Raw genomic sequence first — 56,471 nt, 5'->3', positions numbered from 1 at the left:
TAATAACAAGTGGATGAGAGGAATGACGAGAAATGGATTCCACAAGTAGAAAGCTTTTTCAGTTTGGCCTGTTTTCTCTAGCCACCCATAATAAATGAGATTCACATACTGGAAGATTAAATTGTTAATGCTAAAATCCAGCATCAGTGCACAGCTTCATAAAACTTTTAAACAACCTCTTCCCTTAATCCTGCCACAGCATATGCATGCAAGCCACAACACACACTTACACGCCAGCCAAAACTACTGTCATACACTGTCTACATCCCAACTATAGATTCCTAGCAGTGTTATTTTAGTAATTATACTATTATGTATCAATATTTTGAATTAGCTTTTATTTGTATATTTTTTAATTTTATTCATTTTTGGTTTTTATATAATTCTATACAACTTTATATTTATTTCAGTTTTACTTTTAGTAAGTTTAATAATTCAACTATTTTAATATCAAAATGCGCAAGCTGCACTGCACTGACTTCCTCATGAGTGGCAACACTCCTCATGCTCACAGAGCCTGTCATATTCATCAAATAATAATTTCAGTCTGACATGAGTGTATAAATATATGTTTGCTTTGCTGTAATCTAATATGGATCCTCTTTGTGTGGACCATCTCTGTGAAGCTGATGTGCAGCCTCTGTAGGATATGCAACATTGAAATTAAAAAAAGAACCACATAATTAGATTGTTATGATGCATGCAGTACATGAAAGATAAACCTTAATGAATAATCCTTCTCTTTCTATGTTATACAAGCAGTTCCATAAATAGCAAAAACGGTATCTTGATAAGAGCTTAATAAAATCACACTGAGGCACAGTACAGAAGGAAATTTGTTTTTTCATCATAGATGTATTTCTTGTTGGCTAATCCAACATGAACAAGGCAAATGTTGTGTAGTCCTTTATATTTTTATTAAGTTAAATCCCTCAGTGAGCTTGTGCAGTCTGAGCCACTGCACCACTCTGAACTGAATAAAAAGGATTCAAGCATGCTAGTCCGATACATTATGATGTTAAAAAGCCATGGAATCACTCGATGAAAGCAGTTTCTGCAGTTTTCTTACCTGAAAAAATAGGTAATTGTGACTTCTGACTTTTTTTCTTGCAATTGTGAGTTTATATTTCACAATTCTGAACTGCGACTTTATATTTTCTTATAAACCCACAATAAGATTGGATTGGTTTACTTAGATTCCTGTCACAAGGAGAGATTTGATGCAAAAAGTTCATGAAAGTACAAATGCAATGGTTTTGTCATCATTCATTCTGGCATAAATGCAGTAACCTATTCTTTCAGCTGTGCCTGAAAGATACAAAACTGCTCCTGATATGTTGCAGACGGATCTCTCAGAGCAGAAATAGTGTCTGGTCACTGGTAGTCATGTGACCTTGTTATCCATCTCCATGATGATGCTCTGCACAGGCAAACTAGATGACCACCTCTGTATGTCTAAATATAACTCCTTGCATTTCCCAGGACAGTGAGAGAATGTAATCTAATACCAGCTGCTCAGAACTCAGCGCAATCGGGTGGATATGTATCCATCACGTGGCAAAAATCAAGACCATAGGAGAACAGCATGATCAGTACTGAACGGATCACCAACATGATGACAGAATAGTATGAAATATCTCATCCAAACTCTCTCAAATCACCTTTGAAGCGATATCTGGAGCATATACGTCAAACTTTGCAAAACAAAATTCTCTCTAATTTGAGCTCAGCACTAATTTAATTGAATACATCAGTGGACAGAAAGGCCTTTTTATGCTGAAAAGCTGGAGTGTAATGCTGATCTATGTTGAGTACATGAAAAATGAACAAATGTTGAATGTACTTGTTTACTTCATAGGAGCAAACATAAGTCTGCATCTTACAGCATTTACCATCAGTGCTACAATATGAAACCATTTCAGTGGTTGATTTCTTTCATTATGCAGGTCAGTTGTTTTATTTATTCTTCTTCTGTCACGTTTTCTATGTTGATAGTCATACTTATGCTTGTTAATTGTCAGACATTAAGTCTCTTTTTCTCTCTCTCTATCTTTTGTTCAGTCTTCTGCCATTGTGGTGGACCAAACGGATCATCTGATCAAGCAGCTTTGAGAATGGGATTCAGGGAAAAATCCCGTCTGTGATCATACCACATTCCTGCTGTCACAGAGGAGAAAGGGTGAGGCTTGCGCCAAAAGTGCAAAAGTTTGTATTGCAGCTGCAATATAGTGCCACTGTGGCAGATCTTTGATGACACTTAAAAACAATGTCAGTGTTCTCCTAGAACATCTCTATGGTGACGCTCATATGTTTTCAAACATAGAGCTTTGATTTAGGACTAAAGGCTAAAACTTTGGACATAGCAGTTCCATTAGTTCGGTGGTATTTCTTTTGAAAAAATATTGAACTCCATTTCAAAGTATTAATTATTCAAAATGTCATTAATTAACATAAAATGTAGAATTACTTATATGTTGTAATACGTTTATACAGTATGTACATATAAATACAGTACAAACTTTTTTAATCGTCAAAGAATGTAGCAGTGTTTCCATGTCACAATTGTTTTCAACATTCATAATAATAATAAATGTTTCTTGATCAGCAAATCAGCATATTAGAATGATTTCTGAAGGATCATGTGACACTGAAGACTGGAGTAATGGCTGCAGAAAATTCAGCTTTGACATCACAGTGTATTATAATAAAAATAGATTTTATATGAAATACCACTGCCCTAAAAATATTGTGTGTGTGTATATATATATATAGACACACACAAATACATTTGTATGTCCCAATAAAGAAATAAGCAGTAAGAGACATGTAGCTATATTTGTGAAATAAAAGTGTATTGCTATAGTTGCATTGTATTGTAAAGCAAAGTAAGTGTTTAAAACTTCCTTTAAAAACCTTGCAGTTTATCTCTCTCTCTCTCTCTCTCTCTCTCTCTCTCTCTCTCTCTCTCTCTCACACACACACACACACACACAAACACACACACAATGCCTGCACAGGGTCTGTTTTAGTGACTTTGAAAATCCATTGCAACAGCTTGTGTTGCCTGGCAACAAAATGTTTTTTTTTTTCTCATTGAATCTGGGTCTAAAGAATTAGTTCAAATGTGAGAACTGTGAAAGACACTTTCTCCTAAACATGTCTAAGTAGCTCTTCAAGTGCTGTGGGTCAAAGGTAGTTCACCACCAGAGGTCATTCTCATTATGACAGCAAAATTGGTTGCTGTAATATAGGCAACCAAATTTGCACAATAGTGCTAAATGACACATACGTTGGACACAGTCACAAGCCTTGCTCAAATACCTGTGTATGTTATTGGCAACTCTACCAACAAAAGTAGCCATGGCACAGGTCTCTTGAGTGCGTAATGTACCATCAGCCATTGCTCCTGACCGCACTGGAGCTAATGCACTGCTAGTGGAAGCCTTCCTCAGGCACAACATATTCTCTACTTTATAGCCCAAGTCTCTCTCTGCCCACATCTTGGGATCATTATATACCCATGCCATGAGTCGCAGATTACTGATACTTGCAAATGTGCATTACTGGTAATAATTAATCAAGCTGTGTGGCAGCATTAAAATATCTAATATCAACACAATTTTCAATGCAAAAATAGTTGATTCCTCATCCATTAGCAATAACATCATCACAGCAGTGTCTAACCAATTACATAATCTTTATATACTACCATTCAAAAGTTCGGGGTCAGTTCCGATATTCAATTTGCTGTTGCATTTTAGGACTAGGTGGTACTATCCTGTATTACTATTGCACTTGCCTTAGATAAGTGGGGAACAGTGTAGATCATTTTGAGTGGTGGTACCAGGGGTGGAGGGGAGGGAAGGAGGTCTCAGCTTCATTGGGGTCATCAGATGGGCATCCCCCTTCCTTGGTGTTTCGATTATATCAGCCCACAACCCCTCCATAGGGCTCATCAGCAACAACTGGTGTCCCAGGTCCAGACGGCTTCCCTCCTCTTAATCCATAGACATCGACTCCCTTGTTCAGCGGCACTGGAAAGGGCCTTGACAGCTTGACATTGGGATTGGCCTCGGATTCTTAGTTCCTTAAACAGTTTGATGCCAGCTCTCCCTACGAAGCCCCTGCAGCCAACTTCAACTGGACAAACCTTTGTTTTCCAGCCAAGTTGCTTTGCATCAACTGCCAGCTTAGAATACTTGCATCAGGCTTACCTTACAGCCAACAGCCAAGATGTGTTTCAGGTTTGCTGAGGATGGACAAAGGGTAGGATCTTCTCTGAACAGTTGGTTAAGGTTCACTGGTGAAGGCAGGACATCATAAGTGGCTTGTAGAAGGAAGTTGATTTGAAATGTTTCCATGCCCCACAGTTCCTTCCAAGAGAGTTTTCGCCTCTCAACTCCTTCCCATCTCATCCACTGCCCTTGCTTTACTTGGGAGATCGCTTTTGTACATCTCGTTGCTTGCTCTTGCTGGCACACCTCCGCTGAGATGGGGTTGTCTTGTGCCAAAATGGTCTACTCTCTCCAAGGCCAAAATCTCCTCTCCCTTGCTGTACATGGCCAACGATGTCTCGATGCCTCAGAGCTGACTTAGCCTGTTGTACTGCTGCAGCTGGAGTCCATGTCCTTCCAGTTTTAAGGGCCAGAGCTATTTGGGCTATGCAAGGGTCTCGGGATTCCATCAGTGTCATTTCCAGCCGTACTTTTGAGCACTTATACTCCTCTACCAGGCTGGACACCGGAAGCTCTAGGATGCCTTTTCCATACAGCCCTATGCTGCTCATGCATCTAGGGAGACCTAACCACTTCTTAACAAAAGAGCTAATCAGCCTTTCCATTTTTTCCACTTTTGAGATTGGGATCTCATAGATGGTCAAAGGACATAAGAGCCGTGGCAGGAGACCAAACTGAAAGCGCCAGAGCTTTTATCTGCCAGGAAGCACAGACTTGTCAATTCTCTCAAGGCTTGTTCTGTGTCCTTAAGGGTCACATCATACCAGCGTCCCAGACTTTGAATTGGTTTCTCCATCACAGTTGGTATGGGTTCTTCCACAATGAAAAAGCGGTGGTTTGACAGTCTTCCCTTGATTACTGATATGTTCATAGATTTACTTGGCTTTATATTCATATATTGTGAAATGTTACAATTTAAAAGAACTGCTTTCTATTTTAACATTTTTTAATTAAATTTAATTTATTCCTGTGATGGAAAAGCTTAATTTTCAGCAGCCATTACTTTCCATTGTCTTCAGTGCCACGTGATCATTCAGAAATCATCAATATGTTGATTTGGTGCTCAAGAAACATTTCTTATTATTATCAATGTTGAAAACTGTTGTGCTGATTAATAATTTGTGAAAACCATGATACATCCCATGATACATGGAAACCATGATACACCATGAAAAAACTATGAAATGAAATCGTGGTTACATGCGTAACCTGAGACGTTCCCCTTCAAGGGAACTCCACACTGCATGCCCTAGGGGACACTTCGGTGAACAAAATACCCACTACGCCACACCTCGGTACATGCCTGACCACCTGGTGAGAGAGCACCTAAATAATGGCTAAGCAACTTGGGGGTAATGGGGGAACCCAGCCAATATAATATAAGGAGGGACATCCCATTCAGCCAAGTTATGAACACAACTGTCCCCAAGCAGTTATGTATCTAAAAACAATGGGCCGTCTGCTTGAAACCCTAATGCAGGGGAGACAGCCCCAAATATGGAGAGATTCAGGGGACTGCCTGCTTTAAAATACCTTGAAATCAGGGGAGACCGCCCACACATATATAGGAGGACTGCCTACATCTTTGACCACCTCAGAAGGCAAACCCTTACCTTGATCCAAATCCCTAAGCAGGTCTGCCTAGTAGGCTTGCAACACTGCCATAATGTGCAAAGCCTCCCAATTGTGATCCACTGCCACATACGCCCTGCCATTCAGACACGAGGTGGTCTGAATGGCAAGACAGGAGCCTTCAATGAGGATGACTCGCCCTGGGAGAGATAGCCCACGAGTGTCTCTTCCACAGGGCATTAGCATAATCTGCGTGTTGGAAAGGATGCAGCCAAGCTGAATATGGATTCACCCACGAAATCTCAAGCTCGGCATGGAGATCGGGGAGAAAGTGAAATCTCTTGGGGAATGGATGATTATGGCTGGACAAATAACGCTAATAACGTCCAGTCTGCCGCAAGCAGGTTTTTGTTTTTCTAGCTCCTAGACCAGATTGAGCCTCTTTGCAAAGCGAGCTGTAATGTCCAATATTTCCCCATACGTGGGGCTGGCAGGTTGAGATTACTCAGTACTCACACTCTCCTCGTCGTCACCAACCACATCCACTTCCTCACTCTCATGACTGGATGATGCCAGCAAAATGCTATCTGCGGGATCTGCTATTGCTCGTGCTTGCTATCGAAGATCTAGAGAGATCCAGTCCCTTTTTGAGCTTCTCCGCAAGCTCAACCTGCAAATCTCACGACGCGAGTTTCCACCGTGCCTCGGCAGCAGCAAGAAGCAGATGCCTCTCCCACATCCTGCGAGAACAGGTACAGACGAAAACAGAGCTTCCTCATCACAAATTTATCACAATGAGTGCATTTAGTGCCTTTGAGCACTGAATGAGCGTGCTCCTCGCCGAGACACATAACACAAAGGTCATGTGTGTCCTCAGGTGTCAGAAATCTTGGACATGGAGGCACACATGTCCTAAAACGGTCGCTCAACTTCTTACTCTCAATAGTGCTTCAAACACGCTGAACAAACAAACGGCTCCTGAAGACAAAAAAGCTGATGATTTGCATTATAGGTGCCCTCTTATACTCCTGGGCACCCCGCTGATGACGTTACGGGCTGTGTGGTCCAATTAATTTGGAAATGTATTCACACATGCTTCAGAAACCGGTCATGATGATGGCATTCCCCAAAGTGTCCCCTAGGGCAGGGGTTTTCAACCTGTGGGGCGCGCCAGCACCTGTCAAGGGGGGCGCGAGCATCAGTTAATTCAGAGACGTTCCCTTGAGAATTTATGAATATGAGTTAACAAATCTTTAGCCATCCACTAGGGGGCAATCTGACTCCCACTGCTAGTCAACAGTTAGAAAAATTGTTCGCTGCTTTAATAGCTTTAATGGATATCAAACTTGGGTGGGCGCATGTCCTAAAAGTTTGAAAACCCCTGCCCTAGGGTATGCAGTGTGAACAGTATTAATTTCTTTAAAAAAAAGAAAAAGTCTCACGGAACCTAAACTTTTGTACATTTATGGTCTTTCAATCTGCAGTATGAGCCTTCACTTTACTCTTTCCTCTAACTGTGAGGCAAGAGCAGTGTTCGTATACACCAGTGGTTCCCAAACGTGTCCACAAGTCGTCAAATAAAGTGCGCGCATCCATAATAAAACGTGCCTCACACGGCTCCGGGGGGTGAATAAAAGCCTCCTGTAGCGAACCCATTCCGGCGGTTGACATAGGATATCAGCGTTGCGTGATTAGTGACTAATGCGGAGAGAGAACAAAACAAAACACCGGTCACGTATTAGAAGTACAAACCGAGGATTTGTAAAGAAAAATGTCGGAGGATTTCGATATAAACCAAGAGGAGACTGGTTTTCCTTTGCTAAAGTAAGGAAACTTTGCTTCCTTTGCTCCTATAAACAAACTCGCGAGACTAGCATATCTCAGAGGCGCGCACGCTGCACATACGTCCTGCGTTATCCGCCGGAACGGCTTCTGCGAATGACAGATACCGGAAATGAGAGAAAAGTGTTTATTACGTTTGAAATATGGATATTTATCTTACAAAAAGGCATGGATTCACTACAGGAGGCCTTTATTCACCCCCCGGAGCCGTGTGAAGCACGTTTTATTATGGATGTGCGCGCTTTATTTGACGACTTGTGGACTGTTCAACTGCAACACCCGCTGACTACAATGATAGATCTTGGAATAGCCAGGACAATTTGTAATATAACTCCGACTGGATTTGTCTGAAAGAAGAAAGTCATATACACCTGGAATGCTTTGAGGGTGAGTGAAACAGGCTAATTTTAATTTTTGGGTGAACTAACCCTTTAAGCTATTTGAACAGCAACAGGAAAGTCACAAATCCACAGAATGATTTTGGTATTTATATATTTATATTAACTATTATTTCTCAGATGATTTTGAAAGGCTATACAATACTACATAATATCATAGTCATTAAATATTCACTTGGTTAGCTCTACAGTTAACTTGAATTTGTTCTTGATTATCAGGTGTGATATTAAGGTGCCTGAATGGCAGTTCGCTCATCAGCAATGCATTCCCATCAGCAACGCTATATCATCAGTACTTCAGTAAATCAGCATGCTGTACCTGCTTTCGCTTTTGTTTTACAGCACTGACATCTACTGGTGACTTTAAGTAAGTGTCCTGCATGAGTCTTGATCATTGTATGTCATTTTCAGCAATACAATCTCTATTTATGAGCTCATATTTGAACAGTAAATTAACACAAAAAATGGCTGTACTCCCCTCCGACTGCTCAAAATGATTAAATGATTGCAAGGTTTTTTTTTTTGCTAACAGGTTGCTAGAGATTCACAGTTTACTAAAGAAAACTCTGTGGTATAGAAGTCTTTCTTCACAATGAGCACTAGACACAATATTTGATCATTGTTTGTACAAAACCACTAAAACATCTGTTTCTGTAAGTATGATAAATCAGAGAAACTATACTGTTTCAACTAAAACACTGACTCATCCTTTGACTAAACAATAAACGTCATATGTTTCCTCACATACTGCTGCCAGCAAAGGGCCTCCCAGTTATTCATATCTCTTAAAGGGATATTTCATCCAAAAACACTGTTTCTCTGCAGTTACGAAGAATGGGCTTGGGGCTTTCGAGCTTCAAACATTATGCAAAATCATCATGACAGTATCATAAATGGTGTATGTAGACTTAAATACTGTACATACTGTATTATATGTTTTGGAAAAATATCATAACTTTGAGTGGTGGATTTGTTTGGGGTTGCTAAGATCTTTTTATGCCTTTAAAAGAAGTCCCTTATGCTCACCAAGGCTGCAATTATTTGATCAAAAATTCAGTAAAAAACAGTAGTATTGTGAAATATTATTAAACTTAAAATAACTTACCTATTTTAATATATTTTAAAATGTATTCCTGTGATAGCAAAGCTGAATTTGTCTTCATTACCACATAATCCTTCAGAAATAATTTTAATATGCAGATTTGGTGCTCAAGAAACATTTCTTATTATTATCAAATAATATTATTATTGAAAACAGTTGTGCTGCTTAATCTTTTTGTGGAAATCGATAATTTTTTTCAGGATTCTTTGATTATTAGAAAGTTCAAAATAATAACATTAATTTAAAATAGATTTTTTTGAACAATTGACAGAGTTTTCATATTTATGCTGAATTATCTCTTCAAGCTATTTGCTACTGAGTATATGGGGAAGAGAGAAAAAGAAGTACAGGGATGATATAGTGGAGTTTCCTCTTAAACTGAGTACTTTTTTAATAGTTTTATGTTTAAAAAACTTTGTCCTTTTATCTTCTTGTAATACACTTACATTCAGCTTTAACATCCCTTTCCTGAGCTACTTAGTGTCGAGTGTAGTCTAGAGCAGCAAGAGGTGATAAGAGCGTAAAATTTCTGGTGACCAGCCAAGAGAAATGGACTGCTTCCTCACTCATACAGTCAAGTGTGTGTGTCCAGCACCTCTGAGCATGTAAAGCTTGAGAGCTGACGGGCCTCATTGTTCCAGGCTCCGCAACCTTTCCACAGGGAGTAAGCTGGACATGGGTGGGGGGTGTTCATTTCCGAGGATTGTTGGAGGTCTTTGAAACTATTAAGAAAAGGGAGGGGAATAGATAGAGGTGGGGGACACAGGGAACGGAGGGGAGTGGACTGACAGGAGGGAGGGAGAGGATAATTTTCGAGATGGGGGGCGGAGAGTTTCCATAAAGCACCAGAGAGCAACGGCTTTACAACATCTTGTTCTCTCGTGTTTGTAGTTCCTGTGCATTTTGAGGAGCACACAGATATGGTAGTGCTGAGGTTGGTCATGCTACTGCAGGGGCTGCTTCTCGCAGCACGATGTGAGGTCAGAGCCAGAGACCCAGAGGCAAAAGAGGAGGACGAGCTGAAGGACATGTCTGATGGTCGTGGATGGAACCATAGAGTTCCACTGGTTGGGTTTGGAGCACCTCATCATGGTCAAGGACTAAACAGGCAGAGCCCTGATGTCTATGCATCTGTCCATCATCCACTTGGTCATGGACACCATGACCCCACTCCTGGACATCTTTCTCCAGACATGCCCAAGGGAACAGGGGACCCATCAGATCCATCAGGTGCAACTGAGACCAAGGGCTCTTTACCTCGCACTGGGTAAGTGTTGCTGTTCCTCATTCATTCATCTTGCTTCATTTGATTCAAACACATAATCATGTATTGTATAAAAATATAAAGTAATTAACTTAGCTGAAAAGGAGGTTGTCCCAGGTAATTTTCCTATTAATCTGTCTCATTACATGTATGTCATAAAAAAGCGCATGGTTTGTGTGGTTTTAGAGCTCATTATTTATCCTGGAGAGCCACCCAGGTTGAAGCAGAGCAGCAGCTTGTGAGTTTGGGTGAAGTCGGGTTCTTCTCCATCTTTTCCTCAGGTTTCTTATCTTCTTATCAAAGCAAATTTTTGAAACAATGTCTTTACTGCCACTTTTGATCAGTTTAATACATCCTAGCTGAATAAAAGAATTAATCTCTTTCAAAAAATATGCCACATGAGGCTGAAGCAGATCAGCTTGTGAAGCAATTGCTGTAAAAACAAAGTAAAGTTGGGTTCCTCTCCATCACTTCCTCAAGGTTCTTATCTACTCCATCTCTGTTACAATCAGCATTTGACTGATGTGGAAACTAAACGCAGGAAAAGCGTTTCAGCAAACATTGGGAAGTACCTGTTACTAAGAAAATTCGGTGTCCTATGACCCTACATCTCCTCAAAGTGTCAAGAGTGCCCATATGTTTTCTCTTAACTCTGGCTAATCCATATAATTCAGCCTAATTACCTGGAGCACATAGGAGCCGAATGTTTCCTGCACTTTGAGATCAGACTCAGTTTAATCTTTGTTCAAGAGCTGGGTCACTCTTCACGTCAACCCACATACATACATTACAGCCCAAATTGTTCGGCAGCAGGCACGAGTCTCTGATAACACCCTCCCCTACAGTCCTTGTATTTAATATGTTGTCACTGTGATTAAAGGAAGAACATCTGGTTTGGGTCTGATTAAAATCCCATTATGACCCCATTCAGAATTGAACTGAGAATTGCCTCTCAAACTCCAATTCATGCGGGTACTGAAATGGGATTTAATTTTATTTGAGATAGCAAATATAGTACAGTAATTTATTAATTACAGAATTCTATTTAAAAAAAAAAAAGGAATTAAATTAAAAGAAATGTAACTTTTGTAGGTGTAGTTTTTAATTAAATTAATATTTTTTAGTATGAGTTAACATTAAACATTATTATACATAAAACATTAGGTATTTACAGATGACTATTAATAATAAACTGCATTTGCAATTGCAATGCTTCCATTTATTTTGTTATGGCAACTTATCTTTTATATGTTAATGTTTTATCTTTCATCATTAAAACCTAGATTAGGGACACATAAAAGTTTTGTTAAATAACAGGTGGACTTTAAGGGAGGTCTCGGCCTGTGGATGAAAGAAAATAATCTTTTTTTTTTTGGCACGCATGGACAGCTCTGAATAGTTCGAAAGAAAGACAGAGCGACAAAGAGAGTTTGATGCCCAGGTGCACAAAATTGGAGGAAGCTAGAGTACTTATGAACAAGGAGGAAAATATCACTGATCATGGTAACAGAGGGAATGTTTTGTACTTTTGTGGAAAGTTAAATGAAAATTGTTGAAAATAATTTAAATAGAAATTTCGCTTCACAAAGTTTCTCAAGCTTTCTGAACAAAAAACAGCTGCTGGAATATCACAACAAATCAAATGTCAAAACAAATGACATGCTCTCGAGAAACGAAACCTTGTTTTGCCAAAGTCAAATAATCAAGACACACGTCTTTTGTCATTAAAATCCCCTGAATTTACCTGAATCTGACCTCCACGCCCGTGTATTCGGTTTCCAAATCCTCTCACACACTCTTCTTTCTCTGATGTGGTTTTAGTTAATCTGCTTTCATCTTGGGTCCATCTCAGGAAGCAGCTCTAGCTTACGATCTGGCCCTAAAAAAGTTTTGCATACAATTTATTTCTTGGGTCTTAACCAATCTCAACAGAGGACTGTCCGTCAAAAAGCCTTGTTTCCTTTTGTGCTCAAATCAATATAAACTTACCACTTCACTTGCTTATAATGAGCTTTATTTCTTGGACTAGAATCAGTAGAATGACATGGATGTTTTATCTATTGCAGCTGCTGTAAAACAGTGAGAGGCAATGAGAAGCCTGTATAGAGGGTCCAAAGTCAAACAAAATCCTCCATTAATATTCAGCCTTAATATTTCAGCTCTGTATACAGTAGGATAAATGTCTGCTGATAAAAACATCAAAGCAACTTTTCAAAGCTCTTTGATTTGTAACAGACATTTGTATACATGTTTCTCTCCAACTCGTAATATGTTATGGCTTGCGATGTTCACTGTTTTACAATGTGGTAAGAAAAATAGACGTCATTCAAGATCCACTACACTACCATTTAAATTTTTTAGGTCAGTAAGATTTTTTTTTTTAAAGAAATTAATACTTTTTTTCAGCATGGATGCATTAAATTGGTCAACAGTGACAGTAAAGACATTTATAATGTTGCATAAATTGTTATTTCAAATAAATGCTGTTCTTTTTTTATCGCTGTTTTTAAGATTCATAATATAAAATGTTTTTTGAGCAGTGCACCAAATCAGCATGTTAGAATGATTTTTGGGGGATCAAGTGACACTGAAGACTGGAGTAATGATTAATTAATTAGATTTTAATGAATATTCAAATAGAAAACAGTTATTTTAAATTGTAGTAATATTTCACAACTGTTTTGCAGCCTTGGTGAGCATAAGAGATTTCTTTCAAAAACATGAAAAATCTTACTGACCTCAAACTTTTGAACAGTAGTGTACATTATCTGAAAGTAAGTGATATATTGTTCAGTTCAGCTTTTTAAAGTCCCCATGAAATCAAAATTAAAGTTTTTTGGGTGTTAGTATCAATATGTTAGTCTTAAGGTTATCTATAAGGCAGTGTTGCTCCAAAACAGTGACAAAATTCGCATTTAGCAGATATAAGCATTCAAAGCTTGCAGTTCGTCACTTGTTAAAATGAGGTCAACACATAGAGTAATGCTGCGTGTTTCTAAGCATTTCAGGGGACCTTTAAGTAAATATATATTGTCTTAAGGATGTTTAGATATTCAAAACAAGACCAAAATACTGATTAAGAGAAAGATTTTTTTCAGTACACTCTCTGGAAAATAACACAGGACCAAGGGAAACTATGAAACAAAGGGGCTAAAGGTTAGCGGTCATGTCAGTCTGTATGCATGGAAGTCCGTGGGTATCTTCATTGGGTAAGGATCCCAGGATGAGGGAAGTTTGCGGGAGGGACAGAGCGTCAGACGCTTCCTTCCTGTGAGGGGACACTAATCGGCAAAAAGCAAGAGGAAAAGCAATGTGCTTACAGAGATGCCCATCCATAGAACTATTTGGCAGGAAGTGACATTAAGTCTAATTTAAGCCTGAAAAGGTGCTGATTAGGGAAAAGGAGCTGTTGTATATGAGCATACACAATTTGTAAACATCACTGAAGTATACTGTATATAGTTGCAGTATGTGTTAGTCCAGTAGACTTTTAACACAAGCGATCCAGAATTTAACACCTAGTTCTGTACATCACTTTTTATCAACCGAGAAAATTAAAATTTCTATTTTTTTGAACAAGTAAACTCACTAAATGGAGACAGAATGTGTGTACTGTACCCAACTAGATCATACATTACATTGAATGGACTGACAAACAAACTGCCTATTTTGTTTTCCTTTTTGTTTCAAGGGTGCCAGAATTTGGTTCCAGATAGTTCCAGCACAATTTAACCTCTTCTTAGGGTTACAGAAGATAATGTAAACCAGAGATGAAGGCAGCGAGAAGGAAGTCTGTTGTGCACCATCCTTTAATCCGTTAATCCCAGTCTGCCCCAGAATAAAGCAAAATCACAGGCTTGTAAACTATAGTGATTCACGTGCTCTAAGTAACTTGTCTTGAGATCTTTAATCCCTTTACCTTCAGATCCTATTAATCGATGAGCACATTACAGTCAGCTTAGTTATCAAGACAAATATAATGTCAGAGGAATGACCAAGTAATGCTTGAAATACTCCTTGTTTTAACTCTAACCACAGAGACAAACGCCTTTACATCTGCAATACGATTCCCCTCTGTTTGACATTTTCAGTTAATGTGCATTTCCAGAAAACTTACTGTGTTGCACAAGAACTGGTGCAACTTGGATGTTTTGCCTTACTGTGACACTTTGTATACTGAAAATGTGAGTTGTTTTTTGTCACACAGTTTATTCTATTTGGAGACCAGCACTAAAGCTCTTTATGTAAGACTAACTGTGGCATGTATGGTATACAGTTGCATTTTGTCAGCTCAGACCTTGCGTAAAGCTCTCTAGGATAAGTCAGGCTGGAAGTTTCATAGACTAATGATCTAAAATGCATTAGGTATTATTAATCGTCCATAAATAGTGCTGTTACTTGCTTCTCTTCATGTTACTATTACAAGGACCAGTAGTGTTGGAAGAAGTATGTTTGTGTTGTGTTTTGGCTTATAACTGAAGTGCAACTTTGCTTGACTGATTCACTTGGCTATGTTGGATGTGTCATGGCCTGTGGGTTTAGATACGGATCACAAATCAAAAACTCAACGTGGCGTATTCCCAGTCATTTAGTCATCAAAATTTTTTCGAAAAGTACCGGTCCTGTTGATCTGATCTGCCCTACATTCATGTTTGATTAATGGAGAGACAAATACAGAGTTTCTCATTCTCAAGCTCATACCGAACACATTAACCATTGACCAAAGACTGAACAATCACACCCAAAACAATTCACAACTCAGAAATGGAGGGGATTGGGCAGGGAGGTTTTGACCTGTCTTGCTTGTGGACTATAAATTATACATCAAGAGGATTGAGCAAGTTAAAACAACCAATTACACACAGAGCCTTGTCTGTCCAGCCTTTAACTTCAACAAACCTCTGAGGTTACCGGTTTACTTACAATCAGTTATAAAGACTTGTGTCAAAGATGAGCTCTAATGATGTAAAATAACTACAGCTCATCATCATCATCAGCTCTGCTGTGACCTAAGGAAAAGGACCTCACAGCTGAACTCAATGAAATCTCAGTGTGTTTTGTCTTTCTGGTCAGCCACCCTCAATCAGTGTATGTAACCAACCTCTCTGAACTTGTGTGGTACAGACCTCCTTTGACCTTTGTGTGAAGCAATGACCCTTCCATTTTGTTTATCTTCTAATGGAGCTCCTAATTTGTATGCAACAGGTTGGGTTTTTGGGCTTGCCCAGGTCGGAGGGGGGCTCTGTTTTTTTTACAGCATTGTAAGTCAAGATCAGATCAGGGATGCCATGCTGTCAGCACTATTATCAATGCGTCATGGTTGTTGGCACCTAGACACCTATTCTTTGGTTCCTGGTTTGAAAGGAAGCAACTGTGTGCCAAAACAAGGTGGATATGGGTTGATACAAATGCAAATGTTTGCAATGTAATTACAAACAAAGCATTTTTTATTTCCAGTAACTAAAAAATATAAAGTTAGGTTTTTCACATTTCAGTTAACCTTTTTAAAACCCAGTTAATAAAACCAATAGCTCAGACTCGTTCTGATTGGATCCCAGTACCTTTGAAAGAAAAGTATAGGTTTTCAAGGGTTAATCAACATAAATATTAATTTATCAATGGGTATTATTTGGATGTAATTATTCATAACCACCTATTTTAAATAAATATTTTTTTTAAATAATGTTTTAGTGAAAATATATGGGTAATTCTTACTTTGTTCTTCACTAATCTTATAGCTTTGATTAGATACATTACATCCGGTCTGAGGGTTACATAGGGTCTAGCTCCAAAAGTTCAAATATTTCAGCACATTCAAAGCTCAAATGGATCTGAAAATTCTGCATACACATATGATTGGAACTGTTTCAATGTTTCAAGCTTGTAATGACCCTGATAAGAGGTTAACTACAAATGTTTACAGTGTGTGATGAAGTAACGTCAAGTTGTTTAGCAACAAACAACCAATCATAAACTGCCTCAGGGCTTGCCTTATTAAATCTTCATGTGATTTGTATAGTCACAGAACTTTTATATGCAGAGGGAAACTCTCAAAAATAACCCTGGGTAAACTATTTAAGTTGTGAAAAGCTTTCTTGATGCATAGCAGTGCAGGAATCCCAGCATGTTTACTCTTAATGTTGCTGTAAATGGCGTTTAATCCAAGAACTTTGAAGAAAACATCCAGCCATTGATTCATCAAACTAATTAAAGATTACCATGGATGCATTCCAAGAAACACATTAAAGGGCTTAATGTATCATTTGTAGGTTGATATTTGCCTGTAGACAATGAAATATCTTTAGGCTTGACCCTGAGAACTAGGAGAAAAGGTTCAGCTAAACACAAGCACACAAAAATAACTGTATTATTGCTAAGTGTATTAGTACAATGAACTTCTGGCCTTGACCAAACTGAATACTTCCTGTGTTTCCTAACTACAGAGTATACGTACTAAGTTGTGTGGCTGACGTTCACTCTCCCTTCCAGGAATTGGTGTGCCTTTGTTCACAAGCGTGCTGTTACTGTGGCAGTATCCTGTGGAACTGAGAAGTACACCATCAAGTCCCAGAGTCCCTGTCCTAACGGCACCCCAGACTGCCAGCTAGTCATGTAAGCAATACATCATATCTTAAGGGTGAAATGTAGATTCTGTGCCACTAGAGGCACCAAACAGAATGACTGTTTTCAAACACTTCTCTCACCTGCTATAGTGCAACAGGTGGGACGTGGAAGTAACAATTCCTTTCATTTTCATAACAGAGGAATTTATTTTGTAAGATAACTTATTAACTTTCAAAAACAGGCCCCTATGAACTATGAGGTTGTTAATCTGCTTTTGTCGATACCATCGATTACCCATGATTCTGCCAAGAAATCACCACCAATCAGAGAATTGTGCGAAATAAATTGCGCCAAATGAACATCTTTAAATCAATAGTTTTATATTTATACATTTTTATTTCACTTATGGCAACATTTGAACTGGTGCCATCTGGTCGCGCCATAGAGCATTGAGCACCAAAACAGCCAGAAAATAAAAGTTTCTTTCCTCTGGCCATCTACCTCATGAACAGTTAACTGCCCCCACTGTCCAATAAAAGCATGTGCAATACCCACCACTATCTACATTTATATTTATTTAAAGGGGTCATATGATGTTGCTAAAAAGAACATTATTTGGTGTAATGAAATGTGTTTATGCGGTTACAGCTTGTAACACTCCAAAGAGAAAGGAAAACTTGAAATCGCATCATATGACCCCTTTAACATATCATACCTCTTATTCATATTCACTTGCACAATTTGTATATAGCATATCTGTACATTCATATTTTGTCTATTTTGTATTGTTTATATACTGTATATATATATATATATATATATATATATATACAGTATATATATATATATATATATTTCTTTTTACTCACTTTTTTTTATTTTGTTATCTGTGTCTTGTCACTGTCATCTTGTCTGTGCACTGAAAGCTTCTGTCACCAAGACAAATTCCTTGTGTGTGTAAGCATACTTGGCAATAAAGCTCTTGATTCTGATTCTATGCTTCATAGGATTGTAGTTCTCTCATTAAAGCTGTCAAGTACTCTGTATTTTTGTCCACTTTTCAAACATTTTTTTTGCTTCAAATGAAAGCTTGTAATGTTGTGGAAAATGTTGGGGAAAATACTTGTGGAACCAAGGCTGCTGAAAAAGTGGACAGACACTGTTACATTCTATTGATTGAACAAACAGTTAATCCTGCTCCCAAACTCATGTTACTGGTTGAGCCACTGATTGGTTGGGATACCCAACATACAAATGACTAACTTGTTGCCTCTGCATATTAAGTTAGAATAGAAGAGGTATTTTAACATTAAAACATGTATTACTTCTCTAACTTAATCTGCAAAGTGCATAGCTTTGTGTAGCATGACTTAATTCAAATCCCTTAATTTGTATGCAGGTACAAGCTGTCCACTCGGCCAGTGTACAGGCAGAAGGAGAAAATCTACACTGCACTGCTGTGGCGATGCTGCCCTGGGCATGCTGGGGAAAACTGTGAGGAGACAGGTACTGATGAGCTTTGACACAACAGTGCTTAAGGTGATGCTGGAACCAAGAACAAGAAGTGCTTGCAATATCATGCCTGACTTGCTTCATAAATCAGTGATAAACTTTGATACCTGTGGTAAAAGTGTGATTCTACACTGGTAATGCCATTTCCAAAAGTTTTGACATGGTGTTACCCCTCTCTTGTATACATGTAACAACATTAGAGATTTGAATACACTGCTTGGACAAAAGTATATAAACATCCCCCTCTTTCATCTACTGTAAATTGGATCAGATTGTCTTAAATAGATGTAAAATGGCTTGTGTAAAAGGTGCTTTTAAATGGTGAGGTGCCATATGTTCTTGAAAACATAAGAACGGCTAAACCGGTCAACATTACTTTCTCTCTGTTTTCGCTGTGCTCTATGTCAGTCACAGACGGCCACATCTCTGAATCTGAAGACCCCACCATGGCAGGCACAGCACATCCGGGGAGACATGAAGCAACAGACAGACGTATGTGGTGTAAAAACTCTTTCATCTTTAAATTAGTTAATGATCTACATTTTTACAATCTGTAATTGAATAATCTCTAATAAAAACATGGTTAATACAGTACAGTATTCTAGCCATGCATGACTATATACCTGTGACACTGGCCTGACTGCTGAAACAAACTGAGGAAGTGTGTTTGTGCAAATATTAGCTGACTATGGGAATGTTATTGCCCCACAAGGGAGGACGGAAAAGGGTGTATGAGCATTCTGAAGGCAAGGGGCAAGCCCACACAGGGTGTTAACGTGTATGCTTCAGTCCGAGCATGGACAAAACAAAAACAGAAATCCACAGCTCTAAAAATAATCCTTCGAGCTAGATGTTGGGACAAAAACAAAGGCTTTGGATGCAAACTTGGAAATTCCCATGCTGCTGATTAATCTGATACTAAGCACTCCTACTAATGACCTTCCTGAGATTCAAACACACAGGTTAAAGTGCACAGGTCACATTTGTGCTGTGAGTAACAAAATAAGAAGAGCTGTATGATGGCAAAGGCATCATCAGTCAGTACAACCAAAATGTCACCTAACATTTGGTACTATTTTTTTTCTTCTCTTTTCTTAGGATATAACAAACTAACTCAGGAGAACAGAGAGCAGAATGATTACCAAATGTTTGGCGGTCCACTCTATGAAACTCAACAACCTGATGTAGAGAATCAAACTGCAGCAGAGCCCATCGATGACTATGAGCACAGCCCTCATTCTGTCCGTGACCGACATAACAATCAACACTTTGAGAGGAGAGGTATGTTAAATTTTATAACACGCCAAATTGGTAAACTCATCAGTCCGCTTTTACAGACTTGTTGTGTTTATACTTGCGCTCTTGCAACTCAAACTTCTAACTCAAACTTTCCAACCTGTAGATTTTAAATAAACTGAACATTTTTCAGAAGGTTGTGACGTTGAAGTACTGCAACAATGGTGTCCTTGGTTTATAGCCTCCAGTTTTTTTTTTATTCTGGCAATTGCATTTAGGCTTCAGAATTGGTTAAAGTTATGTTTATTTGTGAAGATTACTGTGATAAAACGTGTAAGAACCATAAACCTTTGTTGGTCACAGAGCTTATTTTCTGCAATAATCCAAAAGCCAATTAAAAAATGCCATTGGCTTTTTGAGGAAACCAGGGTTATGAAACCTTCCAGGTTACTCTCTCTCTATATATACTGACGAGTTTCACAATTTGAGTTGAATTACTGAAATGAACTTTTCCACAACATTCTAATTTATTGAGATGCACCTGCATATATAAACATTCAGCAAGTCTCTCTTCCCACTCTCTTGTACATACAAACACTACTGAAAACACTTCCTTTGGTTGTAATATGCATTGTCAGAGATATTATGGGGATATTATTCTGTCTGTCTCGTCCAGAGCCGGTCTCTCTTACATCCTTCTGTCCAAAGGATGCCGGATTAACAGAACAGTAAATAATGCTGCAGACTGGGGGAAAACCTCAATTCCTTTGCTATGACAACTCCTCACTGTCTCTTCTCATTACTAGTTCCTGCACAGGATATCCTCTCTTTCCCTGGGAAAAAAAGTCCCTCCATACATTGTATGGTTGTGAGTGTGATGTAATGGTCTACGGAAATGACAGAGGTTCAGATATAGATTGAATTCAGGCACACGCGACACTGAGAAAACTTTGAACAGCTGGAGCTGTATTGATGTAAGGGCACATTTGTCACATAAATAACACTTGAGAGCCTCTTTTAAAAAAGTTTCTCTCACAGAGGATTCCAAATAGAAGACAAAAGAAATATAAAAATTTGAAGTCTGAATAGAGAATTTTCTTCTTGTTACCATTGTTCTGGGTAGGCAGAGCTTTTGTGTCTGTATGAAATGTGGTTCAACGAGTAAAAACAATGTTGTCAGGTTAATAAAACACAACTCAGTCATATATATTAAACTTTACAACACAGGAAAAAAAACAGCTGGAGCATAAATTCTGAAGCTTTTCCAGACAGTGTTTTGACAGCATGTGAATAAAAAGAATAAAAACAGCACATGGCCTCTATATTCAGGTTCCCAGCAGGGAACTTGTACATGTACACATCGCTTCTTGCTTTAAACTCGTAACTAAAACTTGTGCACAAAAATGTAACAAAACACATTTCTTACAATGCAGGGGATGTGAAAGGCCTTGGGCTGTTGATGGGTCAGTTAAAAGGTTCAAAGGTCAGTTGAATGGCCCATGCTGAGCTGGAAATAGAGATATAACTCTTTCCAACATGATATCGATGTTTCCTCATGCGCAGCACAGAGTCAAAGAGGACAAACAGTACCACAGGGAAAATTATTATCCAAGAATGGCAATAGAATCAAATTTCTATTTTTGGCAATGTGGTTATTATCCTCCAAAACATTATTGTTGCTGGGATTCCCCTCTTTGTAAGTTGCTTAGAATGTTCATAGAAACTGATGTCCAATGAGAACACATCTATTTTAAGATTCTTTCTAAACAAGGCCAATTCAAAGTTCATGTGTCTTTTTTTCCCAGATCCTCATGCTGTAAATGAAGGTGTTCCTCACCCTGAAATACCTTACCTTCACCATGGGCTCCTACCAATCTTGAAAGAGGCTGTGATGTCTCAGCTGCAGCCTGTGTTGGAGAATTTCAATCTAACCCTGGAACGGCTTTTTCAGGAGGTGCAGGGTTTGCAGCAGGACATGGACCAACTCCGACATGAGCAGGGGCAGGGGAGGGTCACTGAGCCTGTAGAGGTTGGTGGTGAGGAGCACAATCCACAGGAGGCTGTTGAGGCAGAGTTGAGGGAGGGTTTCCAGAAGTTGGAGGAGGTGAAAGCTCAGTTTCGCAACCACCGCAATGAGGTAGAAGCAAGGCTCCACGCACAGCAAACCATGCTGCACTACAACCTGACGAATTTCAAGACAGATATGGATGTCAAAATTAAGCGTAACCAAAAGATGTTACAGGTCAGAATTTTGACTCAACCTCAACCAGCCTCAAGTAACTTTTATTCATGCAGAACTATTGTACTAAATGTATGTATCTTGCTCTAGGTGAATCTCCACTCTCTGAACACATCAATGTCTGAAGTGCGGCAGGAGCAAGAGAGGCTGGACAAGGAACTTCAGAAGATTTGGCATGAAAAGAAGACCAATCCTGCACAGAGTCAGTCTTATGAGAGCACAGCTGTTTGGGAGGCCATCACACGTCTGGACAACAAAGTCATCAACAACACAGTGAGACTTAGTGGCTTGATTGAAGGCCAAGAACAAGTGACTGAAAACATTAAGGACCTCCAGAATGGCTGGAGAGATCTGGACAAGAAAATAGTCCAGACTGGCCGCAACAGCCAGGTTCAGTTTATGGAGACCGGTTTAGAGGTGGAGGCAGCCAAGGTAGCAGTTCTTGACCGCATTAATGAGCTAAGCAGCAACATCAGTGTTCTCCAGAGCACCATGCAGGAGATGGAGACTGATGTCGACCATCTCTATGCAGAGTTCTACAAGAATATAAGTTCGGCAAGTGGGGATTGTGACTGTATCGCTCTTGGAGCATCTGTGACCCAACTGGAACAAACTGTAGATAACGTGATGAAGATAGCGAATGAAAATAAGTTGGCCCGTGAGAGTGCGTCACAGGAGATGTTGGACAATCAGGACAATGGTGCTTGGATTCCATCCGTGGAAGATCTGAAACTAGGGCTACTAAATGTGCAAAAGTCCCTTAAAGAGGCTGTGATGTCTCAGCTGCAACCTGTGTTGGACAGTTTCAATCTAACCCTGGAACGGCTTTCTCAGGAGGTGCAGGGATTGCAGCGGGACATGGCCCAACTCCGACATGAACAGGGGCAGGGGAGGGTCACTGAGCCTGTAGAGGTTGGTGGTGAGGAGCACAATCCACAGGAGGCTGTTGAGGCAGAGTTGAGGGAGGGTTTCCAGAAGTTGGAGGAGGTGAAAGCTCAGTTTCGCAACCACCGCAATGAGGTAGAAGCAAGGCTCCACGCACAGCAAACCATGCTGCACTACAACCTGACGAATTTCAAGACAGATATGGATGTCAAAATTAAGCGTAACCAAAAGATGTTACAGGTCAGAATTTTGACTCAACCTCAACCAGCCTCAAGTAACTTTTATTCATGCAGAACTATTGTACTAAATGTATGTATCTTGCTCTAGGTGAATCTCCACTCTCTGAACACATCAATGTCTGAAGTGCGGCAGGAGCAAGAGAGGCTGGACAAGGAACTTCAGAAGATTTGGCATGAAAAGAAGACCAATCCTGCACAGAGTCAGTCTTATGAGAGCACAGCTGTTTGGGAGGCCATCACACGTCTGGACAACAAAGTCATCAACAACACAGTGAGACTTAGTGGCTTGATTGAAGGCCAAGAACAAGTGACTGAAAACATTAAGGACCTCCAGAATGGCTGGAGAGATCTGGACAAGAAAATAGTCCAGACTGGCCGCAACAGCCAGGTTCAGTTTATGGAGACCGGTTTAGAGGTGGAGGCAGCCAAGGTAGCAGTTCTTGACCGCATTAATGAGCTAAGCAGCAACATCAGTGTTCTCCAGAGCACCATGCAGGAGATGGAGACTGATGTCGACCATCTCTATGCAGAGTTCTACAAGAATATAAGTTCGGCAAGTGGGGATTGTGACTGTATCGCTCTTGGAGCATCTGTGACCCAACTGGAACAAACTGTAGATAACGTGATGAAGATAGCGAATGAAAATAAGTTGGCCCGTGAGAGTGCGTCACAGGAGATGTTGGACAATCAGGACAATGGTGCTTGGATTCCATCCGTGGAAGATCTGAAACTAGGGCTACTAAATGTGCAAAAGTCCCTTGCCTTTGAACAGGAAAAGAGCAGAATGTTACAGCACAATGTGACCCAGCTCCAGGCCTCTCTGCTGGGCAGCCGGCAGGACATCGAAACACTCCAGGAGCAGGACAGGGTCAAGGTCGAGAAGATCCAGCAACTACATAGCATTTTCAACACCTTGCTTCAGGACGCCATTCGTCACTCGGAGATACTGGAGATTTTGCTGGAGGAAGAGGTGTTGGAGTTTATATTGTTGTCTCATGAGGACAAAAGACGTTTCTCTATTCCAGAATTGAGGGAAAGCATCAGAGAAATGCAAGAGCAGATCAATGGACACAGTCGCAGCTTGGCCTCAATGCTGAACTCTGCTACCCCTCAGGTGGCGGCAGCAGATGAGCCCTCAGTGCTTTCAGACTGGGTCTCAGTGGGCACCAAAAGAAGACGTGGGGATGAAAGGTTTGACTTGTCCGAGGAACTGCCAGAGTACTCTGATGATGACTTCTGGACTTTAGAGAAAATGGTGAAAGAACTTGGAGCTCACATTAAACAGCTTGAGGAGCATCGCTGTCCTTCTTGTTGCAACTGCACTAAAACTTCTGCCTCTGGTGGTGTGGAGGTGAAACTGCAGTCTGAGGTGGAGGTTTTGCGTAAGGACCTGGAGACCCACCTTGGAGTTTTTAACAGCATTTTCATTAATACAGAGGGACTTACTGGCTCTGAGGTGTCTGTGGATTTGAATAAATTGTCAGCATTGATGAAGAGAAAGGAAGCAAAACAACAAAACAGGAAACAAAAGAAGAGAGCAGATAACAGAGCTGTTCAGACAGGAGAACGAGTGAATTACCGCAGCAGGAGGGATGCATCACTGGAGTCCGCAGGTAAGGAGATATTAAGGAGAATTAAACATATAGTACCTTGAAAAAACGATTCACCACACTTAATAATATATCTCTTTTTCTTGAATTATACTGTGAATTCATCCTGTTTCCCCCGCTGCAAATGCCACTTACAGGGCTTTCTCTATTAAAAAACGGGCACATCAAAATTATTTTAATATTCTATTGAATTAATTCCCACAACTTTGTTTTAGTTAAATCGTGGCTATGATTTAAATTAAAATGAGGGGGAAAATTAGTACAACATGGCCATAATTTAACTAAAATGGGGGAATTAATTAAAACATGGCCACAAATTAATAGGTTGTGGGAACAAATTCTTCATCCCCCACGTCATGTGCAGGGGTCCATGTATGTTAGTATTTTTAAACAAGAATTTAACATTGTGTAATTTTCAATCCCTGAATAAGCTTTGTTTACACAGCTAAAAACTTTCCTAATGAGGAAAGCCTAATGAAACCCTTGCCATAAATAACTAAATATAACATTTTCTAGACAGAAATAATGCAGATGTTATGTTATTGAACATGTTACATTAAGCATGTAAAATGTTCTTCACTTTGAACCTAGAGTAAATGTAAGTTGATTTTTACATGACAAACGCACGCCCTGTAAATGTCAGTTGTAATTGCATCATATCCCTTTTTTCTTTCCTCTAAGCAGTCCTATTTTAATATCTTATCATTATCATTTGATTTCAAACAGTGCTTCGTCAGCTCCCAGATAGTCCAATTATGTTCCTGGCCAGCACTACTGAAGGGACTAATGGATCTGGCACAATACTTTTTGAAAGCGTGATCCTAAATCATGGACAGTTATACTCGCCAAAAACAGGCATATTTCGGGCTCCTACTTCTGGTTCTTACCTCTTTTTGGTGACACTGGACTTTGGACCAGGCCCATCTCTGGCTCAATTAAAGAGAGGTGGAGAGGTAGCTGCCTCCTTGCGGCAGAACCAGAGGAAGTTGGGTGCACCTGCAACACGTGTCTGCATCCTGCAGATGGAGCAAGGAGAGGAACTCCGTCTAGAGCTGGTGCAGGGAACTATAGAACGCAACAACCCACAAGATAACACCTTTGCGGGACTACTAATGCTGCAGACCACCTGAGAACACGCAACAATCTAAAGGTGCTAGAAGACTGTAAGATGGCAAAAAAAAAAAAAAATAAATAACCCTGCTTTTTTTCTTTTTGCAATGCTCACCACTTAAATTTCTCTTTCAGGATCTGAGAGACTAAAATAACAGCTTATGTTGTAACTGTGACAGGTTATTGAGACACTGAGCACTGTTTTCAAGGAGAATGGTTTAGATGATGTGTCCCTACCTGGTGGACTAGCAAAAGTCTCACATTTGGCTTCAATGTGACAACTACATGATATTCCTTACATTTCAAGATATTGTAATTTTCCAGTTAATACCAAAGAGAAACAACACTCGCCAAAAAACAAAGAAACAAAACAAACAACAAAAAAGAGTTGTACACTAAAATTATATTTTTAAAAGATTACATGGACAAATATTGTAGAGTATGAGGCCTACTCATAACCCTTTCAAAATTCAAAAATTTTCAAATTAGACAGGTTGTTTAATATATTACATAGAGATGGGCTGGGTGATACTATGGGAGAGCACATCGAAATATCTACAGGCATATATACAGTATGGACAAACATGTCCTATCAACATAACTCAGATTACAGTGAAGAGGTGCATTCTCAGTTTTTGGATGAAGAACAGAGGCCATAGGGGATGGATGCAAAATTTTGTATTTGGGAAAATGCAGACAAAATTATTGAAACGATAAAGATGAGATTCTTCAACAGGTAGATGCTTTTCAGAAACATTGGAATAGCCACAAGATTATTCCCCTTTCTTTACTGCAATCAAAAGCTAACTTAATGGTCCGATTGAAAATCCCTTTTAGCCACAGAAAACATTTGATATAGATGATCAATTTCACAGATTCAATCTTCAGATTTCTTGTATAGTAAGAGCAACAAATGTATACAAATATATTTTCATATACACCAAATCTAGTGTTTCTTTAGCATTTTGTGATGTATGCTGACGTTACCCACTCTGAGGTGAGATAATGCTTCCTTTAATATATCTATTATTTATTTTCCGAATATTTTAAATACTTTTGTAAGCATGTGTGTAACCTTGGCATATTGTTTTAATCAAGATGCCCTTTTGGCATTTCAGGGCATACTGTTCCGGAAGTATTGTGACAAAGCACCTTAGTCTGGCACTGATACTATCAAAGAATTGTATATTCACTGTTCCTGTCTTTAAGGGTCCAGATACTGGTGTAAAGAACTATTGTGAATTGTTTTCTTTCTTCTTTACAAATTACATTGGTCTTTTCAATGGCACTGAGAACAATAAACAAGTATTCTAGAATACAACAATGCACTTTCTAAAGAATAACAAAATTAAATTTGCATGGGAGTTCTGTAAACAAGTTATGCAACAATAATGTGTGTTTTGGATCGTACCGGTTACCAAGACCGTATTTTGGCAGCCCTTACTGAAATCTTAAGCACTGATGACTAACAGATGTTACTTGCAGTCGTACCCTTCACCTTCAGCTACCTCACAAACACAGTTCAAACACATGATTCATAATATTGGCAAGGACATATGATCAGAATATCACCAAATCCTCGAAAGTCACATTCACAGTAATCTGTACTAAAAAAACGACCCAGCATCCCAGAGTTTGGCATCTTTGAAGGGGTGTTCACACAGACTGCAGTTAAAGACAAATCGGAGATCCACTCGACTGTAAAGGCCTGTCAGTATGAAGCGTTTTCTTTCCTAATTAAAATGAGATGTATCGACAGCTGGTTCCCTTTATGAAAATACATGTTCAAAGGCTGCACTGGGAATGTTTTCTATTTTGAGGATGTTAAAAATAGCATGCTTTAAAAGCGCAAACAATATATGGTTTAGGCAACAATCATTTTGACACGTGTGAAAAATCAAACTGCATCTACTGAAAAGGCAGCATGCATCTCTTTACCTCTAACCTTCTGTGGGGGACGAGAGAAGAACTACTGTAGAGTTAAATTATGATTTTTAAATGCCACACATCAGGTGGACAGATAAGTCTACAAGAGCTCTTAACTGAACGAGGTTATATTGATAGCATATTATTTTGCTCTGTTGTCAGTTCATCTATTACTATAATATATCATACATTAAATCACAGTACGCTTTACACAGAATCCATGAGAAGTCAACAGCATTTCAACCATATGGCAGGAAGTTTATCCCAGAATCTAAAGAAACATATGCAGAATAACGAGTATATTTTAAGGCAGTGGGGTTTACGTCAATCTTTCCCACTCTACTGTTTCAGTCTGTTGCAGTAATCCTCTAATCCAAGTTTGCAATGATACAGCTTTCACAGAAAGCAGCAAAAGGCACCACTGTCTGATCCAGCAGAGAAAGAGAAAGCTTGTTATATTTCATAGTTATCACGACTCTCCTCCTCCTCTGTGAAGGGGACAATGATGTCAAAGATTAAATAAAAGCCACTCCGCTGATCAGATTTTAATGTCTTGAGATTCCACCATTTTTGCTAAAGTCTTCTTGACTCGTAGGATGGTCAGGCGTGATGCAGGATTGTGGGCCCAGCATTCTGACATCAGCTTTAACATGGCCCTCAAACACTGGGGAGACAAACTCTTTTCAAATCAGGAAATACATTTCTCTTCTGTACATATTTATAACTCAAGCTTCTATGCAAAGCTACAAATACTAACTAAATCTGTAAACATTCTGCAAATATAATCTGTAAATATACTGCCATCTGCTGGATGACTCACCTCATCACTGTTCCATCTGTTGGATAGAGTGGGCCGCAGTCCTTTGACACACACAACCTCCAGTATATCCTCATAAGACGGATCTGATGGCACCATCTCATAATATGGTACCTGATAGTCCTCAACGATACCTTGGAAACAATCAGTGGATGAATTCATTAATTACTAATAGTTTAAATTCTGTAAGCATCCACAACAGGAAGTTTTCATTTGAGATAATTTTAGATCAAAATACTTAAAGTTGCAACTGTTACAACGTAGTAACAGATCTTTTCTTCTGTATTGTGACAAAAATCTGAGGGAAAATTATCAAAAAGAAAAAAATGTAGGGCGGGATTTGGTTCTATCCATCAGTTGTTGATTGGATGGAGGCAGTTCTGAATGCAAGCTTGCAGTTGATTATAAGAAAGAGGCGGGGCTTATGCCGACAAAATGATTGGTCTGAATGGTCAAAAAAAAAAAAAAGTATGAAATGAAGTACATCATTAAGATGTATTTTAGAACCTTTATAGGGTGAATTTCCATTTCATGCTGATTGTAAAATGATGGCTTGGGTAAGAAAAATCTCTTAGATGTATAAAGCAAAACAAAAGAAAGATTCGCCAGTGAATTAGTTTTATGAATACCTCCAGTGACACAACGTCTGGCCATTTCCCATATAACCAGCCCATAGCTATAGATGTCCGCCATGATGTAGGCCTGAAAGTGGTTCTTATTCAGAGTCTCATCCAGGACCTCTGGAGCCATATAGCGCCGGGTGCCCATACGTGTGCTCAGTGGGATGTCCACTTCATTTGTGTCACTGAGACAAACAAAAAAATGTTACTTCCTCAAAATGACTGAACAAACCATTTAAAAAAACAAGCTTATACAATGAATGTGATGAAGCACCTGTTGAATTTCACAGCAAGCCCGAGGTCAGCGATGCAACAGGTGCCATTCTTCTTTATGAGGATATTCTTGCTCTTCAGGTCTCTGTGAGCAATGGCTGGTTTTCCCTGCGTGCCGTAGATCTCCGTGTGCAGGTGACACAAGCCACAGGCTGCAGAGTAGGCCAGTTTGAGAAGGGTCTGTGTGTCCAGAGTGGTGAACTTCAAATAGTCATACAGAGAGCCGTTCTCATGGTAGTCTGTGATCAGGTACAGCTGCGTAGAGGCTCCAGTGCCATTTATGTCTGCAGCAATGAAGCCTTCGGACAGATCGAAGAGTTGCGTTACATGGGAAAACATGGAACTGATATACAATTACAAACACTCCACAAGAACCAGAGCATCTTGAATGACATGAAGTGTACCTAGTATGTTCTCGTGCCTCATGAGCACGGTTTGGTAGACCTCCGTCTCTCTGAACCAGCTGGCCTCCTCTCGAGTGAAGAATACTTTCACTGCTACCTTCTCCCCCCTCCACCGGCCGAGCCACACCTCTCCATACCTGCCTTTTCCAATAAGACGCACTGTCTGGATCTGCTTCGCAATGGTGCGCTGCACCTGTAAAAAGTGAATAGGAACACAGTGAAAAAATGAGCTCAAGCAGTCCTACAAAGATCCTACAGTCTGCATTGTTGATTTCTCACCAGCAGGGGGAGCCCAGAGCCACTGCCTGAGGTTTGAGACTGGTTGATGAGATCTTTCAGAGATTCTCCGGCTGGGATAAAGGCCTTGTCCTGCTCCAGGTCTCTGTGGTAGCGCTGTCTCTCTGTCTGCCACTTATACCTGAGGACACAAGTCAAAAACAAAATCTTTTTTTACAGCTATACATGACATCTGAGAGCTCTTTCCTGACTTTTTCAGTCTTTTTTCTGATTTTTTCAAACAATAAGACACTTTTTGACAGACAGCCATAGACAGTATAAAACATGGACGTAGTGTCCATGACGTCACCCGTAGGTTTCTGAAGAGCATTTTTGAAGCCCAAAGTGGGCGGCGCCGGCCGTTGCCATCTTGGCAGCGCGTCACTCCCGGATAATCAAAAATGGGCAAAGAGGCGGGACGTGGGTGGAGCTGAGGTAACTGGTTGCTGAAACCATGCCCGCCTAGCTCGACGGTAGTGACAGCAGCGGCAACCCACCTGTCACTCAAGTGGCCACACCCTTAATTATACAGAACTTTAAGGCTTAATATAATTTAAACGGATGAAAAAATTCACCCCCCTCACAGTTGTCATGAAGGGCAAAATTAGCTATATAGACCAAAAGCACTTTTTGTACCAGGCTGTAAACATTTTTTTCTGCTGTAAAGTTGGGCATTTTAACATGGGGGGGGTCTATGGGATTGACTCCCTTTTGGAGCCAGCCTCTAGCCGCCAGTCAATGAACTGCAGTTTAAGTCACTTCCGTGTTGGTTTTAAGAGAGAGACTGGAAGGTTGCTGCTTGCAGACAGCTCAGTAAACAGACACTAAAAGGTTAATTTGTTCTAAAGGCAAACTTTTCCATAGTTGTGTATCCAAGACAAGGTATTGGTAGTCTTGCCCCTACTTGCAATAACAGAAGTGTTTCTCTTTTGACAACAGACCATGATGTGGGTGGCATGTATTTTCAAAGGTGCTACGCAAAAACACATCAAGCATTACAATTACAGTTCACTGATGTGGAAAAAATGGGCACGTCACAAACGGCTATATGTAAGTATATGTATATGTAAGAGCTTCAGTGTTTTGCTGCTTCAGTGCGGTGACAATCTCACCTGTAATAACAGATGACAGTGACACAGATGAGGGTGCAGAAGCACACAGTCACTGAAATGAGGAAGGCCAGCCAATGAGGGTCTGGTGGTTCTATAAAGAGATCAAGAGAAAACACATGTCCATCATTACGGCATTAAGTTAACCAGGGCTCAATTAACAGGCCTGGTCAGATTTTTACTTTCGCAAATTTTATATATTTCAAAATAATATGAAATAATTTTAAAAGCTGAATTTTGAGCAGCCATTACTCCAGTCATTAGTGTCACGTGATCCTCCAGAAATCATTTTAATATATTGATTTGGTGCTCAAGAAACATTTATTATCATCAATGTTAATACTAATAATTATCAAAACAGCTGTACTGCTTAATATTTTTGTGGAAACCATGATATTTTTTTCAGGATTCTAAGATGAACAAAGTTCAAAAGAACCAGTATTTTTTTTTTTTAAATATACATTTTAGGAACAATGTAAATGTCTTTACTGTCAATTTAGATCAATTTAATGCATTCTTGCTGAATAAAAGTATTAATATCCAAAAAAGAAAAAAAAAATCAACATTTCGAATGCTAAACATTAATGTATATATTTATTAATGATTTTGACGAGAAATTATGGTATATGATTCTAAACATTACTAATTGATTTGTCCCAGACAAGCCGTTCTTACACTTTTCACTGCAAACTAGTTTAGCTAGCTAGATTATGCTGTTTATTTTGTATTTTATATAATGTGTAATATTTGCCAGGCAGTTAGTACTGAAGCATACCGGTGTCTCGAGGTGGTAACTCTGGCTTTAGGTCTCGATTACAAAAGTCAAACTGGCAGCATTCGATGGTTCGACGTGTCTGTGCAAACTGTGAATCCTGTGAATCAAACAAGTCAAACTTAGAAAGTCTGATATTTAATTACATATATCAAAGCGTGAAACACTTATAAGAAACAACTTTCCTTACCTTGCACTGAAAGTGAGAGCCCTCATATTTCATACAGCCTGAGCTTAAGATCACATCTCCATTTTCATCTTCTTCAATGATGGCGAAGCACTGCCCATTTGTCCTGTTATTTTTTAAAGAAAAGCAATCTACTTATTTATTTTTTTAATACATAAAGCACAAACATGTGCAATAATCACTTAAAAGGTGCCATGCCCTATGACACTAACTCGCAGGTGTTGTTCTTGGTGTCATCAGGGCAGTGCCCTGAGCAGTGGCAGCTGAGGAAGCGGGCAGCATCTTCTGGTGCCACAGTAGAGTCGTCCCCGGACCTTCTGGCGTCTGAGCCAGGCTTCACTCCAGTGCCCTGTAGCACGTGGTCAGGATTCTGACCTGCTGTAAGTGACAAGACACTAACAATCAATGGCAGGCCAGGTGAGCAAACACACAAAATGGCCAGTAGGTGTTAATAAACCCATGTCTGTTGTTATAGAACCTCATACACTACGGTTCAAAAGTTTGGGGTCAGGAACATTATTTAAAAAGAAATTTATACTTTAATTCAGCAGGGATGCATTCAATTGATCAAAAGTGACAGTAAAGACATTTATATCGTTTCAAAAGATTTAGATTTGTTAAAAATCTGTTCCTTTGACATTCATCAGATAATCCTGAAAATTATAAAGGTTTCCACAAAAATATTAGGCAGTGCAACAGTTTTTCAACAGTTTTTTCATATATCATAATAATAAGAAATGTTTCTTGAGCAGCAAATCAGCATATTTGAATGATTTCTGAAATGTGTTACACTGAATACTGGAGTAATGATGCTGAAAATTCAGCTTTGCCATCATGAATAAATTGAATTTTAAAATATATTAAAATAGAAAACAATTATTTTAAATTGTAATTGTATTTCACAATTTTCCTTTTGAATGAAATTTTTGATCAAATGAATGCAGCCTGCAGGGCAGAAGAAATTTCTTTCAAAAACATTTAAAAAATCTTACAGACCCCAAACTTTGAACAGTAGTGTACATCTATGACAAAACTAGCTTAAAAGCTAGCATGTAGTGTGTGTGTGTTTTTTTTCCCCATAAAATCTCTTAAGTAGGGATGCCAAAAGTACCAGGTACTTAAGAACCAAAAATATACTAAAATAAAAAAGTCTTTCTTTCTGTAGTATCTGTATCGAATGCTCAATTTAGTAGTCTGTTCTGGCTGAGTTGGCTAATAAAATGTAGGTATTGTGTCAATCCTCAATAAGGCCACCATCTCCTACTTTTATAATTTCCCATCCTTCACTCCTCCTCTGTAAATCTGCTCCTGTTCAGATCCAGCCCAACTACCAAGTACATCCCTGTATACCCCTTTCGGTTTCACACCCTCACAACCATTTATTTTGCTTTTTATTTGAATTTCAGTTCAATAAAGGCCTCTGAGATATGTCACTACTGATGTCTTATCATGCCACAGTGCATCAGCTTGTACTGCTGAAGCTTTCTGTTCAGCATGACTCCACTGCAGACGTTCCTGTCCAGACCTGTCGGTAAAAGAGATAATCACTCACAAAGCAGCAGTTTGTGAGATTGGGCGGCAGGGCGACACAGCACTCTTTTTATCAGCTGCATTCCATCCTCAGATCCCATTACTGTCTGTCTTATACAGCCTCCACATGTGCTGCTGATCTTACAATTAGACTGGACTCTCCTCTTGGACTAATTCTATTAGGACTCAGTGATTAAATAGAGAGCTGGGCATGATAAAGGAGCTTCTGTTACGCAACGTTTCAATGCATAATTCAATGGATCGTCTACAATGTACATACAGTGAAAATGTGATTGATGAGTACAAACAACTCAATATAAACACAGTATGAGCCTAACAAAACAGGCAGCCTGAAAGAAGTGCTACTAGAAAAACGATATCTTGAAGAACACATATTTTCCCTAACATGTGTAAGCATATCACAGCAGTTTTTGCTTTGCAACTGTTGAATGCCCCACGGCAAAAGAAAACGTTTAATATTTAGCTCTTAGTTGAATTAAATGTAATAAGTTCAAATGGATTTTACCATACTGTGGGTGCTTAAAGAGATAGTTCTTCCAAAGAATACAATTCTGTTATTTTCTTACCTCATGCTGTCCCAAACCTGTATTACTTACTTTCTCTTGTGCAATACAAAAGAAAATATTTTGGAAAAATGTGTTTTTGTCCATAATGAAAGTCAGAGGGGTTCAGTGTTGCTTTTGGTTTGGAATGACATGAGGGTGATTAAAAGATTTCATTTTTGGGTGAAATATCCCCTTAACCCTCTACAAACCATATTATGTAATGAGGTTCATGAGACATAAATCGTTATAGTCATTACTGTTGTTTATATAACAACTCTAGTTAAAGTTGCAGATTCAGAAAATTTTTTACAATGATATTTACATTAAAAAAACATTACAATTGGGATGGTGTGGAAAGAGGAAATTGTGGTGGTCTTCAACAGCATTATGAGTCAAAGACAGAATGCGAGACAGCAAGAAACATTAACAAAACAGTCGATCACAACACAAACAAGACTGAAGAAACACCCTGAGAAAACAGAGCTGATGGAGGCAGTGCAGTTAAATGTCCAGATAAAGCCTGTGAAGCTGCGAGACGCTGCCTTTGATAGGCTCTGTCTATCAGAACAATTCTAGACCGCAAACTAAATGATGCACTCAGCCTCTCAAGTACTCTCGTTCAGGGTGCGGACAGACTCCATATCTTTCTTACTTAAGTGGATCAAACACACCATCTAATGTTACTTTACTAAACTATAAAAAACTCTTAAAGAGAACCACACTGTCTAGACTTAATCTCATTCAACTGCTGGCAAGGGATTTCAATGAGGTCATTTCAGTAATTGAGCTACTCATAAAGCAAATGTAAGAGATTGTGTGGCCTTGAGCCCAGGCTAAGGGAGACAGTCCCCCTTTATGACGGCAGATCCTGATGCATAGGGCCAGGATGGAAATTTCGCATTCAGGAGAAAGCTGGACAAGGATCAAATGAGCAAAGCCCCAAAGAGGAACCCAGGGGATCCTTCTCCATCACTCTTTACTCCTCTACTCCATTCTTTCCACTCAGGGTCAGTGCTTGAGGAATGACTTTGGGATTGAAGGATCTTGAATCCTTGAAGGTTCTGGTTTTCACTGTAAGTGCACAAAAATCTATGAGAGTGGCAGAAAGTGCAACTTACAACAATGCTAGGATTTCAAAACTCTCATGGTCTTCAAAATAGCTGTGAAGCAGTCCTTCTGACTGGGCAAAGGATCTCTGCCCACTGCTGGCTTGTGACTGGTTGTGGGCGATGACTGATGTGTCAGAGGGGCCCATTAGAGCCTCCACATTCACATGTGTGCCTAATTTTGCCGCCAGTTACAGTGGAGTCTGAGGTCTGGCAGATTATCCCTCCATAATGAGACTCTCTAGCAGATACACACCATTACCCTCTCTCTCTCACTTAAAAAAAAAAAAAGAGCAAAGGGAAGAAAGAAAATCAAAAATAGATTTCAGTCTTTGGCATAGTTTCCCTTCACAGCAATGCATTGTTCCATTGACTATATTGCACTTTACATTATTTTATGTTCAGTCTTCACAAATGCTACTTGAAATGGTACTTGAAAGAGAACTGTGAATTAAATATTGCTGAATTAAGTCAGTATACTGGAATAAATTGTCTGTGTCATTTCTGGGGCAATTTTACATGCATTTTATTTGTACACCTCACCAAATTAAATGCCTGCCTGCATTTGAAACACGTTTTCTTCTCCCCTAGGAGGAGTGCTAACCTCACTCACTATTCAATCCAGGTAGAAGTCTACAATTGCTTGGGAAAAAAGCAATTTGCTCTATGGAGGCAATTGAGGGCTTTCAGTCGCCAATATCACCTCTCTGTTTCTTCACGATTATGCTTCAGATGTGCAGACACCTGCCTGAAATTACATCTCAGGGGTGCATCTGATGAGCAAGGTAAAAAAGATGTACTATAGAGGCATTTAACTAGCCGTTACACAACTCTAACACTGAGAGAAACAGTGCATTGAGTCAAATGTCCTCGCCTTCATGCTGCGTCTTAGGTTTCAACCATTTCCTACTTTTCTGCTGCACCTGTACAAAAATACACTGATAAGGACATTAGACAGATGTTTGATATAATATGAACTCAAGGAAAACTGAGCTGTTTTAAATCTGACTACTGGGTATGTTACAAGGCTTCTTCTCTTTCTCTTAACTAATTTATCAGAATCAAATAAAGGACTGCACCGAAAAGGCATTTAAAAAAATCTAAGTGTGGACTAAGAAAGATTAATTCCAAACTTTTCAAACATTCATAACAAACAAGTAAACAAAAACAAATAAACGCTTTATTTGTTCATTCACAAATGTAGGTGAATTTAAAAATATATAATAAAACAATAATAATGAAAAAAGATAATAAACCACTCTAGTTCTTAAGTCAGTGTGGAACAGAAAGCAAGCCACTTGTAATATCTAAAATCTACTAAATAAGGGCTTAAATCTGAAGATCAACTGCAAAAAAAGGGCACAAGTATTTGCGTGTTTGAAATAGTTCTTACCAACTAGCAATTGTGAAGTGCCATAGAGGAAATGGTTAATGTGCTAAAAAAGGAAGAGAGAGCGGCAACAATCACTTCAACAGCTTCCTTTAGTGGGGGGCCTCTGAGTGGCTCATGGTTCAGGAGTGAGTCACGACAGGAAAGATGTCTTTTGAACTCCCTGGCATGAGTAAACACACCTGAAGAGATATCAGAGGGTGTTCTAATCCAGAGCACAAAGTATTGTTTTACACAGAAGTTCAGAGTTAAAGTATGTTAACATAATGTGAGCTAAAATATAAAGCAGTAGGCTTTTCAACTCAAACTAAATTTTTTTCTGTGCACTAAAACTGCTTTCCAAGCAATCGGCTGTTGCTGTTTGCCTTCACAGCTCATTGATTGTCTACAGGCAACCATCAGTTATTTTGTCTCAGGGAGGGCGTTTTTAATCAAACAACGGTATCAGTTTTCTTTTACATCAGTAAACATAACGTTATTAAGCATATGGAAACGTTCAGACGAACACACATGATTCCTGCCCTGCTGTACTGCAATCACATCAAAACCCCTCAAAAAAACAAAACAAATAGATGCAAGAGAATGCGAAACTCAAAGCAACCAGAGTGTCTTAGCTTTAAAATTGTACCTTCAAGAAAGCGATGAAGGAATTTCCCCTAAACTTTAAATCACAAAAACAGCCATCTGTACCTCACAGAGTTCAAATTAAAATATAACAATTTACATCATTTTACATTGCATTATTTTCTCATCAAATTAAGTGCTTCAATACAGAGCTTCACAGCATAAAACAAAACACTACATTCTTATTTTTTGTTAAAGTTCTGTGTGGAATTAAATTACCTGTGGCATGAGTCCATGTTTGAGTCACAGCCATTCTGCGTGATAATTTCGATTACTATTATGTTACTACACAACAATAATATATTTCTCGATTTCTTCAATTAAACATCTTTAAATGTTTGAGCTTCCAGTATGAAAATAGTCTGTGTGCATTTGATGAGTACTTGATAAACTCCCCATTCAGAATTAAATATTGAAATGCTTGTGAGCTGAGCTCTCACAGTAGCTCTGGAGATCACATTCATGTGGAGTCCTTACATATAACAAACTGAACTCTCAGAGCAGAGTTTGCATAGAGAAATCACAAATAGGCTAGACAAACTCCTATCACCTTGTTTGAATACCACTTGTATTCTTGAGACTAAGCTTTTTTTATGTAAAGACTATGAATTTAAGCTAAAGCTACTGTAAATATACGATGAAGGCAAGGACACAGGTGTGAAGGAAAGAAGCCTTACCTCCAGCGCAAAGCCTCAGATGCAGGCAGACTCCGGCCAAAATCACAGTGACATACAAAAGCTGTGCCATCGTCAAACAGCGTCGCCGTAATGAGATCAGTGATGATGGCTTATGCTCCTGAAATCCCAGTGAACACTAACGTACAGGTGGAGCAATTACAATTATGGTTGAAGAGATGCAGAGGATGAGAGGAAAAGCTGGGGGATGATGATGATGGCACTAGAAACTCAGAGATCCCTTCTCACGGGGTCCACGGCACTAAAGTAATAAAAGAAACAAAAAAAAAAAAGTTTAAATGTCTACAAAATTCATCTATAGCTTAATAATCTCTCAATATTACAAGAAAAAACAGACTTGATTAAGCAGTGCTGTAATTCTTCTTGGTAGCCCTGAACATCACTGCCCCCTTGTTTTTTCTGGACTTGACCCCTCAACCCATCAGGCCGGCGCTACCCTTGAATGCTGAAACATGCCCAAATAATTTGATGAAGGATGTTCTGCAATTACCCCGTTGTCCCCTTCCAGCGTTAATAACGTGATGTGTCTGTTCCCTTGTAGGCCTGTGCATCTCGCTGCAATTAGTGGCCCTGAGCGAAGTATGTCCTGAGGGGGGGACAAATTAGTGGCGGAGTGGGCCGGTGTCTGTCACTTCTGATTTGCCCAAGGGGGACAAAGAGCCCCGACCTGTGCCCCACTTTCACACATCCCTGACCGGATAACAAGGGAACAAAGCTAGCCTCCGCAAAGCGAGGGGACAAGATAGCTGTGTAGGCTCCTACACACAGAGACAAGAAGCTGCGGCTGCTAGGTTAAGAGGTACACAAGCAGCAGGATCAAGCACAACCGGGAAAAGTTGAGGCCTGCTGCAAAGAAGATGCCTCACAACTTACCAGGTGGCATCACATTCGAACACCTTAAAAAAGAACGGTATAAAGAGCTATGTTAAATTTGCATGTGTACACAGATATGTTAAGGATACCATATTAGACAAGCACCCAAAGTCCTTTCTTGCTTTCTCTCTTGCATCAGGAATGAAATATGGGGTGAAGACCACAACATTTAAGGTTGAGAGTGGGAGGAGAGCTAATACAATACAGGAGGATGTTTAGAGGTGTCAGTCACATTCAAAAGACCCAGTCTTCAGAGTCACATGATCCTTCAGAAATGGTTGTGATATGCTGATTTGGTGCTCAAGAAACATTCTTACTATCCATGTTGAAAACAGTTGTGCTGCTTAATTTTTTATCGCAACTGTGATCAGAAAGTTCAAAAGAACATCCTAAACGCCAAGGAAATGAAAGCAATCACTCACATTCTGCAAGTAAAAGCAACTTTTATTCAAATCAACTTATACATGAATGACTAGGCAAGTTGAGTCATGTCTTGACAAAACTTGGATCTGCACACACAAAAAAAAGAAGTATGGCGAGAAGGACACCCCTGAAAACAGCTTACAATGCTTCTAATATTAGACAGATTAAATCTACTGCTAAACCTTGGGGACTTTCATATAAAACAAGTCCAGCAGTCATGTGTCTTGAATGGACATCTATCACTTGCTTCAAAAGTTTCACAGATCTTAAAAAGCAATATATAAGGCACACTATGGTTCAGTGTTTCATCAGACACTCCTGGAGCTTTGCCATCTGAAAGGCTTTGATGGCGCCATAAATTTATGTAAGGAGGCTGAATGAATAGGGGTATTGTATGGTGATGTGTAACTATGGTGCACCTTTGGAGTCAACCTTAAGGCCTGTACTTAATTTTCTGCATTCCGCTGAATCTTGCGCACAGCCTTCAAAATGTACTCGATGAGCGCAGATGGATAAGTGTGACACTCTTCTGTCTGAATATTTCACCTAGTGTGTGTGCTGTTGTACGCACACGACACCATCCGTGCGGGCACAAAAATTGGGCTGTGTGTGGACGTCCGTGGACCCTTGGATCCCGCAGACAGTGCTCAGAATGCAGTCAGCCGAAGTATCCTTTGGATTTTATGCTGGACCAGGAATCGCTCTCAATCCCTGAGGAGTGAGTAATATCTGACCTTCCTAATGTGCAGAACTCAAGGGTTCCCTCTGGTCAACAACCCAACATAAATGACAGTTCACCTCAACATACAGACCGTTTGGGTGGGGGTTCCAACCAGAAGAAAAAGCCAATGTATGATAATATTATGAAATAAATCTCACCTTGCCTTTCTAATCACGTCTAACTAAAGCCTGCATGACGGCCAGAGTGGTCTGGTGTTTGTCTCCCCCTCGCCCCCGCTCTCTTGGCCTGCTTTGGCCCGGGTCTCGGGTCCCTCCTTACAGCAGGGCTCCCAGTACTGGAGGATCCCTTCCCTCAGTGTCGGCGCTATGCCCGACATGCCTTTCAAGGCCTGCTAGACTGCAGACTTTCTGGCTCCGCTGCCATTGTTTGCTTGGCTGCTTTGCGCCTCATCTCAGGAAAGGATTAGCATAAGAATACTTAGGCACATTGAGATGTGCCCCATGACCAGCTCTCTCTCTTCTATCATCCTCTCTTCTTCTCATCCTCACCAAAGTCCCACATCTCTTCCTGACACAACACCAATCACTGTCAAGCAGCTGTATGGCAGAGAGTCAGTCAAGCAGAGACTTTAAAGGTAGCACAAGACTGGTTACACAGCAGTGGATTGCAGGAGAAGAACAAAAGTTAATCTGTGGAGCACTTGGGTGCAATATGAGCTCCAATGGCCAGATTCCTCTGGAAGGGTAATGGGTTGAGACAACATTTCTAGAACAAAGTCCCCCAAATTTGAGCACATTTTTGCTGAGAAGTTAAGAAACTCAGCCCAACAGACTAAGATCGGAACAGCTGGTCTGTGAAACACTAAGCAAATCTCACTAAAGAAGCGGATTTGATTTTTGTGCTTTATAACTGGACCAATTACCCCAAAATGAATTACCCCTCACTTTTTGCCTAGCTTTTGCTTGTTTTATGGCAATTGTTTAAAAAAATGTCTGAACCACTTATGGTGCAAAAATATGTATAAATATAAAAAATTTAATTACATCAGAATTACTGTTGGTATTTATCATTACAGTCTTCTGTTATTGATGTTATTTATCATTAATTTTTACTGTTTATCATTAGTCAGTAGGAAATGGAATTTGTGATTGTGTTTTCCTTCCTAATTTAATGTAAATGGGATTATTGTCCCACCCTCGTGCCAGTACATGTCATCAGATCAGGGCTCGCAAAATGTCAAAATCCCTGGTAGCCCTTCGGGCAGGTACTCTTCAGATTTTGGTAGCCCGAAAATTTATTTAACTAGCCCAAATAAAAAAAATACCTTTTTTATAGGTAAAATATAGAAAATCACATAGGAGTTTAAATGTCAATCAAAATATTTTCAATATACAAATATCAACAAATATGAAGGAAGGAATTTTATTTCACCATTTACAGGGTATCTGCAGAATTTATCATTTAAAATTTAAAATAAAAATACAGAATTTATGTATTTCAATATAAATTTAAGGCAATTTATGACCCATTTTAAGACCTGCACAAGTAAAATTAACACAGTATGAGTGGGGTTGGACAATGTAAAGCAATATATAAGGCACACTATGGTTCAGTGTTTCATCAGACACTCCTGGAGCTTTGCCATCTGAAAGGCTTTGATGGCGCCATAAATTTATGTAAGGAGGCTGAATGAATAGGGGTATTGTATGGTGATGTGTAACTATGGTGCACCTTTGGAGTCAACCTTAAGGCCTGTACTTAATTTTCTGCATTCCGCTGAATCTTGCGCACAGCCTTCAAAATGTACTCGATGAGCGCAGATGGATAAGTGTGACACTCTTCTGTCTGAATATTTCACCTAGTGTGTGTGCTGTTGTACGCACACGACACCATCCGTGCGGGCACAAAAATTGGGCTGTGTGTGGACGTCCGTGGACCCTTGGATCCCGCAGACAGTGCTCAGAATGCAGTCAGCCGAAGTATCCTTTGGATTTTATGCTGGACCAGGAATCGCTCTCAATCCCTGAGGAGTGAGTAATATCTGACCTTCCTAATGTGCAGAACTCAAGGGTTCCCTCTGGTCAACAACCCAACATAAATGACAGTTCACCTCAACATACAGACCGTTTGGGTGGGGGTTCCAACCAGAAGAAAAAGCCAATGTATGATAATATTATGAAATAAATCTCACCTTGCCTTTCTAATCACGTCTAACTAAAGCCTGCATGACGGCCAGAGTGGTCTGGTGTTTGTCTCCCCCTCGCCCCCGCTCTCTTGGCCTGCTTTGGCCCGGGTCTCGGGTCCCTCCTTACAGCAGGGCTCCCAGTACTGGAGGATCCCTTCCCTCAGTGTCGGCGCTATGCCCGACATGCCTTTCAAGGCCTGCTAGACTGCAGACTTTCTGGCTCCGCTGCCATTGTTTGCTTGGCTGCTTTGCGCCTCATCTCAGGAAAGGATTAGCATAAGAATACTTAGGCACATTGAGATGTGCCCCATGACCAGCTCTCTCTCTTCTATCATCCTCTCTTCTTCTCATCCTCACCAAAGTCCCACATCTCTTCCTGACACAACACCAATCACTGTCAAGCAGCTGTATGGCAGAGAGTCAGTCAAGCAGAGACTTTAAAGGTAGCACAAGACTGGTTACACAGCAGTGGATTGCAGGAGAAGAACAAAAGTTAATCTGTGGAGCACTTGGGTGCAATATGAGCTCCAATGGCCAGATTCCTCTGGAAGGGTAATGGGTTGAGACAACATTTCTAGAACAAAGTCCCCCAAATTTGAGCACATTTTTGCTGAGAAGTTAAGAAACTCAGCCCAACAGACTAAGATCGGAACAGCTGGTCTGTGAAACACTAAGCAAATCTCACTAAAGAAGCGGATTTGATTTTTGTGCTTTATAACTGGACCAATTACCCCAAAATGAATTACCCCTCACTTTTTGCCTAGCTTTTGCTTGTTTTATGGCAATTGTTTAAAAAAATGTCTGAACCACTTATGGTGCAAAAATATGTATAAATATAAAAAATTTAATTACATCATTGGTATTTATGGTATTTATCATTACAGTCTTCTGTTATTGATGTTATTTATCATTAATTTTTACTGTTTAAGTAGGAAATACATTATGACTTCCTTTGGTCCAGTGCGAGTTAAAGCACTCTTAAAAAAACTCCCCTTATAATCAGTAAAGCTGTCTATACACTGTTTGATGAATGAATCTCATACTCACATCATACATACCAGAGCTCGCAAAATTTTTAAATCCCTGGTAGCCCTTCGGGCAGGTACTCTTCAGATTTTGGTAGCCCGAAAATTTATTTAAAAATAAAAAATAAAAAAAATACCTTTTTTATAGGTAAAATATAGAAAATCACATAGGAGTTTAAATGTCATATTTTCAATTTTCAATATACAAATATCAACAAATATGAAGGAAGGAATTTTATTTCACCATTTACAGGGTATCTGCAGAATTTATCATTTAAAATTTAAAATAAAAATACAGAATTTATGTATTTCAATATAAATTTAAGGCAATTTATGACCCATTTTAAGACCTGCACAAGTAAAATTAACACAGTATGAGTGGGGTTGGACAATGTCTATGGTAACATACAGTATTTAGCCATAAAATTACATGATTTACAGTTCAGATACAGGTTTTCACAAAAACAAAAATTGTATACAACAGCATTTCAGCCTTTAGACCATTTGTATGAAAAGGGATAAATCAAGCATATCAATTATTGTCAATTTAAAACGTATAAATATTACCATCTTAATTGTTTAGATTTTTAGAAGGCACATTAACTTCTTTCTCATTTACAACTCTATGTGTTTGCTGCATAAAAACAGGAGTTGATATTTGCTTTGATCTGACCATAAACAGCAAGTAAGGCTTGTTGGAAATGCAACTTCATTCTCTGCCACGAGGTGGCGCTTTAGGAGAGCTGAAATATTGTGGTTTCCCCGGTAACGGCTGTCACAAAGCAGCTCCAGCTCATAAACGCTGCTTTATCAGGAATTATAGGTCAAATGAAATTAAAATGCCAACGACACGTTTCAGAGGACAGTTGGTTCCCTTCAGATACATTCAAATAAAGACATCTGCACGTTTAGACTTGAAACATGCAGTGCTCATATTTATTCAATTTATTGAAAATGCTAATTCATTCTCTGACAGCAGGTGGAGCGTTTGGTAGAAATATAAGTGTTTCCCCATTAACGCTGTACACAAAGCAGTGCAGCACCGGACTTTGAACGTGCAGCGCTCATGTTTATTTCATGAAATCATAGACTTTTGAAGTTTAATCGTCACATTCAGCCATATTGCAATTCTGGTCTTTCCGTCCCCAAATGTAAGACCTCTTGAAATTATAATTAAGACATTTCTTATACCATTTAACTTATTTAAAACTTTTTATGGCCTTAAAGGGTTAGTTCACCCAAAAATGAAAGTTAGTCTATAAATTACTCACCCTCAAGTCATCCTAGATGTATATGACTTTCTTCTTTCAGACGAATCCAGTCGGAGTTATATTAAAAATTGTCTTTGATCTTTCACGCTGTTTCATGGCACTCAGCTGGTGTTGCATGCATCAGTCCAAAAAAAGTTAAATAAAATGCGCCCATCCATAAAAAAAAAAGTGTCTCACACGGCTCCGGGGGTTATTATTTTTGGGTTATCCAAAAATATGGATATTCAAAATATATCCATATTTTGAATATGGACGGCGCATGCGCAAAGCCGACCTCATACGTCATCTGCCTTGAACTGCTTCCGTGTACAACAGTGAGCGCAAGCTACATTAAAGTGATTATTACGTTTTGAATATGGATATTTTTCTTACAAAAAACACATTGATTCGCTACAGAAGGCCTTTGTTCAGCCCCAGAGCCATGTGAGACACTTTTTTTTCTGGATGGGCGCTTTTTATTTAACTTCTGTTGGACTGATGCATGCAACACCCGCTGAGTGCCATGAAACAGCTTGAAAGATCAAAGACAATTTTTAATATAACTCTGACTGGATACGTCTGAAAGAAGAAAATCATATACACCTAGGATGACTTGAGGGTGAGTAATTTATGGGCTAATTTTCATTTTTGGGTGAACTAACCCTTTAAGTTTGATACAACTCACTGTAGGAGTTTTTAAGGACCCGCGGGAAATCTGCATTTAAGGTAGCCCATTGGGCAGAGTGGTGATACATTTTGGTAGCCCGACTGGAAAACACAATAGCCCCGGGACGTCGGGCTAGCGATTTTGCGAGCCCTGCAGATGTTGTGAGAAGGAAGAAATGCTTAATGCTTTTGTTTAAAGATTACAAGGCCAAATGAATTAAAAAATACATGAATTAATCATTTATAAATATCTATATTTATTTATAAATATGTTGATTTCATGGTGACTTTAATAATTGATGAGTTCTCCCAACAGACATTCTGCACTGTATTATTATATTTCTCTACTTTTAACCTTAGACAAATCATTTATTTTTTCTTGGAATTTATATAGGAAAAAACATGGAGATGGAAGTGTCCAAAAGTTTGCAGAGGTTTATTGCAAGTTTATTTTCCATTACCTGCCTCACACATTCCACCAAAGGGTCTGAGCGTGTGGTTTCTACCGTACTCCCTATCCTGTCTTCAATTCTGAACCATATCCAAACATATGATGACCCTGCACTGAGATATCCTTTACTTCAAGGGACACATAGTATCAATAACACCTGGTATGGTCTCTATGATCAATTACATGGACTTTCGTTGACACATTTTATATTTTCAGACAAAAATATAATTTTCAGCTTTGTAATATCATTAATCACATTACTTCTTTTCTAAGGGAAAATAATTTTTTCCTCTGTGAAAATTCCTTCCTGAATATTTCACAGCATAGCATCTGCTGAGCATAAGTCTGCACCCTCAGGTGTGAGAGAAAATGGGTAGGGCTGTTGCCTTGGAAACAAGCCACACAAGGATGAACTTTGATCTGTAAATTATTTTTTTTTTTTTCTAAAATGAATACCCAGATCCCAACATGTGGAAACCATTCGTTGCAGTCCGGCCATCTCTGGTGTAGGGAGCATTTTTATCTACTGTGGTCATGTAATCACCACATGAAAACACACTTCTTGGTTGCTTGTACTGCAGAGGGGATGTCAGAAGAAGTGGCATTTTATAGCAGAGGTTTCCTTACCGTACAGAAAGATCCATTTCTGTGAAGCATGTAGGCATAGTGTTTGGTAAGCATGGAGGCTGGCTACTGGTGTCATTCGGATCCAGGTGGCTGAATGTCCAAATGGCATTTGGATACTGGCATAGTACCACAAAATCCTGAAAAACATAGGAGAGAATCTTTTATGCTGTAAATTATGTTAAAGCTGTATTTTTTTCAAAAAAATGTTTTTTTGATAAACTGCCAGAGTTTATAAATAATAAATATTTGACTGCATCTTTAAAGCAAGGTAACATGAGAACCCAGTTAACATGTGGAACCAAATCAAATGCACTATTTGTATTATCCAGTAAGCCTAGGCTATAGTAACACAGAGAAGCACTGCTACAGTACTTTTTTTTTTAAGCAAAAATACTCCAGAGGAATGAACAAGTGAAAAGACATTTGAAAAGGGGTTAAAACATGGTTGCTTGGTTTCTATTTCCGCCATATAGCGTCGGTTTATCCATGATAACATCTCATAGTTCAGAAATCTGTGAAATGAACTTTAAATAACTTTTCACTTTAAGTGTGTCATGTTGTACCTGGTAATGTCACAGTGTAATCTACAACATAGCTTAATTGAAAAGATGAATGGGATGGAGGAAAGCAGCTAAAGGGAGTACAACTGAAAGGTGTTTTACCCCCAGTGCGTAATTTTGATTTTTTTTTAGATATATTCTTATTCACAAATGTAATAAATTCAAAGTCAAGCAAGTATTAAATATGCAAAACAGACAGAGCATAACCAGCAACCAATAATAATAATAATAATAATAAAAATATTAGTTGTTGAACATTATTAAATTGACCACATGCGATTAAAATCCTTTTTTAAAGTAATGATAATATTAGAAGAACAGCAACTTAACAGAATTATCATATGTAATCTCTTGCATACACAGGGAAAATAACTTATAAACATTCCATTCATAAGACCTCTGAACCTAACACATAGTTTGTGGCTTTTTCTTTAGTAGCAATTAATTTAATGACTATTGAAGCTTTATGTGAACAACCTATTTTTTTTATTTATTTTGCACAGTCAACATTTATATTGTTTTTATAGCCAAATTGCACATTGTTTGGAGAACACCGGGCAGGATGTGGACATGCTGAAAAAACAGAAAGGTGTTCATCTGACGCTGTACAAAGAACTTGACTAAATTATCAGACAAATTCTCAAGTAGCCAAAAATCACCAAAATGCTCAACCCTGCTACAAAGGCATTCATGGTCAAGTAATGCTGTTTGGCTACTTTGATTGGGTTAAAGGAATAGTTCACCCAAAAATGAAAATTTGCTGAAAACTTACTTACCCTCAGGCCATCAAAGATCATCGGAACAGATTTTTAGCATTGCATTCACTGGAGGAAGCATTGTTATGGATTATTATGGGCTCATATTTTGGCCAGAAGCTATGATTTAAAATGCCTTGATGGATTTGTTTCTTACAAACACACAGTTTTATACTTCAGAAAACATTAAGTTGAGCTGTGCGAATTACTTGTGGATTATTGTGATGTTTTTATCAGCTGTTTGAACTCTCCTTCTGACGGCACCCATTCACTGCAGAGGATCCATTGGTGAGAAAAAGATGTAATGCTAAATTTCTCCTAATCTGTTCTGATGAAGAAACAAACTCATCTACATCTTGGATGGCCTGAGGGTGGGTACATTTTCACCAAATTTTCATTTGAGTACACTATTCCTTTAAAATCTGCATTCTGGCTTTTTAAAGTACAATATCAAAACAAATCTTATATCTAAAGTCTGCCACCAAGTGGAATTAGACTAGTTGCTTTACAAAGAGAAACGTGCTGGTATAAACAAGGCCTGGTGTGTCAAAGGCACATTACAACTCTCACAAGATGTTCATTACTTGGCATTAAAAAAAAAAAAAGGCACATGTAGTTCAATTATCTTCGTCTCTACAACCAAATGAAATCCCCTAAATAATATGGTAAACAAGCATTGTGACTCATTACAAGACCAGACAGAAATCTTTTTGGTTGTCTTTGCACTAACCCAACCCATCATTGAATTCACCCTATTCGGTGCCACTCTAAATAATTTACTCCGATAGCCAAATGTATTTAAAGCAGATCAATACCATTAAAGGACAGCTGGGGCATACTGAATAAACAGAGAGCACTCTCCAGAACTACACCAGCCTCCCACTGCATACGTTTATTCAATCTATCTTTATCTGATCTGCCATCACACTAACCAACAGTGGCGTAGAAAGAGTTAAAGAAATCAATGGCTCTCACTCACTTTCCTACCATCCATTGGAAGCACAAGCACAGAGGACTCCACAGCCTAAAGTAAGCGTTAAAGAAAAGTCTGTTCAATAAAAGCTCAGTAGCGTGTATCAAATTTCCGTGTTCGTCTAGGTTTAGTTTTCCACCTTTTAGATCAGAATGATATGACTAAATGGTGGGGGTGATACATCAGCACCTTTACAATGGGATGGGTTATACATTTGGGGCCAGGTTTGAGGTGGCCGTGTGTGTTTTTCCCTCTTGCTTAGCCATCCTGTCTCCAGAGCGAGTCAGGGAGGGTGGGGGGCTGACTTTAGATGGCGCAGCAGCCTGAGGAACGCAGGCAGGGATGTGAAACCTGATCTATATCGCCTCTTAACCCTCCCGCCCCCTCTTCCCCTCCAACCTCCCCACGCTGCCACCTCGCTACAGACTCCCACTGCAATCCGATCCCTTGCACTGTGGCTGAGATTGAAACAAACTCCTAGAGGGCTCCAGGGCAACTCAATCGGGGCCTGGCTGATATTTTAAAAAACAGATAGGAGGGGAAAAACATCTGTTTATTGTTGTATGATATTACAGCCTTTTAAGCAATTAAGTGATTGAATTCGCACATTATCGGAGGGCAGATTTGTGCCAAATAGAATATATGTCAATAAAAAGTAAAACATTACTTTCATGAGTCATTTTCAAATTGAGGAGGATGCAAAGGATTGCTAGAGGGTCCATAGGTATGTTTAGAGACAAACAGTGTAAAATTAATAATAATAATAATAAAACAATAAAAATAAGATTAAAATAAATTAATACATATAAAAATAGTAATACATCAAAATAAAATAATAAATATTTGATTATTATAATAATATTATTATTATAATTATAATAATAATTAACTTAATAGAAAAAAAATCTTTTCCGGTCTTATATAGACAGGTGTGTGGCTTTCCTAATCAAGTCCAATCAGTATAATCAAACACAGCTGGACTCAAATGAAGGTGTAGAACCATCTCAAGGATGATCAGAAGAAATGGACAGCACCCGAGTTAAATATATGAGTGTCACAGCAAAGGGTCTGAATACTTAGGACCATGTGATATTTCAGTTTTTCTTTTTTAATAAATCTGCAAAAATGTCAACAATTCTGTGTTTTTCTGTCAATATGGGGTGCTGTGTGTACATTAATGAGGAAAAAAAATTAACTTAAATGATTTTAGCAAATGGCTGCAATATAACAAAGAGTGAAAAATTTAAGGGGGTCTGAATACTTTCCGTACCCACTGTACATATACAGAGCGAGAGAGACATTTACAATACAATTTTTTCACTGTATAAATTGGGTATTTATACAAGAAACTATATAGATGCCTTTTAGGATGATCATATTTGGGGGTTTGTGGCATCTAAAAGATTGAAACCCCCTACACTAAACCATGTACTCACTTTGGGCACAAAGCACTCGACCATCACATCTGCATAACAACTGATCATTAATTAACATTCAAAGTAAGACTGAACAAGTAATTGCTCTAGCAGTTACTGTAAATACAGTGTTACATGCTACATAACACAAATAACAGGACATATGATGAGTCAATGTATTGCACTTTTTAACATAATAGATCATCCACAAATGTACATTCTTTCATCATTTACCAATTCTCATGTCATTCCAAACTTGTATGACTTATGTTCTTCTGTGAAAAATAAACGATGATGTCACCACTCATTTTTACTGTACGGGTAAAAATACTGTTAAAGTGAATGGTGACTTCTGCCTCACATCTCCAGAGCACATGAGGCTGAGTAAATGATCCCAATTTTTATTTTCGAAAGAATTACCCTTTAACAAACCCTGATTTTGTCCTCATCAGCACAGTTTTTTTCATAGGAGATCCTGCATCAAGCTGTGGAATGCACAGATTTCTGGCATATATATACTACAAGCCTTTAGCTTTAATTTTCTCAAATAAATCCACTTTCCTCAGACTAAGCCTCTCTCCTCCAGGCTTCTCGAAGCAGACTGCTTCACAGGCAGTGTTACCATCTGTTTTTTGACCTCCTTGAGAAGGTAAAAGAGCTGAGCAGACCCCCTTCCCCCCAGAACCCACAAATTAAAAGCAGCTTTTGTATTGAGCGGGCTAGCATGGCCAAGAGACTAAAATCTGGGAAGAAGTACAAAATGTACAGTAAAACCAGTATAATTTAAATGCAACAAATTTCCACAAACCTACGCATACAATAATATAAGTCAAAAGCAGCTTTTTGTATTGAGGCGGATACGTGAGCAAAACAGCCTAAAGTTAAAAACAACCCATGAAAAGAATATATAATCCAAAGTATAAATAAACACGCTATTGTGAAGTGAAACAAACATGAAATGTAAAACAGTTTCCATAAAAGAGATAAATAAACATTTAGAAGCAACACACAGCTGTCAGATTATTAGGGAAGTTGTTGCTAGCATTACGCGACTGTCGCGTTAATAACTTTTTACTCGGACTTTTACAAACCCTGACAGTTTTCTTCAAACAATAATAATGCTATGGTAAACATATAATATAACGAAGATTTACAAAGACAATGTATTACTTTGAAACAAGACCGTACGTGTTGGTAGTTATGGGAGTAAATTTAAACGTATTTTGACTTGCTAACGGGGATAGCCCACTAGCTATCGTTCAACTCGCTTCACTCTTGAGGAAATCTCCCGACAAAATCATTTAACAAACGCGTAAACGCTCAGCGTTTTTTCTCTTTAAGACTTGCACATTTGTGTACAGCGTAGTAAAAAAATAAAAAATATAAAAAACACCACGGCAGTCGGTTTTGCCTTTGTAACGCGGTTAAAACATTACGTGGAAATGGAAAATTTAGCGCAACAAACTTTCGCGAGGCAGCGTTTAGCATAGCCAAGCTAACACTTTCCATTTCACTTACCGAAAAGGTTCTTCAGTAAATCTTATTTCCCGTCAATTTATTGAGCTCTAGACACTTGGATAACTCAGAGGGTTCGTTTCTACTCGTGCTCGTGCTGGACTCTCATTGAGGTCTGTTAAGGGTCTGGCACTGACCACTTACTACATACACTAGTGACTGCAGACAACTCTCTGTCACGGCAGCGAGCGCGCTGATTGAGCGACTCCCAGCGCCCCCTGGCGACTGAAGCGAAAAAAACTAAATAGACTGGTAATTCGATGCTAATAAAAATCATATCAGAGAGAAATCATATTAGTGCAGTCGTTATGTTACTGTTTTATTAAATGAATGATAAACACGAGGCTATCATTTTAATAAATGATTTTAAAAGATTTTAATAAAACAAATAGAGATTTAAATACTACAAATGTGAATTAGTAGTAATGGGGCTGTCCAGACTGCAGTACAGTTTAATGATATTTAATCATACATTGAGAACAGTGCCCATAAAATGTTGTGTTATGAGCTATTTTCAGTTAATAAAGCAACTTAATACTTTTATGTTTAACACTTCAGTGCAGATTCAGGTGAATTTTTGGCCATTAAGGCAATGGTCAAAGTAAGCACAAAGTAAGGCTGTTTTCACAAGATAATTTCAAATACAAAAAAGAGAACAAGTTATTGTATTAGAGCAGCATCTCAGTTTGAACTCTCACACATAAACACCAAGAGAGACACTGAATTTTTCAACAGAAGAAGACTGTAAAGACACTTGTTAATACTCCAGAATGTCATGTTTATAAATATGAGCGTCACATAACACATACTGTATATTCTTTATTGTATCATTGCAACACTAATGATCGGCAAATTTATGTAATTATGGATCAATCTTTTATCTCTGTAATTCCCAGGTGAACTGCACAATATCGCAGATGGCAAATTGAGATAATACATTGTGTAAAATGACTGCTTTGCATTCAATAGTGTAATTACATCAAATAAATCTGTTTTTGAAAAATGCTAAAAAGATACAACATTCCCACTTCTGAACCCAACACTGCTAATAATGTAATTTTAAGCAACTTACTAATCTTGTGTAAAAAAAGAAGCTAACAATTTATTAAATTTAAGAGAGGCAATTATGATATGCCAAACCATTGTGTTAGTAATATAAAAAAAACAAAAAAAACAAGCCAAATTCAAAAGTAGCCCTAAGAACACATTTCAACTGATATGGTAGGTTAGATTAACTTCAATATGGCAGTGAAAATATATACTGATAAATCAAGGACACGCTCATAAAATGTCTAAATAAAAGTTATATTAAGTGAATTGTATGCATAACATATCAATATTACAAAGGAAAACCTGAGTGTCTGCAATTGCAATCTCAGAATTTGACCCTGATGTTCTTTAATAGCGTGGCATGAAACAAACACTTTACTGTAATCTTAAAGATGCACATCAGAGTTGGGTAGCATATACCCACAGAGAAAAAAAAATATCGCAGGTGCCCCATTTGTTATTCATTTTAAGAAACGTATTAACAACACAACTTTCATCCTGTGAGTGTGTGTGGCTGTCTTGTTAAATAAAGAATTTATTCAATAAAAATCTGAATCCCTCCTTGGCAAAGAAAACAAGTAAATTATCCATGCAAATTCAGAACAGTACAGCATTTGCAAAGATTATGTAAATATTGAGGTTTTGCACACAATAAATAACAGAACAAAAATCAACTATCATAGGTGACAAGGCAAAACATGAACAATTAAAAAAAATTATGTTAAACCTTGAGAGCTGAACATTATTACAGCTAATTATGTCTTGCATACACTTTGAGGGCAATAATTAATACATTTAAATAAATTCTGCTACCTTTTCAGATGCCCTGCTTATATTCTTAAAATAAGTTGATAAAAACAGAATGACACATAATGCTAATGTTGACATCACATACGCATGAGTTAGCTCACTTGCTTTCACACACACTAAAAGCACAAATAAACAAGATTAGTAACACATAAAACACTCATTCAGTATTGAAAAGACTGCACAACAACATCTCAACATCCAGTCTCAATCTATTTAACAACCTTTTGTGACTGATATTCAAGTCAGGGATCCACAGGCCTCATTACTGTTCAGGAAAACAAATAGTAATGGAATAAAACACATTTAAATTTACTTTAGAGTTTAAGGCATAATAACATGCATAGACATTTTCAGGCTGTTTCTGGTTTATGAATGATTCAAGACATGACAGACTATGTCAAGAGCAACTACATCTGCAGGCAATCTTCAACATTCATGTAGAATATTAATATCTTTAAAATTAAGGTTTTAGTCACTAATATCACAAATATTGTATGTTGCATAAATTCACCAAACCCCCAAAAATTTGAAAATGTTATATCTCCTAAATTAATGTATATCAGACAAACAAGTGCATGTATGTAAATGTATTAGGGTTATAATAAAGACAAAGAATTACCTTAAATGATATGTGCACATTGGATTTGGATTAAAAAGGTCAAAAAGCCTAGTTTATGTATCATTCAGTCATTTGCTTACTAATATGCTGTTTAATAAACGATATACTGTATGTCTTTTATATTAGTTTTTGTGTCATTTGGATTGGCACTGATGTATTGGTGTAAAACCACACATGCAAATGTTACATTAATTGCATTTAATTCCTTCACTGACAGCTTATGATGCAATGTTGAAGCATCTACACATTGATGGCATGTGCATGCTTCTTGCATAACGGCTTGTCTTTCTTGGAGTAGAAAGGCTGTCCTTCCAGGTTCACATGGCACACCTGTATGTTGGGACAGAAATGCGTCATAATTCCTCAGTGCTGAATCATTTATAAACCATATGGACAAGTGCTATAACAAAATTATGTTGAACCTACCGCACAAATAAAGCAGGTATCATGCCATGTGTGACCAAGAGCTTCAATAAATTTGTCTCCTGCCTCAACTGGGAAGTCACAGCCATGGCACTTTGTGCTGAAGAGTGCAATATAATCTGGTGACAGAAACATTTAATGAAAATAATAGTAGTCTAGACTGTATAATTGCATACACCAAACTTGTAAATATACAAATTTTTGTCAGACAGCTGGTGGCTCCCATACCTTTCTCACAATACGGCTCACCATCCTCCATATGAAAGAGGCTGTTTCCAAAGGGCTTTCCACAAGCTACACACACAAAGCAAGTGGTGTGCCAGGTCTGCCGCAGTGCATGCATCACTTCCTGTTGAGCAGATGTGGAGTGGAATAACTGTCAGTACCTGTGAAGTGTGGTTTCAGTCATGTCTGTGCGCAATGTTAATATGTTTTCAACATACTCCCATTATCTTGGTGTTGCAGCGAGCACAGGTAGGTGCAAAGAACTCGCCATAGCAGTTTTCACAGTAAACACTATTCTGCTCCTCCACAAAGCTGACATCAGCCAGGGACGTGTGGCAATAATGGCAATTGAACTCCTCTGGATGCCAGGAACGACCCAATGCCACCAGGAATGGTCCCCTGAGGAGTCAAAAAACACTCATTAAAAATGTCCTTGGACATTCATCAAAGACAAATGATGTTTTGAGAACATTTAACAGCAATTTTTTTTTTTGTTAAATCGGACAGATTTCTGTCTTGCTAAGGAAGTGACTGGAAGTGACAAAAATATTCTCTCCAAGTATATTTAAGGTGAACTTTGTTTAAATGATCATAGTTTTAATGATTTAATAATGTCAATATTTAATGTCTGGGTCTGTGATTAAAAAAAATCTACACATAGAATGCTTTTTTATTTTAGTATTATTTAAACACTATTATTGAATTACCTTTTATTTTTAAATTTTCACTTTCTAATTTTATTTCAAATTTGAGTAATTAATAATTTTTGGCTTTTTAAATATATATTTTTAAATATGATATATTTAGCTTTATTTTATTTGAGTTTCAGTTTAAATAATTTTACTACTTCATCTTAAACTAATTTATATTTAAGCTTTATTTTAATTAATGAAATGGCAACATGTATATTTACACACACACACACACACACACACACACACACACATATATATATGAAAAATCAGAAATCTGCTAGTTTGAATACAAATCAACCTCTGGGACATAAAAGTGTCCGAATTCAAATTAAAACACATATCACAAGAGGTCTTGTGATTACAGATGGGTGAATGTCACACAAGTGCTATCACACCTGATGATGCTATTGCAGGCTCCACACAGAGGTGTTCTGTTGCTGGCTGCAAACTGCTCTGCCCTTTGAGCAACTCCACGAGCCACAGGTGGGAAGGGGGCAGGGTTGAATGGAGGAGGGGCGGGGTTGAATGCAGGGCTGGGTGCAGCAGGAGCGGGAGCAGGGACGTGGTTGGGGATGTAGGCTGGTGGTGGTGGGGCCGCCTGGGGAAGAGGGTTCACTCTGATATTTTTGGTGGTGGTGGGTTTGCTAGGGTCAAATTTCTCGGCAAAGCAGGGCTGGGTGCGGCAGGAGCAGGAACAGGAACGGGAGCAGGGACGGGGTTGGGGATGTAGGGCGGTGGTGGTGGGGCCGCCTGGGGAAGAGGCTGCACTCTGACATTTGTGGAGGTGGTGGTGGGTTTGCTAGGGTCAAATTTATGAGCAAAGTTCTCATCAGTAACCCAAGGAGGCCTGTTGGAAGAAGACGCTGGAGCTGCGGCAGGAGCAGGTGGAGGAGGAGCAGGTTTGTGAACCATTGGAGGAGCTGGTGATAAAAGATGCCCATGAGTTAGTATTGCATACATAGTCATACAAAGATGGACACACACATACACTGAATTATATCAAATACAGTAGGTATAGAAAAGAATCACCCCCCTTTAAAGGGGTCATATGATGCTGCTAAAAAGAAAATTTTTTTGTGTATTTGGTGTAATGAAATGTGTTTATGCGGTTTAAGGTTAAAAAAACACATTATTTTCCACATACTG

At 38.8% G+C, this 56,471-nt stretch overlaps 3 protein-coding genes across 5 annotated transcripts in view; 1 reads left to right on the top strand and 2 right to left on the bottom strand.

The window, feature by feature from the left end:
• The first annotated feature begins 9,976 nt into the window (after positions 1-9,976).
• On the top strand, positions 9,977-27,126 carry LOC107696890 (multimerin-2-like). The gene is made up of 8 exons (XM_016497456.1): positions 9,977-10,416; positions 16,903-17,025; positions 18,377-18,483; positions 18,898-18,981; positions 19,588-19,770; positions 21,531-21,967; positions 23,177-24,701; positions 25,425-27,126. The coding sequence occupies exons 1-8, from the start codon at positions 10,070-10,072 to the stop codon at positions 25,826-25,828; spliced, it is 3,210 nt and encodes a 1,069-aa protein (XP_016352942.1). The 5' UTR covers positions 9,977-10,069; the 3' UTR covers positions 25,829-27,126.
• On the bottom strand, positions 25,914-51,651 carry LOC107696892 (bone morphogenetic protein receptor type-1A-like). 3 transcript variants are annotated; one of them, XM_016497459.1, is made up of 13 exons: positions 51,507-51,651; positions 46,286-46,422; positions 38,086-38,344; positions 32,405-32,570; positions 32,196-32,298; positions 32,009-32,105; positions 31,237-31,327; positions 30,128-30,266; positions 29,849-30,041; positions 29,446-29,743; positions 29,181-29,356; positions 28,555-28,685; positions 25,914-28,398 (listed from the first exon to the last, which is right to left on the bottom strand). In XM_016497459.1, exons 3-13 carry the CDS (start codon positions 38,153-38,155, stop codon positions 28,273-28,275), a joined length of 1,590 nt encoding a protein of 529 aa, XP_016352945.1. In that variant the 5' UTR covers positions 38,156-38,344; positions 46,286-46,422; positions 51,507-51,651; the 3' UTR covers positions 25,914-28,272. The 3 variants fall into 3 exon arrangements, with proteins under 3 accessions (XP_016352945.1, XP_016352947.1, XP_016352946.1); XM_016497461.1 differs by having other exon boundaries at positions 32,405-32,567; XM_016497460.1 differs by lacking the exon at positions 51,507-51,651 and having other exon boundaries at positions 46,286-46,499.
• Positions 51,652-52,692: 1,041 nt separating this feature from the next.
• Positions 52,693-56,471, bottom strand: part of LOC107696891 (LIM domain-binding protein 3-like) — a 51,760-nt gene continuing 47,981 nt past the window's right edge. The window contains exons 12-17 of the mRNA XM_016497458.1: positions 56,149-56,245; positions 55,721-55,993; positions 54,849-55,029; positions 54,634-54,754; positions 54,409-54,524; positions 52,693-54,312 (exon numbers count right to left, since the gene is read on the bottom strand). Of these exons, the coding sequence (XP_016352944.1) occupies positions 54,223-54,312; positions 54,409-54,524; positions 54,634-54,754; positions 54,849-55,029; positions 55,721-55,993; positions 56,149-56,245 (878 nt within the window). The 3' untranslated portion in view covers positions 52,693-54,222. The remainder of the gene's footprint in view (positions 54,313-54,408; positions 54,525-54,633; positions 54,755-54,848; positions 55,030-55,720; positions 55,994-56,148; positions 56,246-56,471) is intronic.

Source organism: Sinocyclocheilus anshuiensis, unplaced genomic scaffold, assembly GCF_001515605.1.
Source record: "Sinocyclocheilus anshuiensis isolate Anshui unplaced genomic scaffold, SAMN03320099.WGS_v1.1 scaffold1224, whole genome shotgun sequence".
In the NCBI taxonomy this organism is placed as follows: Eukaryota; Metazoa; Chordata; class Actinopteri; order Cypriniformes; family Cyprinidae; genus Sinocyclocheilus; species Sinocyclocheilus anshuiensis.
The sequence above is the reverse complement of the archived record's forward strand: the minus strand, read 5'-3'. Positions and strand labels throughout refer to the sequence as shown.

What these genes read in the sequence shown, in the direction of transcription:
- LOC107696890 (XM_016497456.1), top strand. Translation starts at nt 10,070, where the DNA reads ATGGTAGTGCTGAGGTTGGTCATGCTACTGCAGGGGCTGCTTCTCGCA. An exon ending in GGAAAACTGTGAGGAGACAG is followed by an intron (nt 18,484 to 18,897) that starts GTACTGATGAGC and finishes GCTCTATGTCAG; the next exon opens with TCACAGACGGCCACATCTCT. An exon ending in TCAACACTTTGAGAGGAGAG is followed by an intron (nt 19,771 to 21,530) that starts GTATGTTAAATT and finishes TTTTTTTCCCAG; the next exon opens with ATCCTCATGCTGTAAATGAA.
- LOC107696892 (XM_016497459.1), bottom strand. Translation starts at nt 38,155, where the DNA reads ATGGCACAGCTTTTGTATGTCACTGTGATTTTGGCCGGAGTCTGCCTG. An exon ending in GCTCTCACTTTCAGTGCAAG is followed by an intron (nt 32,106 to 32,195) that starts GTAAGGAAAGTT and finishes TTTGATTCACAG; the next exon opens with GATTCACAGTTTGCACAGAC. An exon ending in CTTGCTGTGAAATTCAACAG is followed by an intron (nt 29,357 to 29,445) that starts GTGCTTCATCAC and finishes TGTTTGTCTCAG; the next exon opens with TGACACAAATGAAGTGGACA.